Below are 71,670 nucleotides of genomic sequence, written 5' to 3'. Positions count from 1 at the left end.
ATCTAGTGTGTAAGGCTGACCAGTGGGGCTGTTTTAATCTCAGATTTTAAGGCAGTCTCTGTTAATTAAAATATATTTGAAATGCCACTACACTTCCCCTTTTTGTCTAAAAAAGTAAAAAAGGCTATAACTAATATAAGAAAAACTATATACAATAAGTGCAACGACTATGTACAATATATACAGGCAATAAATACATCAACAATGTCTAGTCCATTTGCATATGACAAATTCAGAGAAAATATTTCATATCTATTCTATCTTGGTGAGTCCAAAGTCTTATACCTAATTTACTTTCTATCATAACTTGCTTTCTGTGTCTGGTAAACTATAGCTATCTAATCTTCAACTCCCTCAGAGACCCACGAAGGTAATAATATTAATGAGTAAGCAGGAAGTGCAAGCAAGCGACTTCCAAATATGTGAGTAATGACAGAAACAGCTTGTTGCCTGGACAGTCACCCAGTGTTCCTCTGTAACATTGGACATCCATATTTGGTCTACAGGCCTAGCATACTTGACAGACTTTTCTGTGAAGCAGGATATTTTGTGTCCTGATTGTCTCATTAGGACAGCATAATTCAACAGTTGAGGCAGGAGCATTTTCTTGCCCAGTGGCTTACTTTTGCCACAAAGACAGTAAACTCCATGTGAAGTTTCTTTGATGCCCATTATTTTCTCTGAAGTAGATTGGTGCTGCCAGGAGCAAACATGTCTCATTGTCATAAAAAAAGATGAGCCTATGTTATAAAACATCTTAAATGCCTTATTCTGTAGACCTCTGAAGTGTATGAAGATGACCTATCTATCTAAATTATATCTTGGTTTGACCTTGAAAGCATACCTAACAGCGTGACTACAAGTTTGATTATACTAGGTGATTAACAACTAACCTATATTTCTTTATTATCCTAAACAATTGATAATAATAATTTTCAAGGACTAGAAATTTGCATTACATTGTTAAATGAACAGTTTAGGTACAATACCTTGAACAAGATTAGAAATGTATGTACAATATGTTTTAACAAAATTAATCTCAAATTTGTATTAATATACAAAATTTGCATATAATATACGAAAGTAAAACCAATGTAAAGTATTTAAAATTAAAAGTTGCTTTTGAAAAGTAAATTCAATAATCTACTTTTCTATCTTATATCTAGATTCCCTTTTTTCTTTTACTTTCTTTTTTCCTTTTCTCTCTCTCTATCTCTTTCTTTCATTTTTTGAGACAGGGTTTCTCAGTAGCTATGGAGCCCATCCTGGTACTCACTCTGTAGACCAGGCTGACCTTGAACTCACAGAGATGAGCCTGCTTCCGCCTCCCAAGTGCTGGGAATAAAGGTGTGTGCCACCCTTTTTCCCCCTCAAAACAAGATCCTTGAGTCTAATTTCCTTTGTTAGCTTTTCTCCTAACTATTATCCATAACAGCTTGTAACCAACACATTAAACAAAAATAAACATCCACAATCCATTGTGTGTGGGGGAATTGTGGGTGTAGTTTTTTAAGTTACTTACTGATGATTGTGGCTGCTGATAATCTTATGGGGACCCAAAGAAAATTTAGGATCATGGTTCCTGTCCTTACTGGAGTATTATGTGAGGCTGGATCATTTCAGCCAGCAGTCTTGAAGCTGTACTGGATGTAGAACTCAGAGGAAACTGCAACAAATGCACTCTAAAACGTTGGATTATCTAGGTCAACTGTTCCCACTGGAGATTTTTAGGGGGTCTTTCTTGATCAAACCTTATTTTTCTTAACCAAGAATGAATCCATAGCCTCTCACTTCCTATAGAAAGAAAAGCAAAACCTCTTCTCCCAAGTAACATATCTTATCTTTTGACTTAAATTTTGAAGTCAAGGCATTTTGATAAAACCTTATTTTTTTTTTAACTCAGAATGAGTCCACAGCCTCTCACTTTCTGTGAAAACAAAAGCAAAATCTCTTCTCCAAAGTAACATGTCTTTTGACTTAAATTTTGAAGTCAAGGCATTTTCAAAATATATAGGTTGTATTAATCCTGCAGCATAAATATTCAAATGTCATTTAACAGCTATTGCTCCTTCCTTAGCAGTCAAACAATTTAAAGAGAACACAATGACATACAGTATCCAGATTCTCTGTGTATTTTCCAACTTTACATGGGAGCTAAGCTGGGGCGAATGGAAGCTGGGAGAATTAGTTTTTCTCCCAAACCCAGTTAGGTTTGGGTTCTGGTTTCTAGAGTTGGAATTCCAATCCCAGCTATAACCTGGGCTGGTTGCTAAAAAGTCTCAGGCAAATGGCATTTTTGTGAACTTGTACCCCAAAGTGTTGGATGCCAAATGAAGCAAGATTAATAAAAGCTTAAGGTCAGAAATTGGGGGTCAACCTGAAGATCCAAAAAGCAAAACAGCCAGCCACTGGATTTTATCTTGACCTCAGTTTAAAATGACGATCCTGCCTCCAGGAATCTCAGAATCAGACTGCATCTGAAAGCTGTCTTCCCCTGTCTTATACATGTATACAATGGAACTCTGTTAGAGTACTAAAATTTGGCAAACAACTGTTAACAAATAGATACTTTGCAGCATTGTACACTTAAAACATTAACCACTAGAGAAATAGTAAGAAATAATGACTTTTGTTATACCCTTGAGGGAAAGAAGGTTTTCCATAGGTCGTCCATTCTCTATGTACTTTAATAAGCACTTCTATACTCACCATTTCATATTACTTTTTGATGGTTTTCTCAAACATATCTGCAAAACTCTGTTCCTTAGTTAACTGTTGAAATAAAACTTTGGTGTTCATCAACAAATATTTGGAAATGCATGCTTTTAAGTAGCTTTTAAAAATGAACTATTTCCAAGAATAGTTCCAAGAGCATCTCTCTTAAGGACATGTTAACATCACATCAAACTCATTTCCTTAAGAATGTGAGATGATTGATTGTAGAAAATCCATAATAAAGGACATCATGCTTGCCAGTAAAATCTCCACCCCAAGACAAGCACAAGGCTCAGTCATCCCTTTGATAGAGTAAGAGTCAATACAGCCAGCCACTGCATGACAGGACATACAGTTTTTTTTTTTTTTTTGCTGAGAAAAGGACTCCATTTAAAGGACTGTGGAGAGCAGGCATCATGTTCATCAACAATGAACTTGTAATAGGGCTTGACATTTACTGAAAATATGGAAAAGGCTTTCTTAAGTGTAGTGTAGATCTAGAAAAAGCACAGGGGTTACTGTGTCGAACAAAAATTACATCAGAGAGCCAGCTGCAAATTCACATGAAAACTGGATTCTGGGGAAAGTGAACAGGAAGTCTCTATGAGTGCTGAAAATGGGTCCCACTAACAATGAAAGGATGGCTGGCCCCATCAGAGGAGGAAAGCTGTCTGGATCAATGGCCATGAGCTGTGGCCAGCTCAAGTACCTCTGAGGTGAGCTCATATCATTAAGAACAGTAGTCAGTCATGGATGGTAGTATAGGCCACAGAGGCAGGGCAGGTACATTGGAAGATCTGTGCAGGTCATTGGTGTGGCAAGAGGCAGTGGGCAGCAGCAGGGGATGGGTGGTCTGCCCTGTGTGTAATGGAATGCTGGCTTGCTGCTGGTGTCCAGGACAGAATCCAAATAAATGTGCATAGGAATGGCTGGGCTGGTAACACTGGAGAAGTGGTGTGCTCCATCCACATCCAGGCCCAGAGGCCACAGCAGTAGGGGCCTGGAGAGCTATTCCTGGAACAGAGGTGGGAAGGAAGCAGAAGACAGGTTCACAGGAGGTCCTGGTGACTCCAGTGGCATTGGTGGTATGACGCAAGGTCACCTATGACAACTGGTGCAGCCCATCATCCTGGAGCCCCTCCACCAGGTACAAAGGGATGGAAGCCTAGATACCTGTTACCCAAACACCCACTTCATCTCAGTCAGGAAGCCCCTGTAATCGCTGAGCAGGGTCTGTCCTTTTCGATGAAGGGAGTCACCCACTGCAAGGCAGGCCCCCTCAGGTGGGTGATGATGATAAAAGTCACCATGCGCTCATCGCTGTTGATGACGAAGATCTTGTTGTCCATGAACATGTAGAAGATCCTGTGCACGATGAACTTTGGGAGGTGTCATCATTAAACAGCTCAGGAAAGAGCATGGGGTTCTGCCGATGGAACAGCTGTGCTCAATCGTTTTAGTGCTTGCTCTGCTGGATTAGGCAGAAATCAGCCCAGAAACCTCACCACAAGTATGTCTGAGATTTCCCAAGAAAAACCACCCTGGGGAGGCCTGGGGGCTGAACAGGAGTCGAGGAAATGTGGAGGGGTGTAGTTAGGCTTAAACCTGCTGCCAGTGGAGTATAAGCAGAAGGTCCTAGTTCTGCAAACTTAAGGATCCTCCCTAACACACCCCTCCCTACATATCTGATGGCGGAAGATACAAAATAATCCTACACTAGTTCAGAATTACATACAATGAAGGGCTATTTATTTAGGGGAAATTCACAGATCAGTGTCATAGATCACAGCCCTCTGCACGAACAGGAACAGAGTCTAGCAGCCAGAAGCAAGAGCCAGAAGCAAAGAGAGTGAGCACATGCTTTACAGCTCTGGTTATGGTGTAAGGGACTATGTCCAAGTCCAAGTGGGCTCATATCTTAAAGGCTATTGGCTGAAGGAGCAGAAGGAGCTCCTACAATACATATTCTTGATCTTGAGCCTTCTTGAAAACTCAGCTTTGGCTGCCAGATGAATGAGATAGTGTGAACATGTTTTCCTTCTCCATGTGTCTCTTACCAAGAGAAATACTGGCTCCCTGGCTGGAGATCTGGTAGTTTGGCAGCTTCAGAAGGAACGACTAAATATGTGGAAACAATATGAAGCTGAATACTTGGAGAGGACTGCACCAGAAGGTGTTACAGCAAGGAGGATTAAATGTCAAGAAAACTCCTAATTTTTTATACATGTTGCCCTGAAAGTCTATGAAATGCTGCTCTGTGCAGAGTGAGCTCCCAATAATACAGTTGGTTCTTTGTGGCCAGCAGGAGAAAGTATCAGTTTGCTTGCAAGATAATATAGACCGGGGTCAAGGGTGGGGCATGGGCTATCTTACCACTCCTTCATTATTCTATTGGCAAGTTACAGGCCATAGTCCTGCCTGCACTTCAAAATTCCATCACCATACACCCTGACTTACTGTAGTTTGTCTTTAAAATGTGAAGTTTTTTTGTTTTTAGTTTGTAGGGTTGAAGATCCACCCAGGGCTTTGCATATTAAGCTACTGTGCTACTAGAGATACATTTTCATTGACTGAGGCAGAGTTGCATGTGGCCCAGGCTAGTCTCAAATTCACTATGTAACCAAAGCTTGCCGTGAACTGCCAATGGTTCTCCAAATGCCCAATTTATATACTGCTAGGGATCAAACTCAGGACCTTGTGCATACAATGTAGGCAAACTACCAGCTGAACTATATTCGAGCCTAGAATTTGCTTTTTTAATATCTCTATATAATTATTTAACATATATTTCATATATTATGTTTTATTTTATATGTAAAACATTTTATTTATATTATATTTTATAACATATATGTATATATGCACACACACATATACACAGTGTAGCTCTGGCTGCTCTGGAACTCAGGCTGTAGACCAGACTGGTTTTGAATCTCCCCAGTGCTGGGATTAAAGGTGTGCACCATCACCTAGCTGGAATGGTGCTGTTCTGTTTTCAGGGCTCTTAATTTTTCTGTAAGAGAGAACCTACAAAGCTCATTTGGCCACATGCATGCTTTCCAACACAGTACAACCTGTTGTGACCTCAATACAAACTTCCAAGGTCTCAATTTCCCTAGGGTAACTGAGGTCAGTCTGTGATCTCCCACAGACACCCACAAAGCAAAGTACCAAAGAATGAATCCTGTATCTCCAGGATGCCAGGCAAGCACTTTGTACAGTCCCAGCAATTTTACTTTTCTGAGATAAGGGTCTTATTCCTTAGGCAGAAGGACCTTAGCTCCTGGCAATCTCCCTCAACCTCTGAGGTACTGGGTTTGATACTACACTCTCCCCACAGCCCTGTGCTGAGAGCCTTGGGAACTCTTCAACATGCTCCACTAACCCTGTTGGCCTTCTTCCTGGGGTGGCGCCTGAGTTACCACACAACCCTGTGAGATAAGATCACACTAGCTCTAATGTCAACCACGTCCCGCCCACACATTCCATCCCTTTCGAAAGTCCAAGGCCCGCCTCCGCACGCACGCACTTCCGGTGACGCCTTGGCACTGACAACCTGTGAGCTCAGCAGCCCCTGCAAAGCCCAGCGGACCCCGCCGAGAGCCCAGCGACTCTGCACAGGGCCCGGCCACCCCGCGACGAGCATAGCGGAGCAGGGGCAGCGCCATGGACCGGGTGAAGTTGATGAATTCGCAGCTGTCTCTCTGGAGTGTGTGCCTTTGTTCAACACAATAACCCCTGTGCTCTTTCCAGCTCCTCTGTTCTACTTGTGATCCTCTTTCCTCATCCTCCTGATTCAGTGAGATTACAGGACTATTCTTCCAGCCCTATGTAAGTTAAATTTGTTTGTTTGTTTGTTTTTTGAGGCAGGGTTTTTCTGTTGTAACATTCTTCCAGGCCTAACATAAGTTAAATTTTTTGTTTGTTTGTTTCTTTGTTTTTCGAGGCAGGGTTTTTCTGTTGTGACCCTGACTGTCCTGGACCTCACTCTGTAGACCAGGCTGGCCATGAACTCACTAAGATCGATCTGCCTCTGTCTCCCAAGTGCTGGGATAAAAGATATAAGCCAGTATGCTTGCTACAAGTTAATGTCTTAAATTTATAGTAGTACTGCTAAGAGAAAAATCCCACTGACCAATTTTTGATTAAAATTAAATGTCTTGATAGGCTCAAATAAGTCTTAGGTGAGACTGTTAGTAGGTTCTGCCTAGTTATTAAATGACCATGAAATCAACTTTTGCCTCACTTTCATGTTTGAATTATTTTCCCAGAAAAAGTGGGATAATTAGTTTGTACCACAACAGAGTATTTTTCCTCTTTTTTTTGTTTTTGTTCAATAGGTAAGCTTTGCTATCCTTTAATTATGTGTCCTATGATTTGCAAAAAAAAAAAAAAAGCCCGAGCTACATGATTTGAAGTAAGAATGTGAACCCTTGTTAATTCAGAAGTCTTCATGTATTTGCAGAGTACAATCCTGTTCAAGTTAACTGACTTAGAAAATGAAGTGTTTTCTTATTTGATGGCTTTTAGATAGTTGTAACTGAACAAATCAAAGGGCCAGTCCGATTCCTAGGAAGCTGTTTGCCTTGGTGATAGAATTAGATAGCTGGATCAATCTAAAGTCACAATAATTTTTTAAAGCTCAAGGACAATTTCATTAAAATATAAGAGACAAACAACATGACAGACAAGATGTAAGTCTGCACAGCTGCTGTTACCAGACATAGGTGTAACAATAAGGGCCGGCTTATTGGGGTTTCTGTCCCATCCAGTACCCCACAGCCAGCAAGCCCCAAAGAAAATCATACAGAGATCCCTAAAAGTTATAAAACTGATTGGCCGATTAGCTCAGGCTTCTTATTAGCTCTTATCACTTATATTAACTCATTATTCTGATCTGTTAGCCATGTGGCTCAGTACCTTTTTCAGCTGGGTAGGTTACATGCTGCTTCTTAGGTGGTCTGGGCAGGAGTGGGAGGAATGGGCTTCCTCCTTTCCCACATTCTCCTGTTCTCATCTCCCCGCCTCTACTTCCTGTCTGGTTGACCCACCTCTGCTTCCTGCCTGGTCAATCAGCATTTTATTAAAATACATGATTGACAGAATACAGATAATTCTCCTGCACCACATAGGGGTTGCAGTATTAGCCTCTAGGCTAGTCTCTGCTTGATCCCCTTGGAGATCAAACCATCTTTCCACAGGGGTCACTTAAGATCATCCCAAAACACAGATATTTACATTATGACTCATAATAGTAGCAAAGTTACAGTTCTAAAGTAGTAACAAAATAATTTCATGGTTGGAGGTCAGCACAACATGAGGAACTGTATTAAAGGGTCACAGCATTAGGAAGGTTGAGAACCACTGCTCTAGGGTCTTGACTGACTTCATCTACTCTACCAATTAAAGAATGAAAAGGCAGGGATATTCTGAAGCACAACAGGTAGCAGTAGGAGAAATCCCAAACACAGGAGACACAGTCAGTAAAGAAAGCTTTTATTAGGGGTGAGAATACTATAACCTCAAGGCACAGAGAAAAAGACCCTCTGCCAAGTAGAGGGATACATGGGGAGCTGAAACCTGGTCTCTTCTGGAGGGCTGAGGTTCTAATCGTCTTTGAGGAGAAGTCTTCCTATAACAATTTAGATTTGGTCACCCTAAGCAAAGACAGAGAAGCTGATAGGGCCACAAATTTGGAGTAAACACATTCAGGTCTGACCTTGAACTTGTCCTCCCCTGATCCACTTGGCCTTTGTTTTAAGCTTCCAGGCTTTTGTCACAGTCATAATCTTGTCTCTTCTTCTGTCCTTACCTATCATGATGAGAAAGTCCTCTTTGGCCTTCCATGGGCAACCATTGTCTGATTTTCAGTTGTATTAAGTATTTGTCTACCATAGAAACCGCCCCCTCCCCACCAAGTGAGTGGAAGGCCTGAACATTCTTTCCTTTCTCACAGAGACATTAGAATTCATAGGCTCCCTCACTGGGAAGGGAAGGCATTCTTTCTGCTTATCTATCAGTGGAGACATGACTTGGGCCTCACCGGTACATGATTAGAAGTGTGATGTGGGGGTCATTGGAGAAGTGTTAAAAAATAGGAACTGGAGGAGATGTGTCAGGCTCTAAAGTGCTTCTTGCTCAAACATGAGGAGCTGAGTTCAGATCACCAGCATCCACATGCTGTGGAATAATCCTTCTGTATGCTGTGAAAATATGTCGCTCTCATTGTAAGTAAAAAGCTGATTGGCCAATCGCTAGGCAGGATTTTCGGGCAGAGAGAGTCCTGTGAAGATGAAGGGCAGAGTCTGGGAAGTCTCGGGAGATGCAAAGAGAAGCAAGATGAACATGCTGTGTTGAAAGAAGGTACAGTCATGTGACAGAGGGTAGATAAGAAATATGGGTTAACTTAAAATGTAAGAAGAGTTAGCTAGTAACAAGCCTGAACTGTAGCTCAAGCATTTATAATTAATAGTAAGTCTCTGAATGATTATTTGGGAGCCACTGCCAAGACACAGAGAAACTCTGCCTACACCCACATCAAAAGCTAGGTGTGGCACCATGTACCCATAATCTTAGCACTAGGGAAACAGAGACAGGAGGATCCCTAGGGTTGCAGGCCAAACAGTCTAGCTGAATTGGTGAGTTTCAAGTTCAATGACAGACTTTGTCTCAAAAAAAATAAGGTGAAGAGTTCTGGAGGAGGATCCATGTGGATCTCTAGTCTTTGTAAGACACACACACATATGTAAGTAAAATAAAACAGATATTTGAAAATATAAACCAATATAAGATAAAGAAGAATGTCACCCAGGATGGCCAATTTAAGAAGTTACTTTTTTTTTCTTCAAGTCTTGTCCATACAGGAATAGTGGTATAGCTTAATGGTAAAGCATTGTCTACCATATGTACACAGCTCAGGACTGATCCTCAGTACTGAAAAAAGAATAGTTCATTTAGATCAGTGTTTCTCAACCTTTGGGTCATGACCCCTTTAGCGATCTTTTCACAGGGGTCATATATCTGATATCTTATATATCAAATATTTACAAGTCATAACTAATAAAAATTACAGTTATGAAGTAGAAACGAAAATAATTTTATGGTTGGGGGTCAACACAACATGAGGAACTGTATTAAAGGATCTCAGCAATAACAAGGTTGAGAACCACTGATTTCGATATTAAAACACATAACTATGATGGGACCTATATATAGGTCAAATTTGTTTAAAAAATTATAATTTACAGGTCAGTGAGATGGCTCAGTGGGGAAAGGTGCTTGTCTCCAAGTCTGACAATCTGAATGCAATCCCTGCCACTCACATGGTGGAAGAAGAGAACTTAAAAGTTGTGTTTTGACCTCCATATACAGGTCTTGCCTCATATTCTAAATAAATAAATGTAATTTTAAAACTAAAATAATGTAAAATGATGTATAGCTGTTAGGAACATAAGTGAAATCATTTTACGTAACATGAAAACCATTTTATGTGGCTTGGAATAATATAATTGTATGTAACACTAAAGTTGTCTCAATATACCCCAAGACCAAGTTCTCAGCACAAAGGAGATTTATTTGTCGCAGAGGGATAGAAGGCAGAGAATAAGAGACAAAGACAGGAGATAGAAGATGAAGGAGAGGGAAGGAGAACAAGGGAGAGGGCAAAGGGGTATTTGTGCTAGGGCTGGGGGTTGTGTGGCACTGGAGGATGGACAACTGGACTGGATAAAGGACTATCTATGGATAGAGAGGAGACACACATGGGCATGGCACATAAATAGCAGTTCAAAAAAGTAAAGGGGGTGCCAGGCGGTGGTAGCACACACCTTTACTCCCAGCACAGGAGGCAGAAGCAGGAGGATCTCTGAGTTTGAGGCTACAGAGATAGCTCCAGGACAGCAAAGGTTATACAGAGAAACCCTGTCTCGAAAACCAAAAACCAACATAGAGGGAAAAGGAGAAACCCAGTGTTAGGAAGAGATGTTTAATTTTAATCGGGCATTTTAATTAGGTGAGCCGAAGGGGGCTTTTGGTTGCTGGACTTTGTCGGGGTCTGGTGCCAGCCCATATTTCTATATTTACAAATTTTACCCCCGATATTACTGTCCCACCTTATTATACTTCTTTAAATTCTATTTTTTTTATTTCTGAGCGCTCATGCTTATACTCAGGTATCCACCTGTGGTGAAATTTTCTCTCGTGGGTTCCTCACATTCTCCTCTATACTTCTGGTCACTTCTCCAGCATTTCTCAGGGTTCAGCAGTCAGCCCCACCTTGTAGGTGCCACTATGTTGGGGTCCAACTCCAACATAAACTATCCCTCTGGACAGGCATGGAGGCATGGGAATAATTGAGACACAGTTCACACAGCAATATCGGAAGGAAGTCTCAGGGTTCATTCGAATCCTGAAGATCACCTGTATTTAGTCTCCAAACATCTTTTATCTCTCAAGGTAAACTGAGGGGGTGAGTTCTTTAGCATTCTGTTTCCGGGGTAGCAGGACTAAAGTCATGTCTGCAGCTCTGTCACTAGCTTGGAATTAACACCTTTTCCCAGGCGATCTCCATAATTACAAAGGAGCAGCACAACATCAGCATATCCTGAGCTCAGGAGACAGCCAGTCTGAAGATGCTTTCAGCACCTCTGTTGCTATTGTGGCTTGAGAGCCTCGCTGCTGATACAATGCAGAAGTATGTGGCCTATATAATATTGTCCCACAGGAATTCAATACTTTGATAGCTGGACCTTGGAAGTTAGCCACAGGAGGAGGAAGTGGCCAAATAAGGGAGTAGACCTTGGTGGCTAGATTTAGGAATATAATCTAATGGTTTTTAGCAAAGCAGAGGGAATGGGAGAGAAGGGCAAGGCCTGCCAGAGCCTTGCTTGCCCACTGGAGCTAGTCAGAGTCCATTCTGTAATGCTTGCAAGACTGAATGAACCAGCCACAGGACTGCTCTGAGTTGATCCGAATCTACATGTTAGATGTGTTAATGAACCTCTGGTATATTAATGAGACAACCCCAAACTAGCTCCAATATGCTGATGAATCAACCCTAAACTTTGAGCCTTGATAATGTAAAGCTAACACCTGTTGGAACAATAAAAATATTAAATTCTGAGTTAGTCTTGTATTCTGCTACATTACAGAAGGTGTTTATCAGCTGTAGGAGTTTCCTGGTAGAATTTTTGGGGTGGTTTATGTATGCTATCATATCATCTGTGAATGGCAAAAGTTTGACTTCTTCCTTTCCAATTTGTATCCCCTTAATCTCCTTTTGTTTTCTTATTGTTCTAGCTAGAACATCAAGAACAATGTTGAATAGATATGGAGAGAGCAGACAGCTTTGTCTTGTTCCTGATTTTAGTGAGTTCCTGAGTTTCTCTCCATTTAATTTGATGTTGGTTGTCAACTTTTATTATGTTTAGATATGTTCCTTGTATCCCTGATTTCTCCAAGACCTTTGTCATGAAGGGGTATTGGATTTTGTCAAATACTTTTTCAGCATTTAATGAGACAATCATATGTTTTTCTTTCAGTTTATTTATATAGTGGATTACATTGATAGATTTTTTTGTATGTTGAACCAGCCCTGCAGCCGACTTGATCATGTGGATGATTGTTTTGTTATCTCCTTGGATTCGATTTGCCAGTATTTTTGCATCAATGTTCATGAGGGAGATTGGTGTGTAATTCTTATTCTTGGTTGAGTCTTTGTGTGGTTTCGGTATCAGGGTAACTGTAGTCTCATAGAAAGAGTTTGGCAATGTTCCTTTTGTTTCTATTATGTGGAACAATTTGAGGAGTATAGGTATTAGCTCTTTTTTGAAGTTCTGTTAGAATTCTGTGCTAAAACTATTGGTTCTTGGGCTTCTTTTGGTTGGGATGCTTTTGATGACAGCTTCTATTTCTTTTGTAGGTTATAGGTCTATTTAAATTCTTCATCTGATTTTGATTTTATTTTGGTATATGGTACCTATCCAGAAAATTGTCCATTTCTTCTATATTTTCTAATTTTATGAAGTACAGGTTTTTGTAGTATGACCTAATGATTCTCTGAATTTCCTCAGTGTCTGTTGTTTTCATTTCTGATTTTGTTAATTTGGATGTTCTCTCTCTACCTTTTGGTTAGTTTGGATAAGGGTTTGTTTATCTTGTTGATTTTTCTCAAAGAACCAGCTCTTTTTTTTAATTGATTTTTTTGTATTGTTTTCTTTGTTTTTATTTTTGCCTTCCAGTTCTTCCACTCCAGCCTGGGACATGAGGTCAGAGATATTTTTCTCCACGTTGTCAATGCGACTGCTCATGTCATCGATCCTTCCAATGATCTGGTCGGACATGACCTGAAACTTGTCTTGCATCTGCCGCAGGAGCGTCTCCAGCACCAAGGTGATGTCCTGCATGGTCTTGGGGTCTGTCTCGGCCATCTCCCTGGTTCCCAGCTTGGCAGCGATGTCTCTGAACCCTTGCCTACACTCTATTTCTCCACTTTCTGTATGTAGGCAGTTAGTGCTATGAACTTTCCTTTTAGCACTGCTTTCAGGGTGTCCCAAAAGATGCTCAATCATACTACAAGGGCATCTGTTCAACTATGTTCATAGCAGCATTATTTGTAATAGCCAGAACCTGGAAACAACTTAAATGCCCCTCAACTGAAGAATGAGTAAAGAAAATGTGGTACATTTACATAATGGAGTACTACTCAATGGTAAATGCAATGACATCTTGAAATTTTCATGCAAATAGATGGAACTAGAAAAAAAACGTCCTGAGTGAGGTAACCCAGACCCAGAAAGGTGAACATGGTATGTATAGGGCCCTCAAGTCTACCCCTCCTCCCAGGGTTCATATCAAGGATAGCTTGAAGTTTCTGGCAAAACATCTTGTTTGTTCCTGTGCTCGCTCTGCCCACCCTGGTGGTTAGGTACAGGGGAGTTGTTTGCTCTGTCTTGAGCCTGGTAATTTGCCACCTGCCATTGGGATGGCCACTGTGCAGCAGTTAGGTATATAAGGCTTTCTCTAAGCTTGAATAAATGGCATTCTGCATTCTCTCTTCACGAATGACCCACGTCTCTTGTGTTCTTTAATCTCCAGTCCCTTTCCTGACTCGCAAACTGTCCTGTTGCACAGACACTACAGTTGGAGGCCACCAGCGAGATCAGGAAGTAGGGACTCCTGAGAGAGCGCCCTCAGAAGGCTGGCCAGCAGGTAAGATATTGATGGTGAGGGTGAATTGAAGATGGGTGCTAGTAATTCTGTTTAAGTATTGACTGACCAGTTGATAGTTCTTTTCATGAAACAAGGTCTATTAAAACCAAGACAGCACAAGAGTTCATTAAGACAGTTTTAGAATTTAGTCCCTGGTTTCCATAAGCAGGGGGTTTTAATATTCTTGATTGGAAGCAGGTAAAAGCTGACCTTCATAAAGCTTTAAAAGAGCGAGGACTAGAAGAATTTCCCAAACAACATTTTTGTTATGGTGTTTAGTCAAAGATGCTCTTCTCAGTGATAATGTAAAAGTGACAGAACAATTAGAGAATTTGACCAAAACCTTTGAGGAGATTCAGGATGAAGGATCTGTGAAGTCTATTAAGAGCTTTGAGGAGGGGGAAGTTAAAAGTACTAAAAGGGATATAGAAGAGGAAGAAGAGACTTTAGAAAGGGAGATTGTACTGTTAAAAAAGTTGGAAGAGAGAAAAGGAAGGAAGCAAACAGAGATGTGTCCATAAGACCCCCGTGGCAGAATTCATTTCTTGCTGCTTCAAATTCTTTTGCTGCTGCCTCTGCCCCTATTGACATAGAGGCGGAAATTCGAGAAATCCAGGATAGACTAAATAATCTAAGTAAAGAGAGGCAAATTTATTTTGTTGTGGAGGTTATTGGTCTGCAAGGACAGCAAATCAGGCAGCATAATACTTTGGCCTTTAAAGACATTAAATAATTAAAAGAAGAAATTATGGCCCGTGGCACTCATGCCTCCTTTACTGTGGCTTTAAAAAATCCTTTGTGGAAGTCAACCTTACACCCAGTGATTGGATGCAGCTTTGCAGAGCCAAGAGATCAGATGGGCACAGGTAAAGAATCCTCTGTTTTTGATGCTGGTGGGATTGGATAGCTCTGTGTGGCCCTATTTTTTATCTACCAATTTTGGCACAGGTAAACCCGCTGTGCCTTTGGATACAACCCAAAATAATATCATGAGGATTTAGAATTTAGCTGAAGTCCTGTGATTTGAGAAAATTAGGAACCTCATGAGCCTACCTCCATTGCTGCAAGTGGTTGCCTTGTGATCAACAATGCCTCGGTGGCAGGTCTCAAGGTATACTTTATTAGCAGAATTCACCCAGCGGCTCCAGTCAGTGGTTGCTGGCCTGGGCCCTTAAGTTATGATTGAAGTCTTTCCATCCTATGGGCTGAGTGCATTACCACCTCCCGCTGGACTCTTAATTTGTCCCAGACAGATCTATGGTGGTAGGATCTCAAGCCACCAGCCAAAAATCAATCCAAGGACAGCAGGCATTTTCATTACTGTAACCCCATGCAACATGCTGTGCTGTCTGCTTTTGAAGATTGGGGGCCTCAAGCTTATCTTAGTTTTTGCACTCTGAGGATTCATCAAAATGGAAAAGATAAAAATTGTACTTTCCAGGCAGAAGTTTGTGTCACTGCCCCCCCCCCCCTGTTTTTTTACTGTTGCTGATCATCCTGCTGATATTTCTGGAGTTTTAAACTGTTCTGAGCAGGTTGGTCAACTGAAGAGTTACTGGGGTTCTGAGTAGCTGGCTGTGGTTGTCCGAGTGCCAAGGATTGTTCCTCTACCTGTAAACACATCCCGTGATGATCAACTCATCCTGCATCGAGCAAGAATATATTTTGGCTGTGGCTTCCATGGCAGCTACGGCTGCTGGAGTTGTCAGTCAGTTGCTACTGCTAGCATGGTGGATACCTTATTGGGGCAGGTCACAAATACCTTGGCCACTCAAAATGATAGTAATAGCTATATTCACAAAGGAATAGTGCAGTTAAATTTGCAACTGGTTGTGGTTCAAGAAGAAATAGACTTACTCAGGGAAGCTCATATGCTATCCTGTTCCCCTTCATTTCATTACATATGTGTTACCACTGCTAAGGTTACAAACTTAAAGGATACAGTGAAAATGCTTAATGCTGCTATTCGCGGACCCTGGAGTGCACAATTTCTTAATCTTATGCACAAATTGGCTCATGAGATTATTCTAGTTAATAATACCAGAGTTCCCCTCACCAGTGCTGAGACCTTACTTAAGGGACTCCAACTTGTGGGCAGACCCATTAAGGATTGGACAGGCACAGCTTCCTTAGGAATGCTTATGTGTGCTGGAGCCTTTATCATCTTCATGTTTTTATAGAGCCAGAGCCAGAGGCAAGTTCAGGTCAATTTCACCACTCGGCACGTCCTCTTAGCTATTGCTCCGGAGGATCTTTCAGTGCAAATCTGGCTGAACGTGGCGATGGGTGACTAGTGAGCCAATGATGGGAAAGGTTTTTGGGGGGCTGCCCCAACCTAAGACAGGAAATATGTTTTGACCTGGATACTTTCCTATGACAGGCAACGGGTGTTGCCTGATTTCCACTGCACCTAAGACAGGCCTAGTTATGTAATTTATAATAAAGGGGGACCTGTAGGGCCCACAGTTCTACCCCTCCTCCCACGGTTCATATTGAGAGTAGCTTGCAGTTTCTGGCAAAACGTCTTGTTTGTTCCTGTCTGTCCACACTGGTAGTTAGCTACAGAGGAGTTATTTGCTCAGTTTTGAGTCTGGTAATTTCCCACCTGCCTGGAGGTTTCCACTGTGCAGCAGTTAGGTATATAAGGCTTTCTCTAAGCTTGAATAAATGGCATTCTGCATTCTCTCTTCACAAATGACCCACATTTCTTGTGTTCTTTAATCTCCAGCCCTATGCCCAACTCTCAAACTGTCCCATAGCGCAGGCACAACAGATATGTACCCACTCAATAGGTGAATACTCGCTGTAAAACAAAGGATAATGAGCCTATAGTCCACAGTGCAGAGAGGCTAAATACAAGGAGAACCCTAAAAGAAACATACATAGATTCCTCCTGGGAAAGGGAAATAGACAAGGTCTCCTGAGAAAATTGGGAGCGTGGGGGTGGGGGGAGAAGGGAAGGTGGAAAGGGAGGAGGAGGAGAGAAGGGGCGGGAGGAGGAGAACTTGAGGGAACTGGATGGTAGAGGTGGGGGGAAGGACAGAGAGGGAGAACAAGGAAAGAGATATCTTGATTGGGGGGGCCATTATGGGGCTAGCAAGAAACCTGGCACTAGAGAAATTCCCAGGAATTCACAACAATGACCCCAGCTAAGACCCCAAGCAATAGTGAAGAGGGTGCCTGGACTGGCCTTGCCCTGTAGTCAGACTGATGAATATCCAGCAACTTATAGAAGCAGATGCAGAGAACCAAAGCAGAACATTGGACTGAACTGCCAAAGTCCATTTGAAGAGAAGGAGGAGTGAGAGTATGAACAAAGCGGTCAAGACCATGATGGGTTCACCCACTGAAACAGCTTATCTGAGCTATGGGAGCTCATTGAGTCCAGTCAGACAGCGAGGGAACCAGCACAGGAGTAAACTAGGCCCTCCAAATGTGGGTGACAGTTGTTTGTCTGGGACAGACTGCGAGGCCATTTGTTACAAGGAGCGGGGCCCCTTGTTTATCCCTGCTGCCCAGCTAACTTAGCCCCCGAAATAACTACACAGAAACTGTATTAATTAAATCACTGCCTGGCTCATTAGCTCTAGTTTATTATTGGTGAATTTTTACATCTTAATTTAACCCATTTTTATTAATCTGTGTATTGCCACGTGACTGTGGCTTACTGGCAAGATTCTAACCAGTGTCCATCTCAGGCAGAAGATCAATTGCGTCTCTCTGACTCTGCCTTCTTCCCAGCATTCAGTTCTGTCTTCTCCACCTACCTAAGTTCTGCCCTATCAGGTCCAAAGCAGTTTCTTTATTCTTTAACCAATAAAAACAACACATAAAAAAAACCTCGCATACCAGCCACTGACAGTGGCACCAAGATTTGTCCCTACTGCTTGTTCTGGCTTTTTGGAACCCATTCTCTCTGGAGGGATATCTTTCTCAGTCTAGCTATAGAGGGTGGAGGTGCTGGGTCCTGCCTCAAAGCAATGTGCTAGACTTTGTTGACTCCTCTTGGAAAGCCTTACATTCTCTGACGACTGGATGGGGATGAGATGGAGTGGGAGGAAGGGGGAGGGAGCAGGAGATGGAGTTGGAAGAACAGACCCTATAGGCACAAGTAAAGTCTACATTAGTCAGAAGAACCTGACAATATATTGGATCTAGTTACCCAAACCCCCACAAACATCAGCTGAGAAAACCCTACTTGACCAAAAAACCAGCCAATTAACAAAACACTGGGCTATTCAGACCAAAGGCAATAAATGGAGCAGATAACAAAGGAACAAGAGACCCATACTACACAGACCAGGCTGGCCCCAAATGCAGAGATCTGCCTGCCTCTTCTTCCCTAGTGCTGGGATTAAAGGCCTGCGACACTATGCCCACAGTCCTTTGAAATCTTCATCCTCATGTATCCACCTCCTAAGTGCTAACTTGGGCCACATTACTGGTGATCTCTCACTGTGTGTGTGTGTGTGTGTGTGTGAGCGCGTGTGTGCTGCAGCCAGCGCAGCCTGGATACCAAGACTGGCGGGGGTGCCGGGATTGACACACGGAGGCTTCTTTTCAGGTGGAAGAACAGCAACCTTTATTTTGCCCAGCAACCTTTTATCCCTCTTCTCCTTCTGTGGCCAGAAAGAACACAAACATCCTTGTCAATTACAGACCACAAGGAAGTTCTGCTGTCAGTCAGGGGGAGTGAGGGCAGCTGGATCACAACAACTCCCCCCATTTTATTTTATAATACCTTGCCTGTCGTGGGGAATAGCCCTCTAATATTCCCTGTCTTAGGTGGCATCCTGCCCCCAAAGTATAGCCCATCCGTGGCTACCCAGACACATAGCCCTAAACCAAGTATCCCCAGGACTGACAGCGCCAATGAGCCAGAACAGCGCTGCAACCATCTAGCATGCACTAACTGGGTGCTAAAATTAACAAAAGCAGTATTCCAAATCCCTCTCATATGATGGTTGAGTTTCATAACAGTAGCAGAAGCATGCATTACAGTGCCATGAGTAACACATATAACATGATTAATTGTTGAAAAGTCTAAAGATAGTTCACTTGCTCCTGAACCAGAGCCACTTGTTGGTTTAAGGTTAATATGCCCAACTGAATATGTCCAAAGCATTGCTGACTCTTTCAGCAAGCTGGTTGACAGTCTCAGCCGTCTGCACAGTCTGTGAGAGAGCAAGTCCGGCAGCAGTAGCTGTGGTGGCAAAGCTCTGCTCCAGCTGCCTTCTGGCCCCAGCCGCACTCTCTCTGGATCCAAACTGCTGCATGGAGTGGAGCAGAACTCAGGGAAGCAGGCTCGCTGCTCCTGCTCCTGCTCTCGAATCATTGAAGGAGCCCCACTTTAACAATCTTTTAGGGAGTTTGGGCATCGTCATCAACCTGTCTGACTACTTCCTGCTGAGCAGGGGTGCTGTATTCTTGGAGGTATTTTACATCAGTGTTTCAGGGGTTCTCGGTGATTCAAACCACATAAATTTGCAATGAATCCACAGGTTCTCATCCTCTGTGGAGACAAAAGCAGAACCTCTTTTCCAAAGCATCAAATCCTTAGGCCTGTATTTTAAAGCCAAAATACCTTTCTCAGCAGTTCCCAGAATCAAATGTCTTTCTCCAGTCCAGAACACAAAAGACAACACAATCAACACAATAACATATCTCGACACATTCTATCTTTTGAGGCCCTCAATTCACCTTCCTGCCTCCTTTTTATTTCTTTCCTACTGGCCAATCTTCCAGAGAGCATCCCTCAGAGCATCTCTGGGGATGAAGACACACATACTCCTTTTAATCTGACTTGACTTGTTCCCAGTCTGGAACATTTCAACCCCCTCCTGTACAAAATCTTTGGCTGTCTTCCTTGTTACTTCCGTGCCTTGTTGCTTTAAGAGTTTCAGTTACTTTTTGAGGCCTTTCAATTCACCCTCCCGCCTCTTTATATTTGCTTTTCTTTTGGAGGATGTCCCTCAGAGTATCTCTGGGGATGAAAAATAAAAACACTTTACCTTCCCCAATATGCTCCTCAGACTGAGCGACCCCGTTCACGAATCCCCACTTTCCAAATCTTGGTGGAACCTCCACTTGCTCCAGCCAGCACAGCCTGGATAGCTAAGACTGGCATGGGGGGGAGGGGTGGTACCAGGATTGACACACAGAGGCTTTTTTTCAGGTAGAAGAAGAGCAAACTTTATTATGCCCAGCAACCTTTTATACCTCTACTGCTTCTGTGGCCAGAAAGAACACAAACATTCTTGTCAATTACAGACCACAAGGAAGTTCTGCTGCTGTCAGTCAGGGGGAGTGAGGGCAGCTGGATCATGACGTGTGTGTGTGTGTGTGTGTGTGTGTGTGTGTGTGTGTGTGTGCGTGAGAGAGAGAGAGAGAGAGAGAGAGAGAGAGAGAGAGAGAGAGAGAGTATTATATCCGTGTGTGTGCACACAAGCTTGTTTGTACAACAGTGCTTATGTGGAATGATGAAGGAGGGTCTATGTGTTACTTTCATTGGTTAATAAAGAAATTGCATTGGCCCTGATAGGACAGAAAATTAGATAGGCGGAGTAGACAGAACAGAATACTGGGAAGAAGGGAAGTGAGGCAGTCGCCATAGCTCTCCTCTCTGAGATAGACACAGGTTAAGAATATTCCCGGTAAGACACCACCTCGTGGTACTACACTCATTAGAAATGGGTTAATCAAGATGTGAGAGCTAGCCAATAAGAGACTGAAACTAATGGGCCAAGCAGTGTTTAAAAGAATACAGTTTCCATGTAATTATTCTGGGGCTAAGCTAGCCATGCGGAGGCTGGGCCGCAGCTCACCGCTCCCACCATCAACAGAGGAAGACAGATGGTGACCTGAGGTGACAAGACAGGCTCTCTTTGAAGCTTTTCCACACTGCACACTAAGCGAACCCTTTTGTGGCTCCAGGATATTGACCAGTATCTACCTCTCCTTTCCTATAGGAATGCTAGAATTACAGGCACTTGTGCGAAATGTCTGACTTTGACATTGTCTCTGGGGAACCAAAGTCGGGTCCTCATGTTGGCACAGCAGGGACTTTCACACAGCAAATTTCAATGAACGTAAAGTATCCCTAACAAGTCTTTTTCTAGGAATAAAGTGTCTCTCTTGTGTGGGACACGGTTTTTGGTGTACCTTTTCTCAACCCATGTGGACCGTTCTTGAAATGACATCCATAATATGGAAGCCAGGTTGGTCCTCAAACCTGCAACTCTCCTGCTTCAGGCTCCAAAGTGCTGGGATTACAGGTGTGTGCCACCAGAGCTAGGGTCCTGTGCTGTTTTCATATGTGCTCCATTCCCGTGATTTGGGGGGCCAGGATAGGGTAAGAATAGAACTATAAATGTTCCAATTGGTGCAGCAGACAGGGAGAGGCAAGGAGAAATGGCAAACTTCTGCAAGTCTTATCCATTTGGAGACAGAAAAGGTACACCAAAAACCGTGCCCCACACAAGAGAGACACTTTATTCCTAGAAAAAGACTTGTTAGGGATACTTTACGTTCGTTGAAATTAAAGCAAGTCTGATAGAACATGCGTATACTCCCAGCAGTTGTGAGACTGAGGCCAGTCGGTTGCTACAAGTGTGAGGCCAGCCTGGACTTACACAACAGCATCAAGCCCCTCAAGGGTAAGAGCCTGTCTCTAAAAGCCCAAATCAGAACTTTCAGAGTGAAAATCAGAATCTTAAAATTTTAATAATATCAGATATAAATATGTATTTCCACACACTGCTTATGGGAAAGCAGTTTGGAACACAGTCTTTCCGGGCAGAGGTCCTGACAGGTCACAACAGGCAAGCGACTACATGCTCTTTACTGTAGACATCAGTCTCAGGAGTCTGTCTTAAGAATGTTCCTTTAGGGCTGGTGCAGTGGCTCAGCACATAAAGGTCCCTGCCCAGCCTGACAACGTGATTTCAACCCCTGGAACACACATGGTGGAAGGAGAGAAATGACTGCTCCAAGATGTCCTCTGTCCTGCACATGAGGAGTGTGCAGGCTACAAGCAAATAAATAAAAAGAAGCAAATGCATAAAAGAATATTTTAATGCATATTCAAAAGTATATAATGTTATTTTCATACACAATTTGTGCTTTATTATATTTGTCTTCTTTATATTTGTGTGTGTTTGTGTGTGTGTGAGAGAGAGAGAGAGAAACAGAGAGAGAGACAGAGAGAGAGACAGAGGATATGTGCGCATGCCACAGAACACGTGGCACTCTCCTTCCACCACATGATATCTCGGGCTCACCCTCAGGTTGTGACACTTGGTGGCAAGTGTCATTATCCATGGAGTCATCTCACAGGCCCAGTCCTCTGTTACTATTCACCAGCTGCTGTGACCCTGCCTGTATTCTTTCTAACCACAGGGAAACCTGCTTGAAAGACAGAAACAATCACAACAGGCGGAGGCTAACAGGTTCCAGGCTGGGCTGGGGTTTGAGCTCCAGAGGGCAGGGGTGTGATTACGGAAGGTACTGGGGTAGTGAGCTGCTGGATTGCAGTGACCTTTGAGCAGAGTGGGATAGGTCACTGTGGGGCCAAGAAAGAGGGTGGAGAGCAGGAGGACTTGAAGAAGAGTGGGGGACGTGCAAAGTGTGCAGAACAGGGTCAGTTTTAGGCCAGGACTAGGAGCTCACACCAGCCATCCTTTCCTCAAGCACACTCTCTACCACAAGGCAGGAGTCTCTCCTCACCAAAGGCAAAATCAGCATTGTCAGGCTCTGCGATGGTACTCGGGTACAGAAAGAATTGTCTCACAATGTTTGGACTGTTTCTTATGTATCATCATCATTCCTCAAAACACTAATACACATTAAACAAAACTACATAAAATCTCAAAACAGAGAGAAAAGAATGTAAGCATGAGGCTGTGAAGCAGAGCAGAGGAACTCCTTCCTAACAGAAAAGGGTCTGACACTGTCCTGCAGGGAAGAGCTCCGAGTGCTTGTCCAGAGGAACCAGGTTCCTTTCTCAGCACTCACATGGTGGCATACAGGGGCTGGAACTCCACCTCCATCCAGGGTGTCAGGTACCATCCTCTCTCCCTTGTGGGCATTACAAGCTCTGGTGCACAGACATACATGCAAGCAAAACACACATCAACCTTCTGAACAGATACCTTTCTTTTTCTCCACATTTACATAATCATGTTTACCTCTACCTGTACCGTGACCCTCTGCAAGATACCTGCAGAAGGAAAGAATTTGGGTAAGAGGACACGTGTAAACTAGAAAAATTCTCTGTCACCACCATTCCGTAGAAGACAGGACACTGCAGAGCACTGCTGGGGAAGAGCATAGGAGGCAACTACTATTACCCCAAGGATTGACAGGCAGCCTGCTCACCTCACAAGACAGGTAGAGCTCAGGAAACATGCCAGATTCTGTATAATGCTTCCGGACATTTGTCAGATTGTCTCAGGAGTATCTAACTAAAGCTGTTTCACACAAACAGCCTTCACACCTCTTCAACAAGGATGAATGCAGGCACCTTTAATTAGCCCACAAACTGAATTCCCTTTTGATTTTCTAATGGTACTGGGGATTAACCCAGACCCTCAGAACTATAGTGTGGTCTATCTACAAGCCTACTTTTAACCAATTTACAAACCTTGCATATCATAGTCCCCATTTCAATTTGAAATCTCCCTTTGAGTTGAATAATACCTCTGTCCTGTGGAAATTTCAAATTACAAGATACCAGAGCTACAGTTTCTGAGAAAACGTATGACATAACCTAAAAAGACTCCTGCACAGCCATGTGGACTATGGCATGGGAGAACAGAAACCGTTTACCTGCTCAAATGAAGATAGGTTCAAACCTATCAGACTGCTCCTTGGTGTATGCTCAGGAAATCACCAAGCATGTTAGAAAGAAGCACCGTGTTTTGGGTTGGTTTGTTTGGCTCTTTTGTTTTTTCCAGACAGGCAGGGTTTCTAAATCTGTTTTCTGTGTAAACGCTCTGGCTGTCCTGGAAACTGTTTGTATGCCATGCTGGCCTGAACTCACAGAGATCTGTCTCCTTCTGCTTCCAGAGGACTGAGATAAAAAGGAAGCACCTTCATTGCCCAGCTTGCAGTGTGTTTATATACTGAAAATTGACTTAATGATTATCTTGTTTTACTGGGATACTTAATATTGGGATATATTCCTAGTAATATGAGAGGTAGTAGACACATTTTAACATGACACATAAAAGGAATTAGCAAAGAAACATTAACAGTACTTTCCCCTGCCCACTAGAGGAATGGGCCTTGTATTACCACAGACGTCATCAGTAAGACCTGTACCCAAATGAGCAAGCACACGTAGGAACGCAGTTCTTCACTGCCTGTGGAAGGAGATAGCATACACGATCAGGGTTTCACTGAAGCACCAGTCCAATTCTGTTGGATCCCTGAATGACGGGTTAAAGAATTTCAAGATCTTGCTTTTTTTTGGTTTCTTCATTTAGAAATTAGCTATTATTCTCTGTGGGTCCTACGGAACCATTTCATCAAAAGGCACCTTTATGACATTGTACCCTGCCATGGGGAAAACTAGATTAGGCTCAGCTGCGGAAGAACGTAAATGTCCACCATGGGGGACTGCACACTGGGCTGTCAGGAAGGGTCCCACTGCCTGGCTACCCCCAGAATCGAACCTCTGCAGTATTTGGGAAGAATCAGCAGCAGGCCTTGCACACCTCTTGAACAAGAAAGGGATCACGTGTGCGCACATCTGCAGGGCTGGGAGGGTGGGGGTGGGGACCTTTAGATGCTATACCAAGGAAGACTCGCTTTCTTTTGAAACAGCATCTGACATTTATTGAAAGCAAGGAAGAGGCTTTTGTACAAGTAGAACAGAGGAGCTGGAAAGAGCACAGGGATTATTGTGTTGAACAAAGGCACACACTCCAGAGAGACAGCTGCGAATTCAGAAAGAAAACTGGATTGATTCGCGGGAAAACGAACTGGTCCACGTGACAAAAGGAGAGACAAGAGGTCTCTGGGAGCAGGGGGATAATGGGTCCCGCTCAAGGTAAATCAATGTCCAGGGCTGTGGGAAGCTCAGGTACCTCCCAGTGAGATGAGTCCAGATCAGTTAAGGGCAGTGGTCCTTCCACAGATGGTGGGGGCAGGGACGTGAAGGGGCAGCGGCAGCGCAGTCCTCGTGGGCGGATGGGTGCAGGCTGTCCACCAGGCAGGAGGCAGTGGACAGTGTCCGGCGGCGGGTGATGTGTCCATTATGTAACAGGAGTCCATCTTGCAGCTGGAGCCCAGGACAGTGTCCAAACGTGCCTGGGAGGGGCTGGGCTGTCAGCCCTGGGAGGCATCATGCTCTCCAGAGCCAGGCCCGACAGGGGCAGCAGCAGAAGCCTAGAGAGCTATTCTTGGAACAAAGGCAGGGAGGACTCAGGAGGGGACAGGGGCGCGCATGCGAGATCTCGGGAAGCACAGGCAGGAGGGGGCGCGATGGGAGGCCACCCCCCGCCAGGCGACCCTGGCTCACCCTCCCGGAGCACCCATCAGTTGTCCTCGTCCTCGTTCTTGTCCTCGTCCTCATTCTTGTCCTCGTTCTCGTCCTCCTTCTTGTCCTCATCCTCGTTCTCATCCTCCTTCTTGTCCTCGTCCTCGTTCTCATCCTCGTTCTTGTCCTCGTCCTCGTTCTTGTCCTCGTCCTCGTTTCTGTCCTCGTCCTCGTTCCCGTCCTCGTTCTTGTCCTCCTCCTCGTCCTCGTTCTCGTCCTCCTCCTCCTCCTCGTCCTCGTCCTCCGAGCTGTACACATCAAAGTCCTCCTCCTCCCAACCAAACACCCGCTTCATCTCGGCCAGGAAGTCGCTGTAATCCCAGAGCAGGGGGCTGTCCTGCTCGATGTAAGGGATCACCCACTCCAGGGCCGGGCCCTTGAGGCGGGTGATGAGGAATGTCACCTTGTGTTCGTCGCAGTCGAAGATCTTTTCGTCCACCAACATGTAGGCGCCCGTCTGCACGATGAAATCCGGGAGGCGTTCGGTGTCGCCATCAAAGAGCTCGGGAAATGGCAGGGGGTTCCTGGGACGATCGGGAGACAGTTCGGGCCAGGCTAACAAGGCCATCATCAACTTCACCCGGTCCATGGCGCTGCCCCTGCTCCGCTGTGCTCGTCGCGGGGTCGCCGGACCCTATGCAGAGTCGCTGGGCTCTCGGCGGGGTCCGCTGGGCTTTGCAGGGCCTGCTGAGCTCACAGGTTGTCAGTGCCCAGGCGTCACCGGAAGTGCGTGTGTGCGGAGGCGGGCCCTGGCGGAGGGTGGCTGTGGGCGGGGCCCCGCCTGAATGCAGAGCCTGAGAGGCTGGCGCTGGAAAAAAAAAACAAAACAAAACTTGGTTGTCACCAGTGCACAGGCAGGTCTCTGGGCAGCCTCAGGCGACTGCTTGTGGAGTAGTTCTTAAGGTTGGAAACAGTAGGGGCCTAAAGCACAGAGACAGGAACTTGGCTTACGTAGGTACTAATGAGGAAGAGTCAGACAGTCTGGGAAGGTACTGGATTCCTGGCATCTTTTGGTGATGGTGCAGTTCCATATCACTGGAGAGTAGGATTGTCCTGCACATATTCACAGCCCTTTCCTAGCCAGATGCTGTGTTTTCCTTCCCAGACCCTAGGATGTGAACATCTCTTGGGAGCTAGCTGTTCAGTGCACACATTTCCCTGTTTCTGGTCTCTGTGTGAAGAACTCTCTTTCTCAGTCTGCAGATATGGATGCTTTTCAGCACTGACAGTAGTCCCTGAAACATTAGAGAGCAGACTACAGGGCCGCCCTTTCAGAGATCGAAGTGGTGGCATAGAGGGCAATCGATATCAGGCGAGTTAGATGTCAGGGAGTCTCTAAATCTGCTGCATAAGAAACCAAGAGATGATCATTCGTGTGAACAAAGACGAGGGGGAAGAAGCTTACCAGTACTATACGATATAAGGCAGTGTCCAAAGATAAGAGAAAGGAACATGATTTCCCAAAATTGGAGAGAAGAGGAGGAAGTTTGACAATATGCATCATGCATGAAGCCAGTTGTCAGGCAAAGCACATAATAAACGCTTATTTACAAGTGTCTTGCTTTTTTTTTTTTTTTTTTTTTTTTTTTTTTTTTTTTTTTTTTTTACAGAAAGTAACATGTTAAATGACATGATTTCCTTACGACCCACCTTGTGAAGCAATTAAAATAGGGCCTTGGAACAAACCCAAAGAAATGTGAAAAGCAGAATTGGGTTTTGAATACTTAAGGAAAGAGAAGGGAAGAATAGCCGAACAAATGCAGAGACCGCTAGGCTCAGAGATATGACAGGAATATCTCAACATAATGAATATGGTAATTTTGCTTATGAAAGGAAACTGAGCACTTGCAGGGTTGCCAGTGTAACCCAGCAGCTACTGTCCCATAGAGCCAGGTGACTCAAGAAATATTCCTCTTTCTCTACATGTTTCCTCCTTACCTGGTGCCACAGTGACCATATAAATGCAAGTGCGAAATGTGTGTTGTGCACCTCACTCGGTTGGCACAAAAAACTTTACATGGCATAGTCATCTTGAGTGCATCCTATAATCTGCCTGGCAACCTTCACCCCTCTGTCCTTCAAGCAACACTCCCCTCTGTACTCCTGCTTGTCTGGTTTCATATCAGCTTGATAATGTGGCAGTGCCCAAAGATGTGCTAAGTGGGAGACAGTCAGATGAGGTCCAGGGGTGGCAAACTCAGGATGAGTTAATTTCTTGCCTTTATCCTAAGGGAACTCGGGGAACTTCTCCTAAGCATGTGAAGACACACCAGCTTGGCCTGACGTCTGCAAGGCAAGAAGGGCGTGCAACACATTCTAAAGATGCTGAGAGTGACCAACACTCTGAAGATTATTTTTCAGATGCCCTGGCGGCCCAAGCTGAATAAGACACTAATTCAGCTCTTAAGACTATTAAAAATTCATGAGCAGGTTGCCAGGTCTCGCATCTATAATCCCCGCACTTGTGAGGTAGGCGGGGAGCCACGGTAAGCTTGAGTCCAATGTGAGCTCCACACTGAATTCAGTGGCAGCTTGAGTTACATACAAAGATATTGTCAATGTAAAACAAGAACCCAAAGTGCTTACGTTATTAATATACCTCAGAAAAAAAGTGACAGGCAGAAAGAAATTCATAGCCAGGATATCTATGAGGCTTCCCCGATAAACTATCCACTATAGGGATAACACATCATTTTTCACTGGTTAAGGTAAACTTATGTAAAGACATGTTTAGGTTAAACAGACAGTGCTTCAGTAAAATACTTAATTTTAATTCGTGAAGACAGTCTGGTTGGACACTGTTGATACACGAATTAATAACCAACACTTGGTAGGCAGAGTCATTCAGATCTCTGAGTTTGAGGCCAGCTTGTTCTACCAGCCTGCTCCAGGAATGCCAGTGCTACACAAAGAAACCCTGTTTCAACAAACTGAAGGTGGGGGAGAAATGGGAAGAAGGAAAGAGGGAAGGAGATGGAGAATTTACATCCTGAGTAAGGTGGTGGTGGCACTTGCCTTTAATTCTACCCCTGTGGAGGCAGAGACAGATGTTTCTCTGAGTTCCAGGCCAGCCTACTCTACAGAGGAAGTCACAGGACAGTCAGGGCTAAACAGAGAAACCCTCTCTCAAAAATCCTAAGGTGGAAAAAAAGAAAGCTGGAGTCTGGATGGTGTGTTTCCTTTGGAGTAGATTTCATAATGTAGCCCGGGATGGCCCAGGATGATCCATCATTCTCCCTAAATCTCAGGTAATAACAATTTAAGCTTGCTTGTGCCTCAGTGGGCTTTGTGATATGTTATTTTTAAACCCGAAGCAAAAAAAAAAAAAAAAGCCGAAGCAGAGATACAAGGGGTGGGTATAGCAGCTCCAAAATTCTGACCCTAGGAGCTGGTTGACCACTGAGGTAGTCTATTCTAGCCCCTTTTTCTCTTCTTGGGTTGATATCTTTAAGTACTGAACACCTATGCCTGTCCCAGAGCATTGAATCAAACAGAATATACCACTCCTGGTTTTCTGAGGCCAGCCCAGTTTGCCACTGGAAGGTGTCATGTACTTTATCAAATATGAAAGAGAGATGCAGAAATCTAGAGGCACACGGTAATACTACAAGCTCACAATAATAGAGAAAACGGTCTGGTGTGGGGAGATAGTCCTGTTGGTTAGGGGCTTGCTGTGTCATCAGGACGACCTGAATCTTGTCACTGAAAGCCAGGTAAAGAGTCAGTGGTGCTGACCTGTTATCTTCTCTCTTGGAAAGACAGAGGGCCCAGCAGGAAGGACTGCCACAAGGAAAGGAACAACTTGTCTGCCTCTCAAGAGATGAGAGGTACACACACATGTGTGCAGGCTCCCCAAAACACAGACACACACAGTTACACACTACACACTGCACTTACACATACCAATACACACTTGTCACAGCACATCCAAACACTGAATAAATAGTAATATACACAAATCAAAGTCTGTTTAATTTCACGACTCTAGTTTCAAATATCAATCATGTAATCTTCCATGGTAAATAGAAAAAGAGTGTACTTGTTCGTACAATTTGTCTATATATATAAGAAAAGAAATTTGATACTGGTCACCACCAATTCATGGTAACAACGCCAAATTCATGGATCTTTAACAATTGGAAGTGGCAGCTGTAAAAATATAATAGCAAACCAGAAAAATCATGGGAAAATGCTGGAAATGTTTCTGCGGGATTGACAAAAGTGCTTGCTTGCCGTGAAGGTTTGTAAGGGAAGGCAACAGGGAGGTAGAAAATAAAGCAGTAAACAAAATAAGGTTAGAAGGCCTAGGAGGGAGGAAAAGGCCATCATACCTCAGTCCTCACCTACCTCTTACAGGTCCTCATGGCTGGCATATCCAGCCCCATAGCCTAAACTTCAGACCAGGGACTGAGCTGGCTGCCCTTCTCTGGGGTGCTCTTCCCCGTATAACACAGCCATTTTGGCCACGTCAGACTTTTGTTTTTTCCCCATTTGGCCTCTTGGTCTCCTGGTTCCGCACTCCTCTCTGTCCTCACAGGGCTTGGCTCTGTGCTGGTCCTGTCCACTCGGGATGCCCACAGATGCCTCTGCTGTGCTCTGGATCTTCTCGACAATAAACCTTCCCTTCCACCAAAACCTAGGAGCAGTGCATGTCCTCCTTTTATTTCTTTTCTTTTTCTTTTTTTTCCAATCTGGTGCTGAAACCATGTGATTGGCCTAAAAGCGTTTCCCTCAAAGAAACCCAGCCTCTTTGAGCCAAGCATCTGATCTGACTCTCCTAAGGTACATAGGGATCATTTGTTTGTGCTGGCTCCTGCCAGCCACCAAATTTGATCCCAAATCCTAGAGTCGGCCTCGTCAGCTACTCCTCCCTCCATGTGCTCTATCTATTCCTCTCCTTGTCTATGCTGTGAGTGCGTGTCAGGTGCTTGGAGCCTTCAAACCCTTCTATGGGGCCTGCAACAGCATCCCATGGGGCCTGCTACACGGTTCCGTGGGCCTGCTAAGGGTTCCGAGAGACCTGCTACAGCATCCTGTGGGGCCTACTACAGCATCCCATGGGGCCTCCTACTACGTCCTGTGGGGCCTGCTACAGTGTCCTATGGGGCCTGCTACAGGGTCCTGTGTGGCCTCCTACACAGCCTGGGTATCTTTGCTATGCGCTCCCCTAGGGCCTGCTAAGCGTCCTCTGGGGCCTGCTAAGCGTCCTGTGGGGCCTGCTACAGCGTCCTGTAGGGCCTGCTACACAGCCTGGGTATCTCTCCTATACCCTCTCCAGGGTCATGCTACAACATCCTGTGTGGCCTGCTACAGGGTCCTGTGGGACCTGCTACCCAGCCTGGGTATCTCTGCTATGCCTTCCCCAGCTGCCTGATACAGCGTCCTGAGGGTCCTGTAGAGGGTCTTGTGGGGCCTGCTGATGGGGGATAGTCTTCTGTTTTGTGTTAATTTTACTGGTTAAATAAAGAGACTGCCTTGGCCCTGATAGGACAGAAAATTAGGTAGGCGGAGTAGACAGAACAGAATGCTGGGAGAAAGAAGCCGAGTCAGGCAGTCGCCATGATTCTCCCACTCCAGACAGACGCAGGTTAAGATCTTTCCTGGTAAGCCAGCTTGTGGTGCTACACATAATATTAGAAATGGGTTAGATCAATATGTAAGAGCTAGCCAATAAGAGGCTGGAACTAATGGGCCAGGCAGTGTTTAAAAGAATAGAGTTTCTGTGTAATTATTTCAGGTAAAGCTAGCCGGGTGGTGGGCCGCCGCTCCCACTACAACAGCCTGATAAAAAGCCTTGGTTTCTCTGCTATGCCCTCCTTAGGGTCCTGCTATAGCATCCTGTGTGGTCTGCTACACAGCCTGGGTATCTCTGCTATGCACTCCACAGGGGCCTGCTACAGTGTCCTGTGGGGCCTGCTACAGCCTCCCATGGGGCCTGCTACAGCGTCCTGTATGGCCTGCTACCAGGTCCTGAGGGGCCTGCTACAGTGTTTTGTGGGGCCCTACACAGCATGTGTATCTTTGCTATACCCTCCATAGGGGCCTGCTACAGCGTCCTGTGGGGCCTGCTACAGCGTCTTGTGGGGCCTGCTACACAGCCTGTGTATCTCTGCTATGCCCTCCACAGGGGCCTGCTACACAGCCTGTGTATCTCTGCTATGCCCTACACAGGGGCCTGCTACACAGCCTGTGTATCTCTGCTATGCCCTACACAGGGGCCTGCCACACAGCCTGTGTATTTCTGCTATGCCCTACACAGGGGCCTGCTACAGCTTCCTGAGGGGCCCTGTACATGGTCTTGTGTGGCCTGCTAAAAGCCTTGGTTTCTCTGCTATGCCCTCCTTCGGGTACTGCTATGCTCTCTCCAGCAGCCTGCTACAGCGTCCTGTGGGGCCTGCTACACAGTCTGGGTATCTCTGCTATGCCCTCCATAGGGTCCTGCTATAGCGTTCTGTGGGGCCTGCTACACAGTCTGGGTATCTCTGCTATGCCCTCCATAGGGTCCTCCTATAGCGTCCTGTGGGGCCTGCTACACAAAATGGGTATCTTTGCTATACCCTCCATAGGGGCTTGCTACAGATTCCTGTGGGGCCTGCTACACAGCCTGGGAATCTCTGCCATACCCTCCATAGGGTCCTGCTACAGTGTCCTATGGTGCCTGCTACACTGGATGGGTATCTCTCCTATACCCTCCACAGGGGCCTGCTACAGTTTCCTGTGGGGACTGCTACAAGGGTCCTGTTGGTCTTGCTACAGACCTTTGGGCCTTCTACAGGCTCCTGTGGGAACTGCTACACAGCCTGGGTATCTCTGCTATGCACTCCACAGGGGCATTCTACAGCATCCTGATGGGCCTGCTAGAGGGTCTTGTGTGGCATGCTAAAATGCCTTGGTTTCTCTGCTATGCCCTCCACAGGGGCCTGCTACAGCGTCCTGTGGGGCCTGCTACAGCCTCCCATGGGGCCTGCTACAGCGTCCTGTATGGCCTGCTACCAGGTCCTGAGGGGCCTGCTACAGTGTTTTGTGGGGCCCTACACAGCATGTGTATCTTTGCTATACCCTCCATAGGGGCCTGCTACAGTGTCCTGTGTGGCCAGCTACAGCGTCTTGTGGGGCCTGCTACACAGCCTGGGTATCTCTGCTATGCCCTTCATAGGGTCCTGCTATAGCGTCCTGTGGGGTCTGCTACACCGCCTGGGTATCTCTGCTATGTCCTCCCCAGGAACACATCTCTCTGTGCTACTAAAGACAGTTACTAAAGCCTTGCCCTTTCCAACAAACTTCAGCAGGCCTTTGTTCTCCTCCACTGGATAAGTGTATCCAGCATGGAGCTGCCTGCATTGATTATCCCAAAATCCTTCCCTCCCCAGTGTGCCAGGAAGCCTCCTCACTTCTATCATGCCCCATCCACATCAAGAAGGATTCCTTTTCTCTGGGATTTGGGCCAGTTTTCTCTCCTCCTCCTCCTCCTCCTCCTCCTCCTCCTCCTCCTCCTCCTCCTCCTCCTCCTCCTCCTTCCTCTCTTCTCCTCCTTCTCTTTCTCTTCCTCCTTCTCTTTTTCTTCCTCCTCCTCTTCCTCCTCCTCCTTCTTCTTTTTCTTCCGAGACTGGGTTTCTCTGTAGCTTTGGAACCTGTCCTATATCAAGTTCTTTGTATATCATACTAGCCTCGAACTCACAGAGATCTGCTTTCCTCTGCCTTACAAGTGCTGGGATTAAAGTTGTGTGCCTCCACATCCCAACTAGGATATTTCTTTTCAGTCTGAAATCTTGTCACAAGGACACTAACCACCTCATCTCAGCTCCTGCCTTGCCTTCTCTCTCTTTGCTTTCTGGGAACAAACCTGTCACTCCCTGTGATCCTTCCTTGCTTGCTGCCTCTTCTCTGCCCTGATCCCTCTCCTCAGCTCCTTCCTGCAGTGACACAATTCCTCTAAGCCAGGTTGGACCATTTATGCTGTCTCTCGGCTCCCTCTTGGCACTCATAGGAAACCCCTCCCTCAAGAGTTCCCTTTGTTTCCCCAGGGACATAAATTCATCGAGGCTTTGCTGTCTTCCTTCAAGCAGGTCTGTCTCAGTACAGATCAAAGCTCAATGACGGGCATGTCCAATTTTCAAATTCTCTCGGATGGAACAACCTCTGCTGCCACACAAACAATCCCCAAGTCTCTCATTTGAAACCTTGATCTGCCCTCTCCTTCCAAAGGTCTCTTATCTCTAAGTCTCTCCACTTCCCACTCTTGAAAGTCTTTCATGGCTATTATTTCTATGGGCCCTGCTTTTATCTTAAAAGACTTAAATGACTAATCTTTTAAGATTAGTCTCTGAAGATTATGCTATAACTCTGTCTCCGGATTGGTATACTGGCTGAATATGGTTTAAAAAATTATAAACCTGCAACAAAGACATCAACTTCAAACTTGTAATAACAGGTGAAATCTGAATTCACTATATGTGACTCAACTCTTAATTTGAAAATACAAGTACTTACTGTATATGTAACCTGAATTCAACTATTGTTTAGGGAAACAGATGTTTCTTTTGTACTCTCTTTTTCCCAAATATCTAATGCTGAGCAAAGTTAACAAAGTCAAAGTGGCTGCATGTCTATCTTTAAGTCAGTTTCTATCAACTGACGAAACCAGGGAGCTTATAAAACCCATGTATCAAATGTATATGATTTACCAAATATATTCTTTTTTTATTTTTAAAACATCTTTTTTATTTTACATACCAATCCTAGTTCCCTCTCCCTCTCTTCCTCTCGCTTCCCTTATCTTCCCTCCAAACCACTCCATGTTAATTTTTACCTAACACATAGTAGCCTGTTGTAGAACAGAGTTTACCAAGACACAAGTAGTTAGACATATGTATCTAAGTCGAGTTTTGTTATTCGAGCACACCTTTATAACCTTAGCAATTTATAAACTTGGATTATATTTAGTGGTAAAAATCCATCGTCATAAAGATATTTTGGAGACCTATTGTCTTCTCCTTAGTCTACAAAGGAGGTAGGAAGATAAGCAGAAGGCTCTGTAGGCTAAGAAGTTTTATTACTGCTGCCTTAGTTTTTCTCTACCACTGGTCAGCTTAACTAAGACGGTAGTTAAGTTACATGGAACATATTTTTAACCTTAGTAAATGAGGCTGCCAGTCTCGTGGCTGCTCCCATTAGTTAAGATGTAGGCTTCTCAAATGTGTGCTATTATTTTTAAAAAGAATCTATTTTCCTAAAGAAGAGTTGGACTCAATTTACACACAGGGTAAGTAAATCAATTTTTCTAAAAAAGTGTTGAATCACATAGAACAAATTAAGATTTGGAATCCTGTGACTGCATCTCCAGGACTTCTGACCCCCTTCTCTGGTCTCTGCGGGCAAGCCCAATCAAATGCATATAAATGTTTTTGCAAGAAAAACTGAAAGCTGTGGGGAAAGAGTAGCAAATTCAGAGTCACAGAAGTGGGAGGATCCTGTGTTGCCAGATGCAGAACACAGCTACAGCCACCAGATGGCAGTAGAGGCAAGGGACGGCGGCCTCCTAGAACTTTCACAGGCAGCAAGGTGGTAGAAACACCTGGGTTTGAGCCCTGAGAGCTCAGAATCCATCTGTCCATTTTCTCATTCACTGTTCATAGTAGTTTCTTCCCAGAGCCACGAAAACCCAGAGAACGGTTATTTACAAGTGTGCACCAACTCATAGACTCCGGAAGTGAAGCCCACGGAGCCCCGAGATCACCCAGCTCATTACAAAACAGAGAAGTTCATGCTGACCCGGGTTTCCTCCCCAAAGCTTTTCCATCCCACACGGCAGGTTGGTCTAAAGGTTGGTACCTGGTCGACAAATGGGCATGTCTTTCTCCAAGCATTCCTGGTTCATCTGGGCACCCCCTGGTAAATGAACACCTGAGACTTAACGTCCCTCACTGTGTTGTCTAATCACTCTTTGACTTGGGTTTGTTTAGAACTCAAAAGGACACAAGCACCTCTTCAGTTAATTTTTGGTTAATGACCAGCACCTCAGAGTGGGGAGACCAAGGAGTCTGTGGGTTTAAGCATAATCAGGGGCTGTGAAGTGGCTTCTGGTGTATGTCCGACTGTGTCCTCATCCTATGGTGAAGACAGGGAGACCCAGGAAGAGTGCTCAGGGAGATCCCAACCGTGTTCCCACAGCTTGTGGGCAGGAGTCCCCAGCCGGCCTTGGTGTTCTCATGCCCTTGCTCGGCTCTGGGAACTGCCTAGTTCCAGAATTCAGGGCAGCAGAACAAAGTCTGGGAACTGCAAAGCCATGGCTGCAGTGAGGGTTGGGGGTTCCTTCTTAGTGAGATTGTTTTCACAATGATGAGAAGGGCCTTGGAGCTTGCTTGGGAAGAGCTGGAAATTTTGCATGGTGCACATCTCAGCACTGGCACGGATAGCCTTCTAGCCCTGACTTGTAGTGCATCCACTGGGGTCCTTGTGCTCCCTGTCCTGACATCTCTTCTTACCATGTGCGACTTGAGAAGGCCTGGCCAGTGGTCTTTGTACACAGTTCTGCTCTTGTGGCCTGTCTGGTTCTTCTAATGACACTCTCCCCGGAGGCAGGCATTCTTCCTATCACACTCACCACTTCCTGAGGGGACTCCTGAGGCCCCAGGCCTGCACACCAGCCCTTCTCACAGCCCTCAGTACCCTCTCTGAATGTGTGCCCCCCCGAATGGCTCCCTTAAGTGGGCCCCCGAGGGATCCGTGTGTGGGTCCTGCCTTGGGGTCACTGGTGGAGTGTCACCAGAAGAGGACGTAAGCCTCAGTTCAGGGTGTCCTGGGGCATGGAGCATTCCTGAGAATGACTGGTATTGAGGTGAAATGACAGGGATTGCATCATATAGGGGAGGGGGAAGGTCCCGTCAGTGGCCTACTGCCGGTTTCTGTGTGGCTTGAGCTTAGGAGGAGAATGGCGCCCTAGGTAGATACAGACAGCTCCTTCTGGCCAGGGAGAGTGGGTGTGCCCGTGGTCACCTTCCCTGATCCTTCTGAGAACGGTGTGGTGGCACTTCTTGGGTCAGTTCCATGTCAGGGCCCTAGGGACTTCTGTGTAGAATTTGGAGAGGCCCTGAGATCCAAGTAGGCTCCTGGGGACAGAGGTCAAGGAGCTGGCCAGCCTGCCTCTTCTCTGGCCCGAATGAGAGCCCGGTGTGTGTGCCACTACCAACATGACAGGGGTATGTGAGGCGGTCTGGTGCATGAAGCAGAGGGACCATAAGCATAAGCCCAGACCTAGGAGAAAGCATGACCCTCCTAATCTCACCGGAGAGGTCCAACGCGATTCCTGTAAAATGGTCCGTGGCAGGGTGCAGACTCTCAGTCATTACTAGTTGTTCACATGGTGGGTGAGACTGTCCTGCACGAAAGCCTTCCTTTGTCTGCCCTTCAAGGTGGCTGGAGCCTGAGGACAGTGACTCAGCTCTGCCTTCAACCTTATACAGGAATGACACAGATCAGATATCACAGGTTCCAGGATAGATACTCCCTGAGTGAAAAACATATCTCTGCAAAAGTAAACAAGTGACCCAACGTAAAGTTGAGAGGGGGAAAATGAAGGCAGAGACAAAAGACATTCTGGTTCGTGCTTAACGGTGCGGCAGAGTCTTCCTGATGTGTGTACTCACGGCCCCTGTGTTTTGACCCACTTGGTCCAAGCGACTGCTCTCACGTGACTTGAACCTTTCGGACAGTTTATCTCCCCTTCCTCCATTTGTGGGTTCTGCCACCACACAGTGTTTTTACACCCTTTTCACTTGACTGTTGTTCAGGAGCGTGTCTATGGGCCAAGGGGAAAGAGACAACGTTGTCTGGGATAAAAGTTGGGAGTGATTTTAACATTTCCCAACATGACCACAAAATGATATTCTGAAACTCACTAGGCAGCCGGAAAATCTAGAACCATGTCCTCAGCAGATGTGGGAGAAGAAGAGTCAAAAGTGACAGTGTTCAGATAGGGTCTGTGCTAGGCAGGCATTCAGGTGTGATGGGTAGAGAGACCCTCGAGTTCTAATGGGCAATCACACCCAGTGAAAGATGCCCTCAGGGTCTTTATTAGACTGTGGACCGCCACTTTTCAACCTGGACCCATAGGTTAAGTCAGGCCACACCTCCCCGCAGCTCTGTCTGCCACCGAGTTAGCAAGCAATATGTCCCATGATACCACTAAAGGTCACAAGGATGCCCAGGGTCTGGGGTTGCCATCAGTGGCCATGTAGGTGTCCAACAGACATTCTGCCACGGCAGCCATGCTGATCTTGGTGGCCCGTACTGCCACTTTGGGCCATGGTGTCATCCAAATTCAAGCTACTGCCTAGGGCCATGTCTGGATCCATGGGTGTACAGCAGCTGGGGCTGAGTCGCCGCCTTTGCCTCCTGTTGCAACCATGTGGTGGCCTGGGGTCTGATTACCTTATTGGTACCCATGGGCCATGCTGAACCCCGTGCCATACAGATCTAAGTGGCATGTACTTCTACCCAGTGTCATGGTGTCATGTGGGCCCGGGCTGCTGCTGAGGCCCCTGTCTGGGTCTGTGTCCCTCTAGCAGTCCGGATTTATGTTGACGTCCGAGGCTCCTGTTGCCACAGAGCACATGCGGATTCCTGGGTCTGAGCCACCAACTGGGGTCGTGTTGGTGTCTGAGGGATGTGCTGTTGCCTGGGCCCTGTCTGTCTGGGTGACCTGTACAGCCATCTGGAGTCATGGTGGCTTCCAGACCCGAGCTGCCACTGAGGAACATGTCTGGTTCCAGGATCCTATTGCAGCCAGGGATATCAGAGCTTCCTGTTACAGTCTGTGACCATGTGGATGCCCAAGATCTGGGATTAAGTTAGTGTCCAAGGACCACGCTGATACTGAGGTCTCATGACCCGGGGGGGCCATGGTGAAATCAAGCCCCAGATGCTGGCAAGGACCATGTCTGGGTGTCTAAGTCTGTGGTCTTGCCATAGCCAGGGTCTGCGTTGTCACCAAAGGCTACATGGAAGTCCAGGATCAGGGCCATGTGGCCTTGTTGGTGTTGGGGGTGGGGGCATGCAGCCACCAGAGCCATCCTGATCTGAGTAGCCTGCCCTGCCACCTGGAGCCAGGATGTCATCCAGGATCACACTGGGGTCTGTGTTGATGTCTGTAACCCGTGTGACCTCAGGGGCCATGCGAACCTTGCTTCATGGAATCAGAGGGCCATGCTGAGCCAGCTCTGCCCTTTTCTGGCCCTGGGATAGCTGTCCCTACTCCTCCCTGGTGGTTGCAGTAAGAGAACTGGCCACAGCCCTCATGGAAAAGCTGCACCCCCACTCAGGAGAGATGGCCCCACCTGTCACCACCTGTGAGCTGACCTTGATGGCACGTGCATAGGGGAGCTGGCTCCACCCCTCGCCTGAGGGGGTGGCCTGATGACCTGGGCTGACCAGCTGAACTACCACCCAGGCCCACAGCTGGTCCATGGGTCGGCCCACCCTACAGCTGCCCCCATCTAGCACAAGCTGCAGCTTGTGAAGGGACTGGTCCTGTGGAATGATAATGGCATGACTCGGGGCAGTCAAGAGATCCCAGAGGAGTTTCAGCAATCATCCAGCTATGATGGTGTTCCAGAAACCAGAGCCCTTGAAGCAGACCAGTGACTGGTTGCAATGAGCATTTGCAACTCGATGTGAGGGGCTCCTGCAGGAAGGAAGGGTCGACGTGGAGGGACTAGGAGATGAGCACAACTGGGGGGCGTGATGTTAAATTACCAAAGATTTAGTAAAGAAATTGTGTTAAATTAAAAGAAAAAAGCAGCATGTCATGAGACTTGAGAGCTGTCAACACAGGGCACCTGATTTCCCCATATTTCTGTCCCATAGCAACGCTGAACTAAATCACATGATTCAGTACTTTCTTGCCACTGTTAAATGCTTATAAGGTCAGACCTTAGTTTTTTCTAGCGACTAGTCTGAGCTTCCTCCCAGAGACTGCTAGTGGATTCAGTCTGGAGATGGAGCCTAATAAATGAAGGGTTCCTCTGGCTGCTCCCCTCCCCTGCCATCTCTCTTGTTCTCCCCAGTTACTTCTAACTTTCAGCCTTTTTCTCTGATTTCCGAGACAGTATCCCACATATAGGCTTGGCTAGCCTGGAGTTCAGCATGTAGACCACACTGGTGTCAAACTCATAGAGAGCTTCCTGTTCTGTCTTTGCGAATGCCAGAACAAAAGGCGTTTGCCGCCACGTCCAGCTTATTCTCGCTCTTTCTTTTAGTTTAACGTCTCCTCTCATATCTTACATCTTGCCTGCACTTTCCCCTCTCTCCCCTCCTCCCACTTGCCCCATCCCCTCTGTCCAGATCCACCCCTCCTCCTGTTTCCCTTCAGAAAATGACAGGGATCTCAGGGATGTCAGCCAAAGGTGGCATATCAAGTTACAACAAGCCTAGGCACATTCCCCTCATAATTAAGGCTGGGTGAGGCAACCCAGTAGGAGGGAAAGGGTCCCAGAAGCAGCCCAAAGAGTCAGAAACAGCCCCAGTTCCCACTGTTAGGAGTCCTACAATAACATCAAGCTACACAGCCATAACATAGGCAGAGTGCCTGTGAGCCCCTATGAGCAGAGATTAGTTGATCCCGGGGCCTTTTCTTTTGTTGTCCTTGAGGCCTCTGACTCCTACAGTCCTTCCTCTCCCATAGGATTTCTGACTTGGCCCAGGACTTGGCTGTGTACCTCTGCATCTGCTCCCATCAGTTGCTGAATGAAGCCTCTCTGATGATGATTATGCCAGGCTTCAGTCTGAGTACAGCAGCCATTTTATTGACACCTCTCTCTCTCTCTCTCTCTCTCTCTCTCTCTCTCTCTCTGTCTCTGTCTCTGTCTCTGTCTCTCTGTATTTCTTTTGCCGGTCATGTTTGTTTCTATCCTAGATCTCTGGGCTAACACGCCTCTGGTTCCTGCCCCTCCAGGGAGTGGGACGGGTGGGCTACCTCATGTGGCATGGGTCTCAAGTTGGAGCAGTCAAAGGTTGGCCACTCCCAGAAGTTCTGGGTCCCTCTAGCAGTCAGGGTTTGTGTTGATTTCTGAGGCTCCTGTTGCCGCAGCCCATGCAGATTCCTGGGTTCTGAGCCACCATCTGGGGTTGTGTTGGTGTCTGAGGGATGTGCTGGGGCCCTGTCCGTCTGGTGCCCTGTGTAGCTAGGGTAGTGTCCTAATTGCTCCACTGGAAGCCTTGCCTGGCTCCAGAAGAAGGCCAGTTCAGGTTCCATTTCCCCATTACAAGGACTCTTCCCCAGTATTGCCCTAGGAGATTCCTGGGGTTTCCATTGCAGTAGGTGTCAATCTCACACCCAAAATGCTCCCCAGTTCCAGTTGTCTCTCCCGGTACTGTCTCCCTCCATCCTCCCACCTGATCCGTCCTGGTCCCATGCCCGCCTGCCCCGGACAACCAGGAAATATATTCTATTCCCCTTCCCAAGGAGTTTCATACATTTGCCCCCCTCGAGCTTTTCTTCTCATTCAGCCTCTCTGGGTCTGTGGTTTGTAGCATGCTTACCCTTCACTTTACAGCTAATACCAAATGGCTGAGAAACACTTAAAGAAATGTTTAGTGACCTCAGCCATCAAAGAAATGCAAATCAAAATGACCTTCAGATTCCAATTTATACCTATCAGGATAGCTAAGGTAGAAAACCCAAGTGACAGCTCAGGCTGAAGAGGATGGGGACCAAGAGAAGCAAGCCTCCATTTGTGGTGTGAGTGCCAATTTGTACAGCTACTTTGGAAGGCAGTGTGACAGTTTCTCAGAAAACTAAGAATCACTCTACCACAAGACCCAGCTATACCACTCTTGAGAATATACCCAAAGGATAATCAATCTTACCACAAGGACACTTGCTGAACTGTGTGCATAGCAGCATTATTCTTAATAGCTAGAACCTGGAACAACCTAGATACCCCTCAACTGAAAAGCAGATAAAGAAAATGTGGTACATTTACACAACAGGGTATTACTCAGCTGTAAAAAGCAATGGCATCTTGAAATTTGCAGGAAAATGGATGGATCTAGAAAAAAAATATCATCCTGAGTGAGGTAACCCGGACTCAGAAAGACAAACATGGCATGTGCTCACTTGTAAATGGATATTAGCTGTTAAGTAAAAATAATCTTATTCTCACTCGTAATGAACCAACGTCTGGAATTTAAAGAGAAGGCCTCCCCTTCACATATCACTCTCCATGTACTGCTTTTTCTTCTCTCTAAAACTCTCCTCCATCACGCGGCTCAGGTGCATCCTTGAAGTCCCGTTGTTACAGTAACCTCATTTTCAAAGGGCGATTTTGTGTCAGCTTTCTTGTTGAGGGCTTTCCGCTGCGGGCATTTACTTCTTTATGTCACCCTTTGGGTCGCTTCTGATTTCCTCAGGCTCCAAGAAAATTAAGCCACAATGAAGGCAATTGCCTATTTATTCCCTAATTTCATGATAGAGATGCGTCTGTGGCCCACAGGGACTTGCCAAACAAATGAGGAAAGGTAAGGCTTACATAGAATTTTCGCATACTAAGGCTGACCCTGACCGGGTGGGAGCAGCGAAAATTAGGGCTTCTGTGATAATGCATGACTGGTTTCCATCAGAGGAGCTGAGCAGAGATGGCGGGTGTTGAACATGGCTCAGAACCCCTAACCCAGGCATCCTGTGGGACTCCGAAGTGAAATACTTCCAGGAGCCACACCCCTTCGAGAACACTAGGTTCCTAAACTGTGGCTTAATAGCACGAACCCCACTACTTCAGCAGCCACCACAGATGCTGTTAAACGCTGTCTAACCGCTTAGTCGCCCGTCTTTCTGTTGAGTGCACATTGAACTTCTCTTCTACACCCAGGGACACCTTTGTGTTCTAGCCTCTAAGCCGGAACTTAGTATTCTCAGGAAACATTGAAACAATATCTTTCCAACCATTCTTTGAATAGCCCAGGCTTCACCGGGCAATGCATTTCCATGATCGTCCTATGGCTTGGGGGAAAAGGCACAAGAGGATTCATGGTTCTCTCAGCGCCTGCCATTGGCCAGTGGGGCACTATGAGTGCATGGAGCGCTCTCATTGGTTGGTGGGCGGAACAATGCTCACTGGTTACCAGCTCCTCAGGAGAGGCTGTGGAACACCTCCTGCAGAGCTTTTGGGGTGGTAGGAGAAGCCTCACTGCCCTGGGGGCTGCCCAGTCGCCATCTGGCACTGTCTCCCATGAGTGAGGAAGAAGATCACGAGGTGACCACATGGGGGTCACGATGTCCAGGCATTCGTGCTGCTATTGCAGTGGCTATTCCTACTGTGGCACTGGGCGGTTATTCAGGCTGTTACGTGGTGTAGTGTACTTATTTCAGTGGAAGATTGAATCTGTCAGAAGAGACCAGGCACAACTGGAAGGTAGTCCCTGGACACACAGTGCCATAGACTTTACTGCAGGAGACACCTCAGAGAGGTTGTCCTTAGCTGTGAGCACAGGGTACAAAAGATCATAGAGGCCTGCACCTGTCCTCGGTGTCCCCTTGACGGTGTCCCCTTGTCAAATTCGCTTGGTGGGCCAATGGGGAAGAATTTTGACCTATTCACACTAGCTGGGACACAAATGTTCCCCAGAGCCTTTCTGAGATCAGGAAAGTACCCACATTTGAGTGCAATTCAGTGTCAGTCTTGCAATAGTGTTTGCCCGTGGTTAAGTGACCATCCAGTCCCCAGGAATAGAGCTGTTCAGCGTCCCATGAGCACATAGTTGACTCTTCACACAAAAACGTGGGTCTGACCTCTATGTTTGTGGCACTCTGTGGTTCTGCAGAGGGGTTAGGACATCAGAAACCTGGCAGGATGATTGGGACCAAGATAGTGGAGCCCAGGGACTCAGGTATGTGCGTGTGCTGGCAAATGACACGGAGAGTCACCGCCAGGGATGTTGGGAGTGCTGTTCTTATCAAGGTGTTCTGACCCCTGGAGAGCTCTTGGTGACAAGCCATGGGTGTCACTTGAACCCCAAACCCAAGCTGGACGTAACTCTGAGTCCCCCAGGAATCCTCCTACTTGGGAAATGATGGTCCCTCTCTGCACATCCATTTCTTCCCTGGCTTCTCCCTAAGACCCTGGCCTCTTTCTCCATTTCGCTATCCGCCCCGTCTTCAACCTTTACCCTCAGCGTCCTGGCTTCTTCCACATCCTGCTGTTGTGTTCCCCAGGAGCCTATTCTCCTCTTGACCCCTTGCCCTCCTGTGTGGCTTCCTCATCCTACCTCCAGCATCATTCCCTGAACTTCCTGCCCTACTTGGAAGCCTACTGCCCCGCTGCTTCCTGACCTCCTCATCACTAGCACCGTGTTCTCCAGTCTTCTCAATGCTTGTACCCCCACATCCTACTTCCCTGTCCTTCCCTGTCCTGCCCACCTAGTCTGAGCTCTGGCCCTCCCTTGAGAGCCTAACTTTCGAAGCCTTCTGACATCTTCTCCCAGCATCCTGCTCTCCCATAAAACCTTCTACCTCCAGCACAGCCCCATCCCATGAGTCTCCTGTTATCCCCCTCTCCATGTAAAGCCTGCATTCCCCCTAAGCCTAAAGCCCTCTCCATTCACACGGAACATCCTGAAGTCTCCTCCACTCACCCTAGACCTGTTTCCAAGCCTCTCGCTGTCCCTTTAACTACTGGCTCCCTTCCCGGTGTCATGTACTCTTCCTAAGCCTTATACCCTACCCTGGGTTCCCCAAATCCCAGTGCCCACTGCCATAATAAACACACTCGGAGTGTCTCCCCAGCCTGGTGCCCAGTTCCCCCTTTCTTACCCTTCCTTGAACAGCATGCCTAATTCTCAGACTCCTACCATTTAGCTGAACCCCCTCTCCTGAACCCAGCTTCCATTCCTCCCCAGAGCCTTCTGCACTGCCATCTAAATTTCTACTACCCACCCCAATCAGCAGGACCCTCTCTGCCTTTCTCCAGCTGTCCTTTCTCCTGCAGGCACACACCATTAGTTTGAGACTCCTGTCGCTACTCTTGAGATAATCTACACTCTCTCATGCTCACTTCATACCCTGAGGCGCCTGCTCGCCTTAGTCAATTTCCGGGATCCTCCCCTGGCTCCTGGAGGACTAGAGCTCTCTGACCTCTGCCAGACACTGCTGTTACATCTCTGTCAGTTCCACACACCACAAAGGCTCTTGGTGGCTCCTATCCTTCTCGGTCTCCTACACCCAAGCATTCTGCCATCCTCTGAGACCCTTAACATTCCCCCTGATCTTTCTCCCCCCCCCCTTCTCACCCTACTGTCCTCTTTCAGTTTCTGGGTCCCTATGGCTCTCTGGGCTCATGCTAATCCTCTTGCCATCACCCCCCTCCCAGCTCCTCACTTTCTGGAGCATCTAGCTTTTATCCGCAACCGTCTAACTTTCCATTCTAGATCCTGGGCTCCTCTACAGACCCTGCCATTCATTAGCCTCCTACCATATTCTTTGAACCCTGTGACCACCCCCTCAGAGCCTTCTGCCTTTTCCAGAAGTCTGTCATTCTCGGCCTCTAGCTGTCCGACCCAGGCTTATGGCCTCCCACTAGACCATGGATCCCTGAACCTCCTGAGGGCCTATCTAGCCAACAACAGGCCTGCTAGCTCCCACAGCCTCCAGCCACGTACCTGGTCCCCACCACAGATCTGCGCTCCACTTGAGCCTTTCACCCAAATTCATACTCATTTGTCCCTCCAGACGCCTGCCTTTTCTCCAGTTTTATGTGTTTTTTCTCAGTCTTTCCTTCCACCAGTCTCCTAAGCTATACTAATCACTATGAGGTTCCTCCTTAGACGTTCCTTCTCCCATAGCTTCCAAAGTTTCCTTCAACTTTCCACCCCACAGTACCCCTAACCTCTTCCCTATCCTCCTCCACCCATGCTACAACTGAGTCTCCTCATTACTTTCTGTTCCAATCATCTTGAGAGTAAACTAGAGTCTTTCCAAGCCTCCTGCCCAAAGTTTGTATCATGGACCAGGTTCCTACAGTACCCCCAAATTACCTGGTGTCATCCCCATCCTTGCAGACAACCCGTCACCCATTCTGGTGACTGATTCTAGCTTTCTACAGCCCCTCGAGCCTCTGGCCCTCTCCTCCTCAGCCCACTGTCACCTTTTGTCTCCCTCCTGTTCTGTTCTCCAGGTGTCTGCCCTCCCCTAGTCTCCCACCATTCCAGAGCCTGCTGCCTTCTCCACCAATCCTTTCCTACACAGGGTCCCTTCTGGGTTTTTCAAGCTCCCCATGAGCAGCCTACTTCCTCCTCCAGGTACAGATCTCCCTAAAGATTCTCAAGAGGCTTCTTACTCATTCACTTCATTACCTCATGCACACCTTTGTTCTGTTTATCACACTGCTCTTCTAGCTGAACTGTCCGCCCTGTGTCAAAGACACTTCTGCCTGCGTCAGTGTCCTGTCAACCAAGTGCTTGCCTGGCCCTCGGGGAGGCCAGAAGAAGGCATAATGTCTGTTCCCCAGAATTCTGAGGAGAGTGTTGAAATAGACCTGGGTAGTGTGGAGCAGACAATTTTCCTAACGGCCGAGGCATTTTTCTGGTCCCAGATATCCCCTGACTCTCAGAAGTTTCGGCACTACTCTGTAGCCTTCTTTCTTCTCAGGCTCCAACCTTTCGTGAGACTTCTGTCTGTCCTCCCTTCTGTTTGTTTTCACTTCCACATTTCCTGCCAGCCTCCTCTACAACACCCTGGCTTCCTATCATAACCTCATCCTCCTGCATAATCTTCAACCCCCTTGACTTTTTTTTTTCGAGACAGGGTTTCTCTGTAGCTTTTGGAACCTGTTCTGGAACTAGCTCTGTAGACCAGACTGGCCTCGAACTCATAGAGACTCGCCTGCCTCTGCCTCCCAAGTGCTGGGATTAAAGGCGTGCGCCACCACCACTCGGTGTACCTCCTTAAATTTCATATTTTACCTCCTGCTGACCTACAACAGATTTCTGTCCTCCTTCCTAGGCTTGTGTCCTCCCCTGCAGTTCTGCCCTTCATCAAAGCCACTTCTCAACCGTCTGTGTCTACCTGCCTGGCTCCAAAGCTAAGCAATCTGACTCTACCCAGCAGAGGTAGGCGGATCTCTGTGAGTTCGAGGCCAGTCTGGTCTTCAGAGCTAGTTCCAGAGCAGGCTCCAAAAGCCACAGAGAAACCCTGTCTCGAAAAACCAAAAAAATAAAATAAAATATAAATAAATAAATAAATAAATAAATACATAAATGGAAAAAGAAAGTCAAGGAGGTTGAGGATTACGCGGGAGGATGAGGTTATGATAGGAAGCCAGGGTGTTGTAGAGGAGGCTGGCAGGAAATGTGGAAGTGAAAACAAACAGAAGGGAGGACAGACAGAAGTCTCATGAAAGGTTGGAGCCTGAGAAGAAAGAAGGCTACAGAGTAGTGCCGAAATTTCTGAGAGTCAGGGGATATCTGGGACCAGAAAAACGCCTCGGCCGTTAGGAAAATTGTCTGCTCCACACTACCCAGGTCCAATTCAACACTCTCCTCAGAGTTCTGTAAATGCCCTGTTGCCCTCAGGCAATCCTAATCCTCCCTTCCCCTAGACTCCGGCCAAACTTGAGAACTCCACTGGCCTACTTCTTTCAGAACCCCTTGATCCTCTCTCTGCTGCTGCCCTGTCCTTATAAAGTGCCACACATGGCCCTCTTCTACAGCCCCCGTTCCTTAGTCGGCTGTGTCATGTCTCTTCTCCTCTGTAGCCCCTCCCTCCTCTGTGCTCCTAGCCATCTCCTCTCCCTGAACCTCAAGCCTTACCCTCACCCCAGTCTTTTGTCCTCCTGTTAAGTGTCCTGCCCTCAGCAGCAACACTATGCCCTTGAAGAGCTCTGAACCTCTTCTCAGGTTTTTGAGCTCCTGTGATCTGTCTGCTCTTCCGCATGGACCCCTAAGCTCTCAGAAACTTGTCTTCCATCTCAGGGACCTATGCTCCTTCGGCTATCGTCTAGCCTAGCGCTAGCTCTCTCAAATTCCTGACTTACTCTGAGGCTCCTGTCCTGCACAGAGCCTTTCCAACCTCCCAAGACTTCTCCCCTCCTTTAATGTCACCCTTCAGAACCCTGACACCTAGATTCTGAATTTATCTTAGCCTCTGACCTGAGTCCTTTTCTCCTTCTCTCCAGCCATTTTTCCTCTTGCCCCAAGTCTCCCACATTTCAGCCCAGGAGTTGGCCTTCCCCTGGTCAGCTACATTGTCCTAATCAACTGACCTCTCTTCCCACCCTCCATACACCTGCCTACAGTCTCAACCGATCCTCCTTGCCCGGCACACAGATTCCTAAGCATCCTGGAACTGCTTCTAGAACCCAGAGCCCTAATCTTTCTTCAGATATGTCCTTCCTTTCTCCCAGCCTCCTCATATGCCCTAAACAAACTACCCTGTCTTTCACATCCTGTCCCCACATCGCCAGCATTTCAACCTTCCTGACTTCTGCCATCACTTCCAAACTCCTGCCCCTCCCCCAATTTGCTCAGCCCTCCTTCCCTTGGGCATTCTGCCTTAGTGTCTGGCAGTACCACTGTGCCTTCTGCCCTTCCCCCACACCTTTCTAGCCTGCTCCCCAGGATTCTGCTTTTCCCATCCTCATTCTCTCCCCTTGTAGAACTCTATACTCACCACCTTTCCGCCTTCCCAGAGCTGTACATCCTCCGCGGGAGCACTGGGCCCTCACGCACAGCCTCCAATGTTCCTAACATATTTCCCAGTGGCCTCCCCTCCTAAGGCCTATTACCTTCACCCTGAGCCTCCTGCCCTCTTATGCAGACTTTGCACCCCTCCAGATTCTGGACCTAACTACAGGTATCTTACACTTCTCCACAGATATTTTTGCTCACTGAGGCACCTAAAATCCACAATCTGACATCTATCCACAGGCACCTTCCCTCCCCCATAAGCTAGGCCCATTACCCTAACATTGGATCCTAAGCTGCCCCTGACTTCCTCCCTTCTCTCCAAGTCTTCTATGCACCCCAGATCCCCTCTAAAACCTATTTAGAGTCCCACCCTCACCAGACCCTCCCTCCAGTATTTAGTTCTTGACCTATCGCATGTGTAAGCTAAACTCTTCACTATTAGTAAAACTCCCTGCCTTGAGAATCATTACACATTTTCTGTGAATGCCTGTGTGTTTGTTCTAAGCAGCAACTGCATCCCTGATCCTGGGATAGGGTAGAAGAGTGTTTGAGTTGCCCTGTTGATGGAGTTGCCGCTGTGTGCCCCATGTGTATGTCTGACATCAAACTGCGGGCCTGTGCAGGAGCAGGCAGCTCCTGGGTGCTGAGACAGACGCCCAGCTCCAGAGTCTCCCAGGCTAAGGGGCGCGCATGTCTTTTTGCCAGCCCACTTTCCTGCAGCAGGCTCCTGCTTTTCTATGAGCCTTATGCCCTCCCTGACGCATCTTCTCCACTGTTCACCCTGGTCCCCTCAGCATCCTGCCTAACTTAGGCCTCCTATCATCCTCCTGCATACGTCCTCACTCTCCTTGTGGCCTCCCTCCCCATGTGGCCTCCTGATCACCTGCACATACTCTTTGTCCTCCTGCGTAACTTTCTGCCCCTTCTAGTCACCTTACCCAATCTATGGGCCACTCCCCTCTGTGTGGGGGAAGAGAGCATTCTTCCCCTTCCCCGGCTTCCTGCCCATCCCAGACTTTGACTCTTCCTGTACACAGAGACCCTTAACTCTATCTCTTATCTTTATTCTTCTTACCCACATAGTGCCCACCACCCTGGTTCATGATCCTCTCTGCACCATGCATCTTGCTTTCTTCTCGGACTCCTACCCTTTGTACAAGACTGGAATTCCCCAATATTAGTCACTTTTGTCTCCTTGACCTCCTCTCTCCTGCGGTCTCAGACTCCTGCTGTCCGCCCCAAGCATGCAGCCCTCCTGTCCGGCACTCTGCCCCTCCTTAGCCTCCTACCGTTCCACGAGCTTTTCTTCTCCATAGTCCCTGCCCTTCCGCCCTCCTAACTTCATGTCTTTCTGAACCTCCTGCCTTTCTTCCCAGCCTGTGGTGCTCCTGGTGAGTGTCTCGTCCTCCTCACAACCACTGTGCCCTGCGGTAGTCACTGAATTTCCACACAGACATCCATGCTCCTGTCAAGAACCTGCCAGTCGACGGAGACACCTAAGAGCCCAAACATTTGTCCTCCATTGCAGGGGCCTATGCTGAGCCTGGCCATCCTGTCATCTTCCTAGCCTGCTAGAGTCCCTTTCAATATCCTGTCTTCCCCTGGAATCCTAGGCACTCCCTGGGCTTCCTGCCATCCTCCCCAGATTTCCTCCCTCCTTCGCAGTCACCTTACCCAGCCATGATACCTAGATTTCTGCCTTACCACAGCCTCCAACCCAAGAATCCTAAGCTTCCTGCCCTTTTCCCCAGGCATTTTCTCTCTTATGCTGACACGTTGACATTTTAACACAGATGCTGGCCTTTACTCATCTAGATATCCTGCTCTTTGCCGACTGACGTCTTCTCTTTCTATCTGCCCTCCATTCTAAACCTCCACTGGATTTTTTTTTTTTGGCCTTGTAGCAGACATTTCTAGACACCCCAGAATTGCTTCTGGAACGCAGTGTCTTTATCTCCAAGAACTTCAGCCAAGCCTTCTCACCAGCTGAGAAACTCATTTCCTCTCTCCAGCGTCATTCTCCTAGACCCAGCATTTCCAATCTTCCGGTCCTCCTGACATTTCCCAACTTTCTGCATTCCCCTTTGTCTTCTGCTTTCCTACTGTGTATCCTGCCCTTCTTCCCATCCTTCTCCTGACCTGTTCCGCAGGCATTTCCTCCTCCTCCTCCTCCTCTTCTAGCCACATATCCTCATCATTCTTCTGCTTCCCCTGAGCCTCCTTCCCTCCTCAGGAGCATTCATCCTTCCTACCAAGTCTGGAACACTCTTGACATCCGCCACATGCTCTGGTCATCTCTCATGGCTCTTGGGACCTACTTACTGGAGCCTCTTACCTTTACCCTCAAACTCCTGACCTCTTGCCTAGACTTGGTGTCCTTCGACTACCTCTGGATCTACCAGCGGACACCTTGCCCTCCTCCGCAGATAACTATGCCCACCCCAAACCTCCATCCATTCTCTGATCCTGGCAACCTCAGATTTCTACTGCACCCATCTGTTTTCTTCTTGGCCAGCCCAGTCTAGTTTCTGTTCTCCCTGACTAATAAACCTGTCTGCAGCATGTATCTTGCCTTTCTCTCAGGCCCCTAATAGCTTTCTACAATGCTCCAAATCATCTGGTTTTAGCCTCCCCATTTCCTTGACACCCCACCCCCTGAGTCTTTGCCCTCACATCACATCTTAAGGTGCCCTTGACTTTGTCTGTCTCCCCCAGAATCCCACCTTCCCCAGATCCTCCTCGAAACCTATTTGGGATCCCACCTTCACCAGAACCTCTTTCCAGTACTCAGCTCTCCAACTATATCATATGCATAATCTATACTCTTCTCTATTAGTAAAAATTGCACGCTCCTAACAATCATTACAATTTTCTTTAAGTGGCTGCTTGGCCTTTGGCCTGTGTATGTGTTCGAAGCAGCAAGGGCACTCTTGGTCCGAGAAGAGTTAGAAGAGAATGCCGGATCCCCTGGGACTGGAGTTGTAGATTGTTATGAGATAATGTGGGTACTTCAGTTTCAATTTCCAGCCTGTGGAGATGCAGACAGTTGTTCTGAGTGCCGAGACAGATATCTAGCCTCCTACCCTCCTGTTATCTGAAGTTGTGGCCCTACAGTAAAGCCAATTTTCCTACAACGGGCTACCATTTTCTATGAACCTTCTGCCCTCCCTCAAACCTGCCTTCTGCAGTCCATCTAGATCCCCCCCCCAGCCTCCCACCAAACCATGGCCTCTTAGCAAACTCCTTAGCCTCCTGCCTGTACCCTCACCATCCTTACCCAGCACAGTGCCTCCTGCTTACCTCCACATACCCTGTCCTCCTCTCTAGCCTGCCTTCTGTCCTCCTGCCACCCTACCCTCCACCAGAGCCTTCTTACATCTTACTAAGAGCCCCTTGACCTCTGTCCAGGCTCTCTGCCCTCATCCCTATTGGGGGCTGTGGCCCCAGACCCTGAATTTCCTGTTATGCTTGCAGCTGCTCTGAGCAAAACAACTTGTTTTTCTGTGTTTGCAGCTACTCTGAGCGTGAGACCCTCAGGAGTTCCTGGTGGCAGGGGACTGGTTTCTGGTGGATTTGCCTGGGGCATGGCTACCAGTTAAGGATCCCTATATAAGCAGTTCTGGAACACAATAAAGGGGGCATTCCTGTTTCAAGGATGGCCCGTGTCTGTCTGTGTGCCTTTGTGTGTTTAAATCTCCAGGCCCTTGCCTGGCTCGACTACGGTCTCCTAGTGCAGGCTCCACACTACAGGCATAGTACCGTAGTACACATAGTACAGACGGTACACCTCTCCAGCTTCTCACTCTCCCCGTGGCTGGTGGCTGGGACCCTTCTCTGCAGCCCTCATCACCGTTCTTTCCCACACCAGCCCAGTGCCTAATCTCTTTGGAGTATCCAATCCTGCCTTACCCTCAGATTCATTTCCTTGTCAAACAAGACACCACGCCTAGCCTTCAGCCCTCTCTCCCCCATGATCCTTCTGTTCGCTGCCCCCCTGGTCTCCCGCTGGCCTGCCAATCAGCAGTCTCCTCTCCAGCAGTTGGCACTCCACTTGCCTCGCACTCATTCATACTTCTTCCTTCCCTGTGGCCCCCTCCCCTGCCCTCCTGTCTTACTCCCCAATCTTTTGGCCTCTGGGTGACTGCCTTTTGCTTCTTTAGAGCACTGTGTCCTAGAACAGTTTCTGAGTCATACTTGTACCTCCTGTCTCCCAGGTCTTCTGTCCTCACTTCCTGTCTCCCTGTCTAGCCTGACACCTAGACTCCTGCCTTATCTCAGACTTCTGTTCACAGCCCTGGGCCTTCTGTGCCCCTCCCCTGTTTTCATAAATGTCATCCTCTGACATTTCACCCCAGACTTTTGCTATTCCCCAGCCAGCTACCCATCATCTCTTAGCAACTTGACTAGCTTCCTGCTCTCCATTTTCTAAGCCCCGACCAGATCATCCTAAGCTTCTGAAAACTCTTCCGGCCCTCAATATCCTACTTGAACTTTCAGGGAACTTCTTTCCCTTTTCCAAGCCTTCTCACTAGGCCCAGACTGTGACCCAGTAGTAAACCTCCTAACCCCAGCCCCACCCCTAGGATTTCCAGTCTTCCAGCCCCACCACCACCTCCATCCTCCTGCCCCAACTCATAAATCTGCCCAACCCATCCCTCCTGCGATCCTCCCCAGCTTCATGCTCGCCCACTCTTTCTGCCATCCTCCCCATCCACCTCCTCTGTGGTCCTCAGATTTCCATTTTCCCCTATGCTCCTTTGCTATTCTTTTAGACACATGATATGGCCATCCTTCCGTCCTCCTGTATCTGCCTCTCCTCCTCCAGATCACTCAGCCCCCACCCACCCCAGCATTCAATCCTCCTGCCCTCCTGCTGTCCTTCCAGGATTTCTCACAGCCCCATACACAGCAGGATCTCCTGCGGCCTGCTACCCTAACCCAAGTCTCTGCTTCTCCCGTCCAGTCTTTGTGTCCCTCCTCAGCCTCTTGACCACCGAGTCTCTTGAGCTCCCCAAAGGCACCTGTACTTTTCCTGAGCCTCCAAAACATGCCCTGATACTGGCACCCTCCCCGAGACACCTGCCCTCTAGTCTAGTTATCTTATTCTTGCACAGAATCTTTTATCCACCCTTGATTTCCTGTTCTCCTTGTCAGCCTACTCCCTTCCCACGTCCTCCTCTATCCCCTACCTGGTATCCCACCCTACACCAGATCCTCCTTCCTGTACTCTGCGCTTCAACCATGACTGGAGTAAACTAACCTCTTCCAGGTTATTAAAAATTCACCATGTTGAAAATTTAAAAAGATGGATGTGGATGGAGGCTTTGCCTGCACGTGTTCTGAACACCAAATGCATGAATAGTTCCTGGGTGGGGGTGAGAAGATGGTATTGAACCCCTGGACCTGGAGTCAAAGATGGTTGGGAGTCTTCATGTGGGTGTTTTGAATCAAACCTGTGTCCTCTCTAAAGGAACAGGAAGTTGTCGTGACTGCCGAGCTATGCCTCCAGCTTCAAACTCCCCCAGTCGGTCTGAACTTTTGGCCCTATCCTGCAGCCATCTTTCTTGTAGTAGGAGCCCATCTTTCCCTAAGCTTTCTGCCGTATACAAAACTCTCTTCACCTCCCCTGGGATAGCTGACCTCCTCAGCCTGACAACCAGGCCCTCCTAACAAAACCCTCATTTTTCCTGCCCACATCCTCTCCCTTACTTCCTACCATGCCTTGCTTGCGTCCACACATGCCTGCCCTCCTCTCTAGCCTTCTTTCCGTCTCTCCTGCCATGCTGCCATTCATCTGAGCCTCTTTCTTCTCTCCCCAGCTTGAACTTTCTCCCAGGTTGCCACTTTCCGCCATCCTTCCACCCCATTCTTCCTTCCACTCCAGCCTAGTGGCTAATTTCTCTGCTTTAATATCCTCCCAGGAGAACCCAATCCTGCCTTCTCTTCAGACTCCTCACCTCCTGGTACAACACCTGACCTCTGTTCCCTTTGACCTTTTGTTACCCTGCCCTTCTGCTATTCTGCCCCCCTCTCCAGCACTCTGCCCTCCCCCAGTCATCTACTTTTCCATGAGCCTTCTTTTCTGCTTCCTGGCCTTTGCCTTCTTCCCTCCAAGCCTTCCAGTGTCTGAATCTCCTGCCTCACGTGCCAGTCTTCATCCTATGAATGACTACCTCAGCAGCCATTCTGTCCCACAGCAGACTTTCTGACTTTTCCTCAGGATTCTGCACCTCTATGAACTCTCTGTACACCCCCCCCCCCCCCCCACAGCCTCCAGAGGCCCTACCCTCTTGCCTTCCATTCTGGTAACCTACGCTCACACAGGCCACAGTGCTATCCTCCTTCTCGGCTCTGCTCCCTCTATAAACCCTAACCACCTCTGGCCTCCTAGGCACACACTGAGCCTCCTGTCCTCCTGAGTAGAGTCTTGCTGTCCTCACAGGACTTCTACTCTCCTTTGAGATCTGCCTACACCGCCCCAATGCCTATACTGCTTGCTTCCCTCAGCCTCTAACAAACAAGTCCTGAAACCTTAGCCCTCCACCCCAATCATTTGTCCTCAAGCCACCGAGCCTCCGGCATTTCAGCCCACAGATGGTGGTCTTTACCCAGGCAGTCATAGCCAACTGACCTACTTTCTTCCTTTCTGCTCTACGGCTCCCAAGTCTAAACTGGACCTTCCTAGGTTGATACACAGAATCCTAAGCATCCTGGGACCGCTTTTAGAGCAGTGCCCTACTCTCCCCAAGGACCTCTTCCATCCTCCAAGCCTTCTCACTTGCCCCAGAGTCCTGCCCTCTATCAAACATTCTACCCTGGGACTGAACATTTCCAGTCTTCCAGATTTCTGTCATCACCCACAATCTCGCAATCCTACCAACAATACCAGCACATGCCCTGTCCCTTCTGCATTCCCCTGTAGTTTCTTGCAATCCCTGTTTCTCCTGCCACAAACCCAACTGCCTGCTAAAATATTCCCCCAGGCTTCTGCTTTCCCTATTCTGATTCTGATTCTTCTATTATCCTCTAGCACTATCCTCTGCCTTCCCATATCCTCATACAATCCTCAGGAACATATGCTTCTCATTCCCAGCCTACAACGCTACTGATATTCTCCCTGTCGAGGACCAGCTTCAACTGGATTCACACGTCCCAGGGTAGAAGCATGGGGATTAGAATTATGAAGCAAAAAAGAACAGAGATAAGAGAGAAATAAGAGACAAAACACAGAACAGCATCAGGCAGGACATTATGTGAATACTGAATCATCTCCTTGTTTTCCACATGTCTTTTTATACCTTTCTCCAAAAGTGGGGAGACAACAGACTTCGTCAACATGTTACAAGGAATAAACAGAGCATCTCTGACTTTTGGTCAAGATGGAGCTGGTACACCTGTATCCTCAAAATACTAAATAATCACTCTAGGTCAGGACCTCTTGTTTTGTTCCCATTTGTTGTCAACAACTTGGAAAGAGCAAAACAAGCTCGAACTCTCTGACCTCTGGTCAAGGTGGGCCAGACTCACATCTGTGGACCCAGACACCTCCGTAGTCCACTTAACCTCCTCAGGACCTCCTGGAGTCTACTACCCTTGCTCCAATTCTCCTCTCAAATTCTTGCCCAGACTTTGTGCCCCTTTATAGCTTCTGGATCTACCAAGGGGGCATTTTGCCTTCCTCAGGAGATTTCTTTGCCCAATCCCAAGCTTCCAATTCATGCTATCCCTGGAGCCCTCTCCTCCACAGGCAACTCTAGGCTTACTAGGTTCCCATAATGTTCTAAACTGCGTGAGACTTGTTCCTCTTCTCATTTCTCCAGATCATCCTTTATCTGCTTTTGAAAAGAACACCATAAAACAGTTCCACACTCCAGTACTTGGTGCTTCGACATTCAGAGGCACAAACTAAACTCTATTTTTTTTTTTAAAGCAAGAATTCCTCACTCTTCAAAATCATGAATTTTTCTTCAACGGCCACTTTGCCTATGTGCACGACCTTAGCAGCAAGTACACAAATGGTCCCAGGATAGTGTGTAAAACATCACTCGCTCCTCTGGGACGAGGATAGTGTGTAAAACAGCACTCGCTCCTCTGGGACGAGGATAGTGTGTAAAACAGCACTCGCTCCTCTGGGACAAGGATAGTGTGAAAAACAGCACTCGCTCCTCTGGGACAAGGATAGTGTGTAAAACAGCACTCGCTCCTCTGGGACGAGGATAGTGTGTAAAACAGCACTCGCTCCTCTGGGACGAGGATAGTGTGTAAAACAGCACTCGCTCCTCTGGGACGAGGATAGTGTGTAAAACAGCACTCGCTCCTCTGGGACAAGGATAGTGTGAAAAACAGCACTCGCTCCTCTGGGACAAGGATAGTGTGTAAAACAGCACTCGCTCCTCTGGGACGAGGATAGTGTGTAAAACAGCACTCGCTCCTCTGGGACGAGGATAGTGTGTAAAACAGCACTCGCTCCTCTGGGACGAGGATAGTGTGTAAAACAGCACTCACTCCTCTGCTGTGAGCCCCATGTGGATTCTTCGAATCAAACTTTGGGCCTATGGAGGAGCAGAGAGTTGTCCTGAGTGCTGAGTCAGATGTCAGGTCCCAGACTCTCCCGGTCTGTCCTCAAGCAGATACAACCGACTCCCATTTGTCTGTGAACCTCTGCCTGCTCTGCTACGTGTCTTTTCCTCCACTCTTCACCCTGATTCACTCAGCCTCCAGGCTAAGTCCTCCTTCTCCTGCCGCCCGCATCGCTTCCTGCTTACCTCACATAATCCAGTCCTCCTGTCTAGGCCTCTGCTATTTCCATCCTACCATCCACGCAGCTTCCTGGGATCCTACAGAGAGCTTTCCGGTCTCTTCTCAAGCTTCCTGCCCCTACCCACTTTGACCCTTCCTCTAGACTGGAACCCTCCCCAGCATCCCTCATCTGCATCGTTCTTATAAATCCTGCTTAGTGCCTACACTCCCTGGTTCATGACCTCCTCCTGAAACATGCCGTGTGCTTTTCTCTCAGACTTCTGTCTCATGACCAGGGCATCAAACTCTCCTGGTCAGATTGCTTCCCATCTCCTAGAACCCACTCTCTGTTGCAGCCCTGTCCTCCTGATACCCTGATATTTCTTGAGCACTGTGCCCCTTATCTCTATCTCCCCAGTCTCCCATAGGCTTTTCTTTTCTCTGGCCCTTGCGTACTACCCTGTCCTGGCCAGCTAGGCTTCTCATATACCTGACCTTCCGCCTTATCCCCCTCCCCAGGCTTTTTGTCTTCCCTGTGAGTGTCCTGCCCTCCTCAACAGCACTTTGATCTCAGACAGTCTCTTAATTTCCAACCAGGCTTCCATGCTTCTGCCAAAGCCTGCTCTTGCTCACAGATGCCTAAGGCCCCAGAAACTTGTCCCCCACTCTGGGGACCTGTGCTCAGCCTGCTCTCCTCCCTTTCAATATCCTGTCTTCCCTTAAGACTCCTAGGCACTCCCTGAGCCTCCTGTCCTCCTGAGCAGTCATGCCTTCATCCCCAGACTTCTCCCTTCCTTTCCAGTCTCCCTACATAGCCTGCTCCCTACCATTCTGTCTTACTTCTGCCTCTGAACCATGACTCCGGAGGCCCATTCCTCCTCCCCAGCAATTTGCTCTGTTACTCCCGAGCCTCCAACATTTCAAAACGAATGCGGGTCATTACCCAACCAGCCACCATGTCCTCAGGCAAATGACCTCCTCTCTACATTTCTGCCCTCCACTGGCTAAGCCTCCACTGGAACGCCATGGCTGGGGATCCAGATTCTTAAACACCCTGGGACGGCTTCTGGAACTCAATGCCCTACTCTCCCCCAGGAGCTCCCTTCCCGCCCCATTCTTCTCACTTACCCAAGACTCCTATCCATTCTTGAGATTCCCACTCGAAGGTGCAGCATTTCTAACCTTCCAGACTTGTGCCATCACTTCTACCCCCTGTCCTCATGACATCTGCCCACCCAGTCCCTTCTAGCATTCGGCCTTACATTTCTTGCAATCCCTGCCTCCTGCCCTCCTCCCTATGGTCCAACTAACATAGGCCCCAGGCTTCTGTTTATTGCTGTCCTCATTCTCCTCTCTTCCAGCTCCCTATGCTCAACATCTTGAACCCTTTTAGCATCTCCAGATCATTCGACCCTCATCCCCAGCCCACAGCTCTCCTGATAGCTTCCCTGGGCTACTCATTCACTCATGTCGCTAGGGACCTCCTGAAACCTGCCATCCACAGCCACAGTCTCCTGTCCTCCTGCTCAGACTTTTTTAGAGACGGGGTTTCTCTGTGTAGCCATAGAAGTCCTGAAACTTGCTGTGTAGACCAGGCTAGTCCTAAAACTCAGACATCTACTTACCTCTGCCTCCCGAGTGCCGTGATTAAAGGTGTGCACCACCAATCCCAGCTCCCTCCACTACTTTTTAACCTGCTAATAGACAATTGGAACTCAACACAAGACTTCTTTGCCCAAGCACCGAGATTCCACTTTCTGCTTTGACCCTGAAAGAGTCCTCTATGGGTACCTTCGGTCCTCCCTACTCTAAGCCTTTCACCTTGCTATAACACTGCAACCTGCCCCCTACTCCCTTCCTTCTACTCCAACTCCCCCCTTTCCACATCCTCTGCTAAACCCTATTTAGAATCCGCCCTCACCAGAACCTCCCTCCAGTACTCGGATCTCCATCTATTGCATGTGTAGGCTAAAACCTTCCCTAAAGGGAGGGGAGAGGCAGGGAGGGGAGCAGAGAAAAATGTAGAGCTCAATAAAAATCAATTTAAAAAAAAAAACCTCCCCCTAGAATCATTGCACATTTTCTATGAATGCCTGTGTGTATGTTGTAAGCAGCAACTGCATCTGTAACCCAGCATAACCCTAGCTATCCTGTCATCGACCTAGCCTTCTACCCACCCTCTCAAACTCCTGAGTTGCTCTGTTCTCCTAGGAGAACCCCAAGTGTCCCGTCCTGCTTAGTCTCACCATACCCCTCAGACTCCTCTGTCCTTTCCAGTCTCCCTACACAGCCCTGATAGCTAGACTTCTCCTTTACCTCAGTCTCTGATCCAAAATTCCTAAGAATCTCGATCCAGATGGTCGCCTTTACCCAGTCATCTGCACTGCCCTTGGCCTTCTGACATACCTTCTATTCTCTATCTGTTAAGTTTCAATTGGATCCCCTGGTACTCAGATTCTAAGTGTCCTAATCTGCATCTGGTCCTCAGTGACCTACTCTTCCAAGAAACACATTTCTATCCTGTTTTTACCAGGAGAAGGCTTCAACCCCTATCCCCACACCTAGCATTTCCAATCTTCTTGATTTTGACAATCACTTCCCATCTTTGGCCCCATCCAAGACATCTGCTTAACCCTCTTCCTCTAATTCTGTCTTAATTTTTTAGCAATTCAACTGTGTCTCCTGGTCTCCTCCCCACCATCCTCTTAATAACTTCCTCAGTCCTCTGCTTCTTCTTCCCTTCCTTCCCTTATGTTTTAAACCCCTATCCTCCTTATCCTTATGTTGTCCCAGAACCTCATTCTCTCCTCAGGAGCATATACCCCATTCTCAGCTTCATCCCTCATGATGTCATCTCCAGTCTGCTCACTGCCCTGTGTCTCTGCGGACTTCCTGGAATCTGCTACACTCCTCATGAGCCTTACAGTGTTCAGCATATTGCCTATCCTCCTGACCTGACTTTGTGTACGTCTCCAGTCTTTAGACTTCCCATGAACCTCTTTTCCCAGGATTCTCAATTTCCAGAGCCTCTGGTTCCACTCACTAGGAGTATACAGCAAATAGTTCACCTCTTCCCAGGTCTTCTCCACTCTTAGGATACTCTAACCATTTTCCTCACTAGCATCCTCTTTGTGTGTCTCCTGACACTTCTATTTGTCCCTCTTCCCTAGTCTCCTGTCACCTCCATCTTGTCCTCAGCTCCATCTTCTTTCCACCCCATCCTTCTAATGCCCTCAAATCTACCTGTATCCTAAGCCCCCTTCAGTATCTGGCCTCTTCCCTTCACCTCTACCCTGTCCCTGAGCTTCCTCCTCTCTTCCCTAAACTTCTGTTGTCCTGCTGACCATTATGCCCTTTTAGGATGCTTCCTTCTCTCCTCCTCTTCATCTACATTCTATTCTCCTCTATTCTACCACCAACCTCACCATCTCTCCCTCCTCTTCAGTCACCTGTATGAATGTTAAACCTCTTGTAGCCTTACCTACTCACCCTAGGCTCCTTTTTGCTTTGTCACCATGGTTCTGCCCTTCTGCCCAGACTCTTAAGTTCTTCCTGAACTTTTGTCCTTTCCATTTTTCTGTCCTCCTCTTCATCCCCCGATGTTTGCCCGAGTCTTCTGCCCTGCTCCCTCACCTTCCTCATCCTGCTTCTTAGTTTCCCTCCTACTATCCTCTCCAGGTGTTGCTCTCTCCATCTTACTCTTAGGCTGAGTGTGTGACCTCCCTCCTCAGGCATCTAGAACCCTTGAGTCCTCACTTCTCTTCTCTACCTTTCTATGTCTGTATACCCTCTCCCCTCCCTGGAGTCCTGTCACTCCCTATTTTTACCCTCCACATTGAAGTCCCTACCCTACACAGCATCCTCCTGCCCAGCTCTTAGCTCTCCTTGGATTCTCTATCATCCCCTAATGTCCTTCATCTTTTCCTGGGCTTTCGGTCCCCACCAGCTTCCTACCCTCACTCTGTGCCTGTTGACTTCCTTCCAGACTCCCACCTTCCCCTTTAGCCTCAGGTCCTTCTTCATGTCCTTCTCTATAAACTTCTATTTCCTCCCAATCTCTTGACCAGTATCTGCCTCCTGCTCTGTAACTAATGTTCTTAGATACCCTCACAGCTTCCTGTTCGCCTGCCTCATCATCCTCATCCTTCCTTCTCTCAGTCCCATGCCTTCCCCTAAGGGGCTTATTCTCCTTCCCTCCAATCCTCTCCCCTGCCTTCCTCTGTCTCTCAGCACCTGCTCTCACTCTGATTCCTTCCCTCTGCCTGGCCTTCCTGTCTTTCTCCAGGTCTTCTCTCCTCAGATCCATCCTTCTGCTCTCATCTACCCACCCATCTTACTCCTGACATCTCTGCTCCTTATTCCTTCTCCATGATCATCTTGCACTCCTCATCCCTAGGCCTTTCTTTAGTCTACAAACATACCATATGCCATGGGCTTTGTCCTCATCTGCAGCTATCTACCCTGAGCCAGTGTGTGTGTGTGTGTGTGTGTGTGTGTGTGTGTGTGTGTGTGTGTGTGTGAATGTGTGTGCCTTCCCCTCTGTGATTATCCCCAACTGTGGTGCCTTTCACCCTGCCATCCTGCCCTCTATCAACCTCTTAACCACTTTCAGAAACAGGCCCACCTCCAGGACTCTTTCTCTCCTCTGTATACTGAGTTCTCCCCCCTACACACACACACACACACACACACACACACACACACACACACACACACACACACACACACATTCTAGTGCCTAGCTCCACATTTTCTGACTATCTTTTGAGCATCTTGCTTTCTCCTCCACTTCCTATCCTAAAGTGAAACATCTTCAGTGTCCTACCCACCCTTTGAGGCTCCATGTTGCTGTCCTTGTTCTATAATTCCAGCTCTCACCAGGAACCTCCCCTTCTCCTCTAGCCCCTTGTCTTTCTCTGGATTATAACAATCCTTATCTCCTCCCTTACCCTGTCTTGCCTCTAGCTTTCTGCTCCTCTTCCCCAGATTTCTGCCCTCCCCAAGCCTTCTATCTTCCCCTAACCTTCCATTGTCCTTTAGCCATCTATTTCATTCCTGATTTCATCCTGAGCTCCCAGCCCCCCTCCTCAGCCTTCTGGGTCCCCCAGACCCTTACAGTGCCCCAAGCCTCTGTCCATATTTCACCTTTCTCTCACGTCTGCTACCTTCTCCAGCTTCTGCTCTCCTTTACACTCCTCTCCCCACTCCCACACTTTCTCAGACCCCACCCCAACTCCTGCAGTATTCCTTAGCTTCCTGCATACTTCTTAGGCCTTCTGCCCTCCACAATCCCCTCCTTCCCTCTGGCCATAATTTCTTCCTCAATAGACTTACACCGTGTAACATCATAACCTCCTATTAACCTTCTGCCCTCCTCACCTACCATCTGCCCTTCCCCCACCCACTGGCAGTCCTCACCAGCCTGATGCCTTGCTTTCTCCTTCCTCCCAAGTCTCCTTCCCTACCTAGTCTTCTGCCTCTCGCATCCTTCCTCGTTCTGCCCTCCTCTCCATGTGTCCTTCTCTCCAGCCTTCTCCTCTCCAGCCTCTTGGCCCCTTCCTCCTGAAGTCTCCCCATCCCTTCCCAGCTCCCAGCTGTCCTTTCAGCCTATGCCTCTGTCTCAGCCTTCTTTCTGCCTTCACTCAGCCCTGCTCTTCGTCCCCAACCCAGCCTCATACCCTCCACGACACTGCCTTCCTCATCATGGGCTGTCCTCATGTGCCCCCACCATTCTCTTCAGTCTGCTATGTTCCTTCTCAGCCCCCCGCCATGTTCCCTATCCTTCTGCCCTAGCCCAGATACCCATTCCCCCCTCCAGCCTGTTGTTAACCCCAAATCCTTCTGTCCTCCCCAGTCTTATGAACCCACCTGTTTCTTGTCCAGCTTACCTTTTCTCTGTCTTCTGTGTTGCCCATCAGACACCACCTTCCCTTAACAGTATGGCCGTCGGTCCTGACCCTCTTCCCTCCCTAGCATATGTCCCTTAGCTCTGCCTGCCTTTTTCTCAGCCTCCTACAGCCTCTGAGCCAGCTGCTCAGTCTAACAAATTCATAGGGTCTTCTGACCCTTCTGACCTGGCTCGGGTACTGTATTCCTGATTCTTTGGCTCTCTTCCTCAGTCTCCCAACCTTCCTCTGTGTCTCCGGCCCTTCTTCTAAACCTTCTGTTCTCCCCCAGCTACCTGTCTCATCTCTGACTTCCCCTACCTGCCTCTCTAGCTTTCAGGCCCACTCTATGACCCTCCTGCCCTCCTCACAGTACAACCTTTTCTTGAGCCTCCTGCCCTTTTTTAGAGTCTTCCACATGGCCCATCCTCCGATCATTCCCCACTCTACCATCCCCCAGCCTGTTGTCACCCTTCCCAGAATCCTACAACCCCTGAGCTTCCTACCTTCTACACCACTCTTCTGCTCACCTCCCCAGCCTTCAGCCATTCCTACCTGAACTCCTAGTGTCCCCACGAGACTCCTGAGTATCTGCTCAGCTTTTTGTCTTTCTCCTGAACCCTCTATGATTCCCAAGGTCTACAGTACCCCCACTGGAGCCTCCTGTACTGCTGTACAGCACCCAGGAGTCTCCTGTCCTGCTCCTGAAGCTTCTACCCTACCACAAAAACTTCCTGACTTTCTCTAGTCTCCCACAATGCATGTGAGCCTCATGTCACCTTTCCTGCCCTCCTGGGTGCCCTTTTCCTAGTCCCCACAAGGGTGTCTCTCGCATTCTTGCTGTCTGACCTCCCCCAGCCTGAGCCTCCTGCCCTCTTGCTAAGCCCCACTTCACCTCAGCCCTAGGGGTCCTGGCTTCTCTGGTAACCCCTCAGAATGGAGTTCTGAGAGAACAGAGGTAAAGTCATGAGAGAAAAGCAGGCATCCAGCTCCAGCTTGTGGCAGGTGGTTCATTTTGTCATGAGTTCTTCGCATGCTCCCAGCCAGACAGCAGTAAGGACTTTACCACCTACCTGCTCCTGCAGACGGATCTCTGGGCTGCACAGAGTGGCCTGCAGAACGTTCTTGCATTTCCCCTTTCTCTTCAGGCTCAATTTGAATTAAACACATTGAGTCCAGACCCTGGAATGAAAGAGAAGCCTCAACTTCAGCTTCTTTCTCTGAACACTGGATGAGAACAACTGGAACATCCTGGGCCTGGCTCTACTGTTGCCCACTTGGTGTGGGGGGAGCAGAGGGTGGTGGTTCTGTCAACGGTGGTCTAGGAGGAGGCTCTGAAGCTGCAGTTTCCCTGATCAGCTCTCTGGATGGCCCCTGCTGGGCTTGGACAGTGCTGTCTTGCACCTCACCCACTTCCCCACACTACGTACGGTATGGCACCTGAGAAAAACAGGAGGCATCCAGGCAGTATTTGGTGTACTGAACTCGAAGATTTTCTTTTAACTTTAAGAGACAACAACATGTGGCAACATCAGAAACGGCATCTCTGACCAGACAGTGCTGGCAGCGCAGAGTTCATCACACATGGAAATGTATGGCCATCCAGGTCCAGTCTCTGAGCTGATTGAAGCTCTTCTGCTTGCAGTACAGACTGCAAGGAGATAAAGTGCATCACGACCCCATCACACACTGTGGAGGAAGAAAAGTAGCCAAGGGGGCGGGGAAAACAGAGGCTCACAGACTACTCAGGGCTAGAATTGGACAAGAACACAAAGCAGAGTCCTAGTTCTACCCGCATCTACTGGCCCAGAGTCCAGTCCATTGCCAGTGCCTCCGACCTCACACCATAGCCCATGCCTGGACATGAGCAGGGAGGGGCTTCCTGGAGCAGGAAGTCTAAGAAGGCAGGGCCTCCATCTCCATACTCATTTCTCCCAGTAGGTCAAGGTCCTTATTCGACAGGAAGCCCAGTATACCTGTGAAGCTCCTCCTCAATCGTGCAATCTGCAGTGTAAACACGTTCACAGACATGTATTTATACACACACAAAGCGCTCAGTGAAACTTGGCAGAACAGAGTATCAATCCTGAACTGTGGGAAACAGCAGGGGGCATGTAGTAGCCACCATTCAGTCTGTGTACCTGAAACGAGAGATATGGAGATCTTCCTCTGGGTCCTTGACTCTTAGTGGGCACCCAGGCCACGCTGTCCCTGGGGCCACCTAGCGTCTTGGAGGTTTCCATCCTGAGAACCGGATACATGGACCTTGAGCTATCGCTGCCAGAAGAACTGAGGGAAATAGGAGATGGGTGTCCCTTCGGTCATTCCTGGTCATTTGGGCACCCCACCCAAAGCCCCCTGTACTGTCCTAACCGCATCAGTATGATATCGCATGTGATTCCAGGGATGGAGCCCTAAGGCTGAGAACACAGAGATGGGGTGGTGCCAAAGCTCTCAACATCTTCACTTTTCTGGTAGCAGCCCGATCCTAGGAACCACAATGCCATCATCACCAGCTCAGAGGTCTGCAGCACAGAACTGCTCAGGAGCCCATGGTAAGCTCTAGAGAGGTGGGACATTTGGCTCTGTTGAGAGTAAATGGCTTACCAGGGGGTTGAGATTCTATTACTAGGTCCTCCACCACAGCTATTCCTGTCTTCAACATGACTTTCCATAGCACACTCCAAGGAAAGGCAGATGCCCAGCTTCCCTAACCAACGGTCTCTCTTTCTCCCTAGGTGCCCTGGCAACTCTCTACTCCCCCCCCCCCCCACAACACCGACCTTCCAGGTCGTGAAGAAGACTGCAGAAGGGGTGGGGGAATGAAGGTCCAGGGCAGGCTGAGCCCCCCCCCCTTCTGTGTGTAACAAGAGCAAACCAAGCCCGGTACTTGAGCACCATTGTGTTCATGAGATAAGGGAATATGTCTCCCTCACAGTGTTGCTGGGAGATATCAGTGCCCGAGGTACACTGGCAACTTTTCTATGGCTGGGCCAGAAAGCCTGAGCAACCCCACCATTCTCTAGGCCTCTACCAGAAAGGCCCTTCCTCTTCTAGGCAGGTTCTTCACTCAGCTACTCCCCGGGCTGCTCAGGAACAGAGGCAGGCATCTCTACATAGGGATCCATCTTGAAATGATGACAGAAGGGAGACATCACCCAGAAGACCAAGGCTTGAAAAAAAAGCCTTCAGAGTTGGCTTCCTGTGCACTCTGCTTCTCCACCCTATCCCGACAGCAGATGCTTGCTGCTGGAATCCTTCCCACTTCCCCAGATCCTGTGGCACACAGCTGCCAGGCTGCTCATGGCTGGAAGATGGGCTTCTGGGTCTCACCAGTGTCATCGCAGGTGCTGCTGGACAGACAGGGAGGATGGGAGAAGCAGGCTGTGGGGGAAAGAGACGATTGTAACCAATATTTCCTGTTCTTTCCTGTCTGCAGATGCAGAGAGCCTCAGGAATGCCCCAGACTGGGTTAGGGGAGCAACAGGGAGAGCAGGGGGAGCAGGCTGAGGACTGTCCCCTGCCCCATCTCCAAGAGTGCAGGAGGCAGTCTGGAGAAGGGCTGCACAGAGCTGCAGAGACTAACCTTGGGCCTGCATGCAAAGAAGGGGACAGACCTGAGGTTTGGTTCAGAAAAGAACTGTCCATTTTATCTGACCACCTGACATAGGGAGACCTTTGGACAAATATTTCCTCTTCTAGCACCTTCCTGGGGGCTCACTGGCCCAATTCACTCTGTCATTCGGGGTTCAGGTTACATCTTAGGAGGCTTCTACAAAAAAAGAGGGGGGGTAGAGAGAGAGAGAGAGAACTTGAGGCCTGGAAGATGGGAGGGGCTCCCTGTCTGTGTGTTGGTGATGAGCTGACCCTCCAAGATGTCATAGCCACCCAATACCCTATCATGGGACCACCACCAGAGACACGGGATAGCCTTGCCTACCTTTTCAGTTTCCAAGCTTGGCTACGCAGCAGGTGTGCCATGGCGTATTCCCTATTTCCACAAACGAGTTATACCCACCAGACCCCATTTCAACCTGTTCGTGCCTACCTTCCTGCACAGGGCCTGGTAAATCCTGCGGTAGCACCCCCTCTTTCGGGTTTTCCCTCTTTCTGGTCAATCGGAGGCAACAGGTTTGCCAGACTCTGATGATTCTCTGGATGCCGCGGAAAATGACTAGGCTGTTAAGTTTTTTTGTTTTGTTTTGTTTTTTGTTTTATGTGGTATGGGATGCAGTACTGTGGCCCTCCGCGGAGGCCTAAAATGGAGGGACCCAGGCAGTTCCGTCTGCACCCCCCCCCGCGGTCTCTAGGCACTGAGCGGCCCCACGGTCCTTCATGCGTGGCGCGGGGGTGGCGTGGGTGGCGCTCTCCACCAGTGGCCGCCGTTGTGGCTGGCGATGGCTCACTCGATCCGCACCTGCAGGCGGACGTTGAGCATCTCCGAGGCCACCATATAAAAGTAGGGGAAGTTTACACACAGCCGCCAGGCCAGGTCGAAAAAGGTGAGCAGCGTGCGCGTGAGCCCCTTGGAGAAAGCGCTGTAGGGGCCGCGCATCGCCGCCCAACGCGACAATCGCATTGCCAGGCCGAATAGGGCCGCAGCCGCAGCTGCAGCTGACAGGGCCGCAGTCACCGCCATCGGCCTGGCTCACTCTCTCACCTGCCACAAAGCCAGCCCAGGGCGTCACCTGGAACCATCCCACGCTGTAGGCAGCTGTGCCCTCGGGCTCCCGGGTCCCTGCAGCACCCAGTGCTCCACCTACCACCCTGCAGCCTCAGTTGCTTCTGGCCTTCCCGCCAGACCCGCCGCTTCTAGGCTCCGCCCCCTCGCCGCAGGCTCTGGGATGATTGAGATGGAGACCCTGCAGCAGGCTCACAAACTAGCCTCAGAGGTGGGTTAAATGCCTAGCCCCCCTGCACTCTGAGACCAAGGCCTGGACAAGCTGGTTTAGGGACCCCGCCTCTCGTTCCTAATGGCAAGGTCTCTGTTGAGCCCAGGCCCCCTCACTAGACCACTGTGATCCAGCCCCACACAGTATGAGTTCATCTTCACCTCCTTCCTGGTTGCTCAGTGCTTATTCCTGAGGACCAAGTGAATTAGAAAGTGCTAGTGCCAGAGTTGGCTCCTCTGAATCCCCTAGGATAATGGAAGTGTAGTAGGTTTCAACCACTTTGCTAATGTTGTACAGAAACCATATCCAGAAGCCCCTGCCTATGCACACCTTCATCCTTCTTCCCCAGTTTCCTCAGGATTATGTGGCCAACCAAAACCACGCACCTTTCTTGAATTCAAATAGAACTGTAACTGTACCATGGAGTGCTACGAAACCTATATTCAAGTATTATTTTCTATTATATTTACTGGTGCTGTGTATTTCTGTTTGCAAATTCCAACATAGCCCGTGGATTTCTAAGAATGCCCCCTTTAAACTGTTTATCCTGGTAACTAAGCAACTTTGTCTTGAATTTACATTTGCTCCTTGTTTATGACCCCTGACACAGTAGTGTGCTTAAATGCCCTTATTTTTTTCACCTGGCTTTATGATATGTAAACTAAACTAAACCAAGCTAGACCAAATACAATGAAAGCCCTACCTATTTAATGAAGCAAGAAATCCTCAGGCTTCTGTATGATTATAAATTTAAAAGCAGTCACCTTATTGCCTTTTAAGATTTTACAAGGAAGTTATACCTGAGTATTCCTCTCAAAATGCCTGTTCACCATCACGTCCCTTCCTGAACAACTGCTTGCGGGGACCAGAACATTCACATATATTTGGATCATTGTCCTTTTTTCTTGGTCGAGATTTTTGTTGTTGTTGTTTTGCTTTTTAAGGGAAACCTGAAACATTAAAGAGATAGTACAGCAGGACAGATCCACCATCCACGCTCCTGTCTGTTCCAAAACACATCATGACTACAGTCTTTGAGAATTAAGGGTAAATATGGACAGTCATGGGAAAAAAAGATTAGAATTTGTGAAAAACGGATCTGCCCTTAAAATGTCAAAATAATAATGTCCTTCTTTGAAGAAAATATTAAAGTGAGTAAAAAATAAGGATGAGTATAATGGACTTTCTTCTGGGTTTTTAAAAGTTTATTTATTTTATGTATGTGCATAGGTGCACACCTGTGTGCGTTTATCATGCATCAGGCATGTGCCTAGTGCCAATGAGGCATGCTGATGGAGGCCAGAGGATGTGAATGCACTGATGTGGGTTCTTGGAATCAAACCTGGGTCCTCATGAAGATCAGTAAGCATTCTTAACTGCTGAACTTTTTCTCCAGCCCCCTTAATGTGTTTTCAAAATTAAATTTGAGAGTGAAAAACCTCAAAAAGTAAATGCCAGCTAATGTAATGCTCTCCTTCTGCAGCTAAAATACTTAGAAATGTATTTTTAAAAAGAGGTTAAACAGACCTAAAAAGAGTGATACTTCTAGATTGCTGGGAACGATTTAAAATGCCAATGTTAGCAGAGTGCGAGAAGTTAATATGTAGATTGTAATACCTGTAGCGGACACTGAAATTGACTATATTAAATGCATTATACAGCAGTACAGATAAATAACAATGAAAATTTAGAAGTATTCATGTAATCCACAGTAGGGGAAGAAAATAGGAAAAGGAGAAAGAAACAGAATTAAGAGACAAAGATACATTAATATGTCTTAGTTAAATCCTATCAATACTCATTTAAATTTTGTTTTTGAGACAGGGTCTCACTGTGCAGTCCTGGCTGACCTGCAATTATCTATGAGAACCAGGCTGCTCTCAAACGAGGAAAAATGCCCCTGTCTCCTGAGTGCTAGGATAAAAGGTGTACCCCCACCGTGCTCTAAACAGATCAATTAGAAGACCGAGATTATCAGAGTAGATTAAAAACTCATTTCAAAATGTTTTAAGTAACTTGAAATATTTACTTAACACAGCATAGTTAACAATTAGCCAAGAAATTGAAAAAATATGAAGTATTCAACAATTCATGAAGGGATAAACAGTGTGTGGTTCCCATATACCATAAAATATTCAGTTATTAAAAAAACAAACACGAGTATAGCAGGTGGTCATTAAATAAGGACAAGTACAATAAAATTTCAATAAACAAATCTTTAGAAAATCCACCCCAACTAGAATAAAACATCAAATATTTTTCAAAAATGTTATGCTTCAAAGAAAACAGACAAGCTTTGCAGTCACATTGTGTCCCATGAATTTTTAACCCCACTGGCCCAATGCTTCACTGCCCTATTCTGCCCAACAATTTAGGAGTGGTTGTTTAGTAAAATTCAGTTTGCCCTAAGGCTGGAGCTTCAAGGGAAAGCAAAGCAAACACCTGCAGAGCTTACAGGCAGAAAACACACATGCTTCAGTTAGATTAAATTTGTGGTAGAAAGGGACTTGTCGCTAAATAAAAAAAAAAAGTATTTTACTTCTCAAGGGTATAATGAAAGGAACAGTAATGAAAGCCAGTGATAACTCTAAAAGAGCTTTGTTTATGATGGACCTTATAGTCTGTCTTCCAAGATTCAACCAAATCAAATAAACCAAGCCTAGTAACATTAAAAGCAATAGCCTCAACCAATGTATGATTCAATTCCCTTATAGTTCATATTCTATTTTCTCTTTCTCAGACCTTACAAACACTGATTTGTATTTCAATAGGATTTATTTATTATAGAACTTTCTTTATACACTAAAAATTAAATCATAAGGGAACATGTGATTAATACACTGCTCCATTTTTAAAAATCATTATACATCCAAGCATGCCGGAAAATACTTTTAACCTCAGTATTCAGGAAGCGGAGGCAGACAGAACTTGGTGAATTCCAGGCCAAGAGGGTGGTCTATACAGACTGTCTTAAAAAATAAAAATAAAAAATAGTTTTTAGATGGTTTTGACTGCTGTGGCCCATCATCACTGCTTTCTATCTGTACAATAACTGCTCTTCCCTTAATTTGCAATTTTAAGAGAGCAGTTATGAATGGAAAACTGTATATTATGTCCTGTTGTTACACATTTTTTCTTATCATGGAGAAGTGGTTAATGATAAAGAACTGCTCTCTTTTCCCTTCATTTCCTTTCTCAGTAAGAGGGTGTCCGTTTGTTGCCCAAATGCCAAATTTGTATTTTTGATACCCTTACTGCCAAACCTAATGACCTGAGTTCAATCCCAAGGACCCTCATGGTGGGAGAAAATCAGCTTCTGCAGGTTAGGTCATCCTCTGACCTCCACAGGCACGCAGTGTGCACACACATATGTGCATGCAGATGCACTAAATAAATGGATAAATAAAGTTTAAAAGAATGAAGAAATATCAGATTGAGAGCTCATGATACCTTGCTTACATTTATCTCCTTGGTGTTAAAAAAATGAACCCTGGCAGAACCCCTACAAAACTCCCTATGAAATTGTCTGTGATGTAAGCAGCTACGGCGCCTGTTAGGCCACTCGTCAAAGTGCCCCCCAAAACCCACAGGACAGGACTTCTGGCAGCAATTGTAAGCGTGAGCACCAAGCACTCAGGGGTAACATGATTTTTTTAAATTACTATTTATTCATGTATGTGTGTGTGTGCGTGAGCGCAAGGATATATATATATATATATATATATATATATATACACATATATGTATGTATGTATAGTAGTGAAATCATCAGAGCATGCGATCACCCTACATTTAGCTTTCTGAGAAACAGTCCAAGGGGAAGGAGAGTTGCTTTAGCTGCTGTGCCATTTAAACAAGCTCAGTCACAATACGTGAGCACTGTAACTGCTTTACAACCTGCCAGCACTTGCTATTGCTCACCTTTTGAAAAATCATAAACACTAATGTAGATATGATACAGCCATCAGTGTAGTTAAGTTTTTTGTTTGTTTGGGGTTTTTTGTTTTGGTGCTTTGTT

The 71,670-nt window shown here is 47.4% G+C and overlaps 2 protein-coding genes across 2 annotated transcripts; both read right to left on the bottom strand.

Moving 5' to 3' along the window:
- Positions 1–12,941: 12,941 nt before the first annotated feature.
- On the bottom strand, positions 12,942–13,215 carry LOC121437397 (heat shock factor-binding protein 1-like; the record flags this gene model as incomplete). Its single annotated transcript, XM_041637278.1, has 1 exon — positions 12,942–13,215. A coding segment is annotated over exon 1 (201 nt), but the record flags the coding sequence as incomplete, so codon positions are not given.
- Positions 13,216–26,368: 13,153 nt separating this feature from the next.
- LOC121437384 (small integral membrane protein 10-like protein 2A) lies at positions 26,369–67,557 on the bottom strand. Its single transcript, XM_041637269.1, has 3 exons — positions 66,809–67,557; positions 63,834–66,532; positions 26,369–26,497 (listed from the first exon to the last, which is right to left on the bottom strand). Exon 1 carries the CDS (start codon positions 67,397–67,399, stop codon positions 67,163–67,165), a length of 237 nt encoding a protein of 78 aa, XP_041493203.1. The 5' UTR covers positions 67,400–67,557; the 3' UTR covers positions 26,369–26,497; positions 63,834–66,532; positions 66,809–67,162.
- Positions 67,558–71,670: the final 4,113 nt, after the last annotated feature.

This window comes from Microtus oregoni, unplaced genomic scaffold (genome assembly GCF_018167655.1).
Source record: "Microtus oregoni isolate MIOR12 unplaced genomic scaffold, Mior012 000052F_003, whole genome shotgun sequence".
Taxonomy (NCBI): domain Eukaryota; kingdom Metazoa; phylum Chordata; class Mammalia; order Rodentia; family Cricetidae; genus Microtus; species Microtus oregoni.
The sequence above is the reverse complement of the archived record's forward strand: the minus strand, read 5'-3'. Positions and strand labels throughout refer to the sequence as shown.

What these genes read in the sequence shown, in the direction of transcription:
- LOC121437384 (XM_041637269.1), bottom strand. Translation starts at nt 67,399, where the DNA reads ATGGCGGTGACTGCGGCCCTGTCAGCTGCAGCTGCGGCTGCGGCCCTA.